Source organism: Poromitra crassiceps, assembly GCF_964638095.1.
Source record: "Poromitra crassiceps genome assembly, chromosome: 23".
Classification (NCBI taxonomy): domain Eukaryota; kingdom Metazoa; phylum Chordata; class Actinopteri; order Beryciformes; family Melamphaidae; genus Poromitra; species Poromitra crassiceps.
This window is the reverse complement of record NC_139639.1, coordinates 6,098,682-6,156,181: the sequence shown is the minus strand read 5'-3', so window position 1 is coordinate 6,156,181 and position 57,500 is coordinate 6,098,682. Positions and strand designations below refer to the sequence as shown.

At 44.2% G+C, this 57,500-nt stretch overlaps 4 protein-coding genes across 4 annotated transcripts; 1 reads left to right on the top strand and 3 right to left on the bottom strand.

Moving 5' to 3' along the window:
* Window positions 1-16,513: 16,513 nt before the first annotated feature.
* Window positions 16,514-31,010, bottom strand: LOC310797267 (solute carrier family 12 member 9-like; the record flags this gene model as incomplete). The annotated part of the gene is made up of 15 exons (XM_083659632.1): window positions 16,514-16,824; window positions 17,271-17,915; window positions 18,037-18,183; window positions 19,231-19,405; window positions 20,411-20,603; window positions 20,748-20,872; window positions 22,405-22,487; window positions 25,678-25,835; window positions 26,224-26,335; window positions 26,526-26,633; window positions 28,632-28,836; window positions 29,026-29,129; window positions 29,275-29,412; window positions 30,260-30,394; window positions 30,806-31,010. 15 exons carry the CDS (start codon window positions 31,008-31,010, stop codon window positions 16,514-16,516), a joined length of 2,844 nt encoding a protein of 947 aa, XP_083515758.1.
* An 8,785-nt stretch (window positions 31,011-39,795) lies between these two features.
* LOC310797273 (transcription cofactor HES-6-like) lies at window positions 39,796-41,827 on the bottom strand. Its single transcript, XM_083659638.1, has 4 exons — window positions 41,712-41,827; window positions 41,529-41,615; window positions 41,325-41,406; window positions 39,796-40,685 (listed from the first exon to the last, which is right to left on the bottom strand). The coding sequence occupies exons 1-4, from the start codon at window positions 41,778-41,780 to the stop codon at window positions 40,261-40,263; spliced, it is 663 nt and encodes a 220-aa protein (XP_083515764.1). The 5' UTR covers window positions 41,781-41,827; the 3' UTR covers window positions 39,796-40,260.
* A 1,665-nt stretch (window positions 41,828-43,492) lies between these two features.
* Window positions 43,493-48,561, top strand: itm2cb (integral membrane protein 2Cb). Its single transcript, XM_083659637.1, has 6 exons — window positions 43,493-43,587; window positions 45,876-46,013; window positions 46,136-46,327; window positions 46,461-46,571; window positions 47,311-47,461; window positions 48,420-48,561. Exons 1-6 carry the CDS (start codon window positions 43,498-43,500, stop codon window positions 48,509-48,511), a joined length of 774 nt encoding a protein of 257 aa, XP_083515763.1. The 5' UTR covers window positions 43,493-43,497; the 3' UTR covers window positions 48,512-48,561.
* Window positions 48,562-49,921: 1,360 nt separating this feature from the next.
* LOC310797270 (G-protein coupled receptor 55) lies at window positions 49,922-55,939 on the bottom strand. Its single transcript, XM_083659635.1, has 3 exons — window positions 55,847-55,939; window positions 54,135-54,867; window positions 49,922-51,631 (listed from the first exon to the last, which is right to left on the bottom strand). The coding sequence occupies exons 2-3, from the start codon at window positions 54,861-54,863 to the stop codon at window positions 51,431-51,433; spliced, it is 930 nt and encodes a 309-aa protein (XP_083515761.1). The 5' UTR covers window positions 54,864-54,867; window positions 55,847-55,939; the 3' UTR covers window positions 49,922-51,430.
* Window positions 55,940-57,500: the final 1,561 nt, after the last annotated feature.

Genomic DNA, 57,500 nt, shown 5'->3' with positions numbered 1-57,500 from the left:
ATAGTAATAGGATACAGCAAAGAAAAATAGAATATAGAGGTACTGCCTTTTACTTGTTAATGTTATTGTTATTGTTTAATAAAAAAAAATTTATGAGTAAATTCGATTAAAGTAAGAATTTACTCCCCCCCCCCCCCCCGTCTCGGTCTCTCTTGGTCCTGACTCGGTCTCGGTTTAGGGGGTCAACAAAACCTATTGCTTTCAAAATGAGTAGCAGATGCTGATAAAGACTCAGTCAGTTATAATCTGGGGCCTGGGGGATCCCTTGATGGTATTTTGAGTTTATCCGCCTCATGCTGGCATCATACTCCCTCCCCCACTTGCTCAAACCAAACGGTTCAGCTATATTTAGAATTGGGAGAGACCATATAACATTTCACTCTGACCAAAACTAAAAGAAAACATTGAAAAAATATGTTTTTTAAATCAGCAATTTACATTTTGGTCCGAGTGAAATGTTATGCGGTCTCCCCTCTTTCTAAATATATCTGAACCATTTGGTTTGAACAAGTAAAACTATTTTTATAAGCATTTTAGGAAATGTCTATGGGAAAATAAATGGCGGATGAAAATCTCTGGTACAGTGATGAAGCAGGAAGCGACGTTCCACTTTGGCTCTCTACAGTCATGGAATTCAGCCGCAAACATGAGGAATGCCGCAGATGGCGTTGCCTCTCCATGACAAGATGCAGTTCAGACATTGCCCACAAGACTTATGTGTCAAGTGTGTCAGTCAGCCAGGTATTTTTATGTGACATTATGACAGATGACAGTTTGGTCAAACGGCTAACCATCTCATCTCTATGACATCATAATTGTCACTTGACATCACAAGGTATTTCTGCTGTAGTGAACATGGCAGGAAGACAGAATGGGTAAAGTACTTCTCCACATGCTTGTTATGAATCATCTAATTCAAGGTTTGCTATCTGGAATGGTAACAGTATTCAATGCTGCATCACCTATATCAACAAGGATCGAGGAGCCTTGCTCATACATATTCACAATGTAAACAATTCTGCTTCACAATATATTCCTTCATTATTGACCATTTGGGTTCAATGAACACAGTTGGGAAACACGATGTTGCTGCTCTTTGTCCTGCAAACTCAGGCCAGCATGGGGTCAAAGGTCATACAACAAAACATGACACTTTTGATCAGCCTACATATACTCTGATTACATATACTCTGATTACATATACTATGTGATTAGGACTTTCTTACTTTCACAGTTTCCACTACAGTATAAAGCTTTTGGTCCAAGCCCTCAGCCTCCACTACACCATCTAGACAGAGCTGGATGACTTTGAACAACTTAGGTTGCCAAGCATATATCGCCCTCTGCAGGCATCAAGCATATATCGCCCTCTGCAGGCATTTAAGAAGCATATATCGCCCTCTGCAGGCATCAAGTATATATCGCCCTCTGCAGGCATTTAAGAGGCATATATCGCCCTCTGCAGGCATATATCGCCCTCTGCAGGCATATATCACCCTCTGCAGGCATTTAAGAGGCAAGACTTGTTCATGACTCAGCCTTGTTTTTTAATCCACCAGCATGTGTGTGCACAGAAAAGGACTATTTCAGTTATCAAAGCAAGCTAATTATTGCTTTTTCCCCGGTAGCCATCTACCGCCTTTCTCTACTAAATTCTCTTGAAATTGTATTAGACAAATCTGATGTAATATATACCAGAGCCATGTGGATGGAAGAGTCCCAACATCTTCATTCACTCCAATGCACCGTTTTTTTACTCTCAAGAGTTCCAGGAAGTAAGGTCCTGGATTAAGCAGCGCTCTCGAGTTGCGGCAAAATAGACAGTTTGTGTTGTACTCTGAAAGGGGTTTCCACCCTTGAATCAAATTGTACATTATCAGCTTTGTTTTAGCATGCAAGAAAGTAGCGTGAGACCCCTTCCTGGCTGTTCATTGGCTAATGAGTCTCGCATTTTGGTCCTCCGCTGACGCCACTCTCTCTCTAGAGGACACTAATATATACCAATAATTTATATTTATTTATTCCATTGACATGCACAAAAAGAAATGGTTCACATAATGTTCAAAAGCTTAGGGAGGACACATTGTCCCTGTGTGAAAAGATTATTTTAAGGGTTGGAAGATTTGAAGAAAGAAGTGTGGTTTTCAGGACTTTCTTCTCTTCACCCACATGTGCACATCATGTATATCAATATAACTCCAAATCCCTGTGATGAACAACCAGCCTCAAAACAGTGAGATGCACAAATTCACCCAAATCCTAGATGTCCCATGTGAAAATGTGAGATCATTATGTCCACGTCATTCATTGATTTCCGATGTGTGGCCGTGTCTTGGTAGCATATGGAGAGCACATCATGTAGGAAAGTTGTGTTAGTTAAGTGTAAAGATGGACTGTTGCAGTGCGTGTCCCAGGTCTTAGACTGGTCTGTGAAAGGTTAAAGGTCAGCTAAAGAACTGAGAACCATTGGTGATGACAGGCATAATCCCATGGACGAACAATACGGGACCATGGTCAATAATGGATACAGTTAAGGTCAATAATGGATACAGTTAAGGTCAATAATGGATACAGTTAAGGTCAATAATGGATACAGTTTTGATAGTAAAAGACTAGAGGTCAGTAGTGACAACAGGAGTTAGCCCGTGGACGAGCAGCATAGGTCCCAGGTCTCGACTCAGCAGGTCCAGCTGGTGCAGGTAGGTCAGGTAACGCCTTGTGTGTGCTGGTGGGCGGGGCAAGTACAGGAACCGCACAGCGGGGGGCGGAGCTCCGTGCTGGCGAATCAGATTGTTGACAGCACAGATATATTGATCCGTCAGCTGCGCAGCATTGTTGGTGAACCTCTGTATACTCTGGTCCTGCTGCTTCTCAGCCTCCTCTTCATCCCAGTCCCTCTCCTCATCCTCTCCAGCTTGTAGAGGTGCAACGATTCATCGGTTAGTCCAGTGGTTCCCAACCTTTGTTTGTCTTATGTACCAGGCCAAAGGTATCTGAGGTCTATAATGCCAAAGGCAGCGTTGGTGCTTTTCTACACCTCCACCGTCAAGTCCATCCTCACCTCCTCCATCACCGTCTGGTATGCTGCTGCTGCCCTCAAGGACATCTCCAGACTGCAGCGCATCATCCACCGTGCTGAAAAGGTGGTCGGATGCAGCCTGCCATCGCTTCAGGACCTGTCCTACACACTGCCAGGACGCTGAAGCGCTCTCAGAAAGTCATGGCCGACCCCTCCCACCCAGGTCATAAACTCTAAGGCTCTCCCCCTTGGCATGAGACTGAGGTCTGGTGGTACTAAAACCTCTCATCACATGGACAGCTTCTACCCAACTGCCATCTGTCTCTTCAACGAGACCTGAAAGCTCCACAAAGGACTTTATCACTCCCCCCCAACCCACCCACCCTGCCTCCATCATGTCACTTTAAAGGACTTTATATTTTGCACTTCATAATTTGTGATTGTTTTTCTGTATTAGTTTGTCTTCCACTTGATGTGAGGCTGTGCTGCATACTTGCACTAAAATATAATACAAATTAAAAAATTAAAAAAATTAAAAAACGCAAATCAAGACCGAACAAACCCCCCCCCCTTTTTTAATCTATCATGTTATTTGTCTAGTATCCTAAATGTAGGCTATACCTCTCTTCCACAGAGTGGTCTGATGTGATTCTACTAACTATATCAAAAGAAAGGAGGGTAGAAAATATCACAAATAGCCCCATTATAGCCTAAGTCTGCCATATATGGTGAGACCATGATGCCAAACTCACACTAGAAGTTTCATATTGCCTCTCTGATAATAAAATGTGCACATCCTGTAAGATATGACTTCAGACTAGGGATCGTCGATACTGCTGCAAACTTGAAAGAAGAAGGAGGATGAGAGAGAGAGAGAGAGAGAGAGAGAGAGAGAGAGAGAGAGAGAGAGATGCTTGTGTTGAAACCAGGAAGAAGTTCAACCACACGCTTGTGTTGAAACCAGGAAGAAGTTCAACTCTGGAGCGAATGAATAATCTCAGTAAGTAGTAGTTGACACAACTTTAACACGACATGCATATGTCATCAAACTCTTGAGCTAATTCTGCTCTCACTCAGAATGTAAAAATAGAAGCGATGTGGTGTATAGTTTTTGAGATATTAACGTTTGTTTGGCACAACTCATACTGCTGCGGGGTTCCGCATTTTGTAATGTTTTTGTATACAGTACTTGTTCCTTCATCCATGTTGAAAATGTGTTCTCACCAGTGTTGGAGGTAACTCATTACAGAAGTAACATATTACATGTAATATATTACTTGTAGCAGTAACTCAGTAATATAACTTATTACTTATAGGATTTCAGTAATATTATACCAGTTACTTTGTCAAGTAACTCAAGTTACAAATTGTACCACTATAGATGACAATAACAAAGGAAAATAATAACATTTAGAATGTTGGATTGTTTACACTGACTTCAAGGCGGTTGAAATGATTTTTCGGGATGGTTCCGGGGCCGTGATGTCATTCTGCTGCTGCTGTTGTTTTGGTGAAAGTAATGCAAAAGTAGTGTAATAAGTAACAAGTTACTCTACACAGACAGTACTATTGTAAAGTAACTTATTACTTTCAAATGAAAGTAACTAGTAATATGTAGTATATTACATTTTGAACGTAACTTGCCCAACACTGGTTCTCACCATGTATAAAATACATGTACCTAAATACTTATTCATTTAGGCTATGAATGTAGTGCAATAATAATAATGAATGATTGTACTGACATCAAACAATACACTCACATAATTAACACAACATAAAATAAAGACAAATGTATCATAAGGGAGACAATAGGCTAATCTAATCTAAATGAATCTGTATCTTGTAGAGTTGGATCTCAGAGGTGCCGTGGAGACAGAACTCCAGCAGCAGAAGCAACATTACTGTAAGTGTTGTGGTTTGTGCTTTATGATTTTCATCTTTTATGTGAGCACAGGCAGCAGGATCAGCCACAGTACAGTACTCTATCTTGTGGCAGGTCTAGAAATGATATTTCTAGTATACTGTTGAAGGTGACAATCTTCTAGCATGTTTTTAGCAGGCAGCAAGCTCAGACTTGGACAGATGAAGCTATGCGGAAGTGATGGAATCTGTAGTTACTCAAATGGCCATGATGTGAGGCTGGCTCCAAAAGCGAGTCAGTCCCTGTTCACCCCCATGTTAAAATGCCTGTCTTTACAACAGGATTAAACATGTTTACAGCCTGGTTCAAAACACGGTTTTGGTGAGTTATATAACTCACTAAACGAGTGAGTTCTATAACTCACTTGTTTAGTGAGTTATATTATATATTATATTAGAGTCAAATACCGGTAGACAAAATAAAATACTATGTTTTGGGCATGATTGACAGGTTGCCTGTCCAGTGAACTGCTTTACTACATAAGGAAGGAACACTGGTGTACAGGACTTTACGATGCATGCGTTTACACTGCCTGCATGGCAGCCCTGCGAGTAACACCATTCTCTACCCGCTTGTCAAAATTACACAACGCAGAGTTTTTATTATGCATTCAAGACCACAAATTACTTATTTACAAGAAATCACAGAATTGCCTCGCCCACAGCTTAACTAGAAGAGCATAAAGAGACCACTAACCAAACAATAGGAAGTGTAGACAGTGACCTTTCACCTTCCACAACTAGAGCTAAAATCAATATCTTCAAAATTAATTTGCAAATGTTTACAAACACATCAACACATTATTATTGTTGTTGTTGTTTCTTTGTGTGGGCGTTCCCTGTCTTACCGTCTGTTTTGATCATGTCAGAGCTGATTGGCAGGAAGAGAGACATCTGGCAGAGGAGGAGAGGAACACTGTCAAGATGAATCCTTCAGGAGAGGTGAGAAAAAATATCACTGATGTTGCAACACACACACACACACACACACACACACACGCGCACACGCACACACACACACACACACACACACACAGTCTCTCTGTCCTGATTCTCTCCTTGTATCTTTCTCTATGGAAACAGACAGGCACCAGTGGACCCAGACGTCATCGTTGTGATCAGTGTGACAAAACATTCACAAAACTTCATCTGTTGAAGCGTCATCAGAAAGTTCACTCAGGAGAGAAGCCCTACTCCTGTCAGGAGTGTGGACACTCTTTCAGTCGCTCAGAACACCTAAAATCACACCAACGTATTCACACTGGAGAGAAACCCTACAGCTGTGACCAATGTGGGAGCAGGTTCAATCAGTTAGCTAACCTAAAAACACACCAACACATCCACACTGGAGCTAAACCCTACAGCTGTGACCAATGTGGGAGCAGCTTCAGTGAGTTAGGTACCCTAACAACACACCAACGCATCCACACTGGAGTTAAACCTTACAGCTGTGACCAATGTGGGAGCAGCTTCAGGCACTTAGCTACCCTAACAAGACACCAACGCATACACACTGGAGCTAAACCCTACAGCTGTGACCAATGTGGGAGCAGCTTCAGTCTGTTAGGTACCCTAACAAGACACCAACGCATACACACTGGAGCTAAACCCTACAGCTGTGACCAATGTGGGAGCAGCTTCAGTGAGTTAGGTACCCTAACAACACACCAACACATTCACACTGGAGATAAACCCTACAGCTGTGACCAATGTGGGAGCAGCTTCAGGCAGTTAGGTCACCTAACAACACACCAACGCATTCACACTGGAGCTAAACCCTACAGCTGTGACCAATGTGGGAGCAGCTTCAGTGAGTTCGGTACCCTAACAAGACACCAACGCATACACACTGGAGCTAAACCCTACAGCTGTGACCAATGTGGGAGCAGCTTCAGTCGGTTAGGTCACCTAACAAGACACCAACGCATACACACTGGAGCTAAACCCTACAGCTGTGACCAATGTGGGAGCAGCTTCAGTCAGTTAGGTACCCTAACAAGACACCAAAGCATACACACTGGAGCTAAACCCTACTGTGACCAATGTGGGAGCAGCTTCAGTCGGTTAGGTGCCCTAACAAGACACCAACACATTCACAATGGAACAGGCTACTGGTGTGTTGGCTGTAAGAGAACGTTCACTCGGTCTGATAGTCTGAAGAAACACCGCTGCATCTAACCACCTGCTGAAGAGCACTTCCACTGTCTGCCACTCAGACAGTGTTCAGACACACAACAGACAAACTGTACAATCAGTTTGCAGATTTCTTTCTGTATGTGTCTGTTTTTTTCCTTGTATGTTCTGCAGTTGCTGTTTAAATTTTGAAGATGTATAGATGTAGATAAAATCCTGCAGTCACAATAGAAAATAGTAATAGGATACAGATACAGCAAAGAAAAATAGAATATAGAGGTTAAAAAAAGAAATGGAGTAAATTCGATTAAAGTTAAGAAAACCAGTGAGTGAAGAAAATAAAACCAATAATAATTAAAAGAAACAAACATTTTGTGGTTGAATTCCAAATAAAGGTTTTTAACATAACCACTATAGACTAATGCTTCTGTTAATTAACAGCATACTCCACATAAGATCATATACTGCCTACATATACGGTACTCTGATTACATATACTTTGTGATTAGGACTTTCTTACTTTTGCAGTTTCCACTACAGTATAAATCTTTTGGTCCAAGCCCTCAGCCTCCACTACACCATCTAGACAGAGCTGGATGACTTTGAACAACTTAGGTTGCCAAGCATATATCGCCCTCTGCAGGTATCAAGCATATATCGCCCTCTGCAGGCATTTAGTTCATGACTCAGCCTTGTTTTTTAATCCACCAGCATGTGTGTGCACAGAAAAGGACTATTTCAGTTATCAAAGCAAGCTAATTATTGTTTTTTCCTGGTAGCCATCTATCGCCTTTCTCTACTAAATTCTCTTGAAATTGTATTAGACAAATCTGATGTAATATATATAATATATACCAGAGCCATGTAGATAGAAGAGTCCCGACATCTCCATTCACTCCAATGGACCAGTTTTTTACTCTCAAGAGTTCCAGGAAGTAAGGTCCTGGATTAAGCAGCACTGTCGAGTTGCAGCAAAATAGACAGTTTGTGTTGTACTCCGAAAGGGGTTTTCCCCCCTTGAATCAAATTGTACATTATCAGCTTTGTTTTAGCATGCAAGAAAGTAGCGCGAGACCCCTTCCTGGCTGTTCATTGGCTAATGAGTCTCCCATTTTGGTCCTCCGCTGACGCCACTCTCTCTCTAGAGGACACTAATATATACCAATAATTTATATTTATTTATTCCATTGGCATGCACAAAAAGAAATGGTTGACATAATGTTCAAAAGCTTAGGGAGGACACATTGTCCCTGTGTGAAAATATTATTTTAAGGGTTGGAAGATTTGAAGAAAGAAGTGTGGTTTTCAGGACTTTCTTCTCTTCAGCCACATGTGCACATCATGTCAATATAACTCAAAATCCCAACCAGCCTCAAAACAGTGAGATGCACAAATTCACCCAAATCCTAGATGTCCCATGTGAAAATGTGAGATCATTATGTTCACATCATTCATTGATTTCCGATGTGTGGCCGTGTCTTGGTAGCATATGGAGAGCACATCATGTAGGAAAGCTGTGTTAGTCAAGTGTAAAGATGGACTGTTGCAGTGCGAGTCCCAGGTCTTAGACTGGTCTGTGAAAGGTTAAAGGTCAGCTAAAGAACTGAGAACCATTAGTGATGACAGGCATAATCCCATGGACGAACAATACGGGACCATGGTCAATAATGGATACAGTTAAGGTCAATAATGGATACAGTTTTGATAGTAAAAGACTAGAGGTCAGTAGTGACCACAGGAGTTAGCCCGTGGACGAGCAGCGTAGGTCCCAGGTCTCGACTCAGCAGGTCCAGCTGGTGCAGGTAGGCCAGGTAACGCCTTGTGTCTGCTGGTGGGCGGGGCAAGTACAGGAACCGCTGCGGGGAATCAGATTGTTGACAGCACAGATATATTGATCTGTCAGCTGTGCAGCATTGTTGGTGAACCTCTGTATACTCTGGTCCTGCTGCTTCTCAGCCTCCTCTTCATCCCAGTCCCTCTCCTCATCCTCTCCAGGTTGTAGAGCTGCAACGATTCATCGGTTAGTCCAGTGGTTCCCAACCTTTGCTTGTCTTATGTACCAGGCCAAAGGTATCTGAGGTCTATAATGCCAAAGGCAGCGTTGGTGCTTTTCTACACCTCCACCGTCGAGTCCATCCTAACCTCCTCCATCACCGTCTGGTATGCTGCTGCTGCCCTCAAGGACATCTCCAGACTGCAGCGCATCATCCACCGTGCTGAAAAGGTGGTCGGATGCAGCCTGCCATCGCTTCAGGACCTGTCCTACACACTGCCAGGACGCTGAAGCGCTCTCAGAAAGTCATGGCCGACCCCTCCCACCCAGGTCATAAACTCTTTAAGGCTCTCCCCCTTGGCATGAGACTGAGGTCTGGTGGTACTAAAACCTCTCATCACATGGACAGCTTCTACCCAACTGCCATCTGTCTCTTCAGCGACACCTGAAAGCTCCACAAAGGACTTTATCACTCCCCCCCAACCCGCCCACCCTGCCTCCATCATGTCACTTTAAAGGACTTTATATTTAGCACTTCATAATTTGTGATTGTTTTTCTGTATTAGTTTGTCTTCCACTTGATGTGACCGCTGTGCTGCATACTTGCACTAAAATATAATACAAATTAAAACATTTAAAAAATTAAAAAACCTAAATCAAGACCGAACAACCCCCCCCCTTTTTTTATCATGTTATTTGTCTAGTATCCTAAATGTAGGCTATACCTCTCTTCCACAGAGTGGTCTGATGTGATTCTACTAACTATATCAAAAGAAAGGAGGGTAGAAAATATCGCAAATAGCCCCAATATAGCCTATTTCTGCCATATATGGTGAGACCATGATGCCAAACTCATACTAGAAGTTTCATATTGCCTCTCTGATAATAAAATGTGCACATCCTATAAGATATGACTTCAGACTAGGGATCGTCGACTAGTATCGTCTATACTGCTGCAAACTTGAAAGAAGGAGGAGGATGAGAGAGAGAGAGAGAGAGAGAGAGAGAGAGAGAGAGAGAGAGAGAGAGAGAGAGAGAGAGAGAGAGGAGACGCTTGTGTTGAAACGGTTGAAACCAGGAAGAAGTTCAACCACACGCTTGTGTTGAAACCAGGAAGAAGTTCAACTCTGGAGCAAATGAATAATCTCAGTAAGTAGTAGTTGACACAACTTTAACACGACATGCATAGTCATCAAACTCTTGAGCTAATTCTGCTCTCACTCAGAATGTAAAAATAGAAGCGATGTGGTGTATAGTTTTTGAGATATTAACGTTTGTTTGGCACAACTCATACTGCTGCGGGGTTCCACATTTTGTAATGTTTTTGTATACAGTACTTGTTCCTTCATCCATGTTGAAAATGTGTTCTCACCAGTGTTGGAGGTAACTCATTACAGAAGTAACATATTACATGTAATATATTACTTGTAGCAGTAACTCAGTAATATAACTTATTACTTATAGGATTTCAGTAATATTATACCAGTCAGGTAACTCAAGTTACAAACTGAGTTTTCTTTTTTAATCAAAGCACATAAAAAAGATACAATCATTTCCTAATCAAACTGTGTGTTTTTATACAAATAACCACTATAGATGACAATAACAAAGGAAAATAATAACATTTAGAATGTTGGATTGTTTACACTGACTTCAAGGCAGTTGAAATTATTTTTCGGGATGGTTCGGGGCGGCGATGTCATTCTGCTGCTGCTGTTGTTTTGGTGAAAGTAATGCAAAAGTAGTGTAATAAGTAACGAGTTACTCTACACAGACAGTACTATTGTAAAGTAACGTATTACTTCCAAATTAAAGTAACTAGTAATATGTAGTATATTACATTTTGAACGTAACTTGCCCAACACTGGTTCTCACCATGTATAAAATACATGTATCTAAATACTTATTCATTTAGGCTATGAATGTAGTGTAATAATAATAATAATGAATGATTGTACTGACATCAAACAATACACTCACATAATTAACACAACATAAAATAAAGACAAATGTATCCTAAGGGAGACAATAGGCTAATCTAATCTAAATTAATCTGTATCTTGTAGAGTTGGATCTCAGAGGTGCCGTGGAGACAGAACTCCAGCAGCAGAAGCAACGTTACTGTAAGTGTTGTGGTTTGGGCTTTATGATTTTCATCTTTTATGTGAGCACAGGCAGCAGGATCAGCCACAGTACAGTACTCTATCTTGTGGCAGGTCTAGAAATGATATTTCTAGTATACTGTTGAAGGTGACAATCTTCTAGCATGTTTTTAGCAGGCAGCAAGCTCAGACTTGGACAGATGAAGCTATGCGGAAGTGATGGAATCTGTAGTTACTCAAATGGCCATGATGTGAGGCTGGCTCCAAAAGCGAGTCAGTCCCTGTTTACCCCCATGTTAAAATGCCTGTCTTTACAACAGGATTAAACATGTTTACAGCCTGGTTCAAAACACGGTTTTGGTGAGTTATATAACTCACTAAACGAGTGAGTTCTATAACTCACTTGTTTAGTGAGTTATATTATATATTATATTAGAGTCAAATACCGGTAGACAAAATAAAATACTATGTTTTGGGCATGATTGACAGGTTGCCTGTCCAGTGAAATGCTTTACTACATAAGGAAGGAACACTGGTGTACAGGACTTTACGATGCATGCGTTTACACTGCCTGCATGGCAGCCCTGCGAGTAACACCATCCTCTACCCGGTTGTCAAAATTACACAACGCAGAGTTTTTATATGCATTCAAGACCACAAATTACTTATTTACAATAAATCACAGAATTGCCTCGCCCACAGCTTAACTAGAAGAGCATAAAGAGACCACTAACCAAAACATTGTTGTAGACAGTGACGTTTCACCTTCCGCAACTATATAGCTAAAATCAATACCTTCAAAATTAATTGGCAAAAGTTTACAAACACATCAACACATTATTGTTGTTGTTGTTGTTGTTTCTTTGTGTGGGCGTTCCCTGTCTTACCGTCTGTTTTGATCATGTCAGAGCTGATTGGCAGGAAGAGAGACATCTGGCAGAGGAGGAGAGGAACACTGTCAAGATGAATCCTTCAGGAGAGGTGAGAAAACATATCACTGATGTTGCAACACACACACACACACACACACACGCACACGCACACGCACACGCACATGCACACACACACACCTACACACACACACACGCACACGCACACGCACACACACACACACACACACAGTCGCTCTGTCCTGATTCTTTCTTTGTATCTTTCTCTATGGAAACAGACAGGCACCAGTGGACCCAGACGTCATCGTTGTGATCAGTGTGACAAAACATTCACAAAACTTTATCTGTTGAAGCGTCATCAGAAAGTTCACTCAGGAGAGAAGCCCTACTCCTGTCAGGAGTGTGGGCACTCTTTCAGTCGCTCAGAACACCTAAAATCACACCAACACATACACACTGGAGAGAAACCCTACAGCTGTCAGGAGTGTGGGCAGTCTTTCAGTCGGTCACAAAACCTAAAATCACACCAACACATCCACACTGGAGAGAAACCCTACAGCTGTGACCAATGTGGGAGCAGGTTCAGGCAGTTAAGTCACCTAACAACACACCAACGTATTCACACTGGCGCTAAACCCTACAGCTGTGACCAATGTGGGAGCAGCTTCAGTCACTTAGCTACCCTAAAAACACACCAACGCATACACACTGGAGCTAAACCCTACAGCTGTGACCAATGTGGGAGCAGCTTCAGTCAGTTAGGTCACCTAACAAGACACCAACGCATACACACTGGAGCTAAACCCTACAGCTGTGACCAATGTGGGAGCAGCTTCAGTCACTTAGCTACCCTAACAACACACCAACGCATTCACACTGGAGCTAAACCCTACAGCTGTGACCAATGTGGGAGCAGCTTCAGTCAGTTAGGTCACCTAACAAGACACCAACGCATACACACTGGAGCTAAACCCTACAGCTGTGACCAATGTGGGAGCAGCTTCAGGGAGTTAGGTCACCTAACAAGTCACCAACGCATCCACACTGGAGCTAAACCCTACAGCTGTGATCAATGTGGGAGCAGCTTCAGTGAGTTAGGTACCCTAACAAGACACCAACGCATCCACACTGGAGCTAAACCCTACAGCTGTGACCAATGTGGGAGCAGGTTCAGGGAGTTAGGTCACCTAACAAGACACCAACGCATACACACTGGAGCTAAACCCTACAGCTGTGACCAATGTGGGAGCAGCTTCAGTCAGTTAGGTAACCTAACAACACACCAACGCATCCACAATGGAACAGGCTACTGGTGTGATGGCTGTAAGAGAACGTTCACTCGGTCTGATAGTCTGAAGAAACACCGCTGCATCTAACCACCTGCTGAAGAGCACCTCCACTGTCTGCCACTCAGACAGCGTTCAGACACACAACAGACAGACTTTTTCCTTCTTTTTTCCAGTTTTGTTTCTGTATGTGTCTGTTTTTTTCTTGTATGTTCTGAAGTTGCTGTTTAAATTTTGAAGATGTATATAAAATCCTGCAGTTGCAATAGATAATAGTAATAGGATACAGCAAAGAAAAATAGAATATAGAGGTACTGCCTTTTACTTGTTATTGTTATTGTTTAAAAAAAATCTTTTTTTGAGTAAATTCAATTAAAGTAAGAAAATCAGTGAGTGAAGAAAATAAAACCAATAATAATTATAAGAACTGAACATTTTGTGGTTGAATTTCAAATAAAGGTTTTAACATAACCAGTATAGACTAATGCTTCTGTTAATTAACAGCATACTCCACGTAATATCATATACAGTACTGTATCATCATAGCCTACAGGTAATTACATAGGCTACAGTAACTGACCAATCAGTGGCTGCCCCCCTCGGTCTTGGTCTTGACTCAGTCCCCCTCTTCCCCCCGGTCTTGGTCTCTCTTGGTCCTGACTCGGTCTCGGTTTAGGGGGTCAACAAAACCTATTGCTTTCAAAATGAGTAGCAGATGCTGATAAAGACTCAGTCAGTTATAATCTGGGGCCTGGGGGATCCCTTGATGGTATTTTGAGCTTGTCCGCCTCATGCTGGCATCATACTCCCTCACACACACACTTTGCCAGTGTTGTGTGAGTGTAGGTGGCTGTGCTATAGATAGCCAAAGTGAACGTCACTTCCTGCTTCAGCACTGTACCAGAGATTTTCATCCGCCATTTATTTTCCCATAGACATTTCGTAAAATGCTTCTAAAATAGATTTACTTGCTCAAACCAAACGGTTCAGCTATATTTAGAATTGGGAGAGACCATATAACATTTCACTCTGACCAAAACTAAAAGAAAACATCGAAAAGAAAAGAAAAATTAAATCCGCAATTTACGTTTTGGTCTGAGTGAAATGTTATGCGGTCTCTCCTGTTTCTAAATATATCTGAACCATTTGGTTTGAACAAGTAAAACTATTTTTATAAGCATTTTAGGAAATGTCTATGGGAAAATAAATGGCGGATGAAAATCTCTGGTACAGTGCTGAAGCAGGAAGTGACGTTCCACTTTGGCTCTCTACAGTCATGGAATTCAGCCGCAAACATGAGGAATGCCGCAGATGGCGTTGCCTCTCCATGACAAGATGCAGTTCAGACATTGCCCACAAGACTTATGTGCCAAGTGTGTCAGCCAGGTATTTTTATGTGACATTATGACAGATGACAGTTTGGTCAAACGTCTAACCATCTCATCTCTATGACATCATAATTGTCATTTGACATCACAAGGTATTTCTGCTGTAGTGAACATGGCAGGAAGACAGAATGGGTAAAGTACTTCTCCACATGCTTGTTATGAATCATCTAATTCAAGGTTTGCTATCTGGAATGGTAACAGTATTCAATGCTGCATCACCTATATCAACAAGGATCGAGGAGCCTTGCTCATACATATTCACAATGTAAACAATTCTGCTTCACAATATAGTCCTTCATTATTGACCATTTGGGAGAAATGAACACAGTTGGGAAACACGATGTTGCAGCAAACTCAGGCTAGCATGGGGTCAAAGGTCATACAACAAAACATGACACTTTTGATTAGCCTACATATACTCTGATTACATATACTCTGATTACATATACTCTGTGATTAGGACTTTCTTACTTTCGCAGTTTCCACTACAGTATAAAGCTTTTGGTCCAAGCCCTCAGCCTCCACTACGCCATCTAGACAGAGCTGGATGACTTTGAACAACTTAGGTTGCCAAGCATATATCGCCCTCTGCAGGCATCAAGCATATATCTCCCTCTGCAGGCATGTAAGAAGCATACATCGCCCTCTGCAGACATCAAGTATATATCGCCCTCTGCAGGCATTTAAGAGGCATATATCGCCCTCTGCAGGCATATATCGCCCTCTGCAGGCATTCAAGAGGCAAAACTTGTTCATGACTCAGCCTTGTTTTTTAATCCACCAGCATGTGTGTGCACAGAAAAGGACTATTTCAGTTATCAAAGCAAGCTAATTATTGCTTTTTCCCCGGTAGCCATCTACCGCCTTTCTCTACTAAATTCTCTTGAAATTGTATTAGACAAATCTGATGTAATATATACCAGAGCCATGTAGATAGAAGAGTCCCGACATCTCCATTCACTCCAATGGACCAGTTTTTTACTCTCAAGATATCCAGGAAGTAAGGTCCTGGATTAAGCAGCACTGTCGAGTTGCAGCAAAATAGACAGTTTGTGTTGTACTCTGAAAGGGGTTTTCCCCCCTTGAATCAAATTGTACATTGTCAGCTTTGTTTTAGCATGCAAGAAAGTAGCGCGAGACCCCTTCCTGGCTGTTCATTGGCTAATGAGTCTCGCATTTTGGTCCGCCGCTGACGCCACTCTCTCTAGAGGACACTAATATATACCAATAATTTATATTTATTTATTCCATTGACATGCACAAAAAGAAATGGTTCACATAATGTTCAAAAGCTTAGGGAGGACACATTGTCCCTGTGTGAAAAGATTATTTTAAGGGTTGGAAGATTTGAAGAAAGAAGTGTGGTTTTCAGGACTTTCTTCTCTTCACCCACATGTGCACATCATGTATATCAATATAACTCCAAATCCCTGTGATGAACAACCAGCCTCAAAACAGTGAGATGCACAAATTCACCCAAATCCTAGATGTCCCATGTGAAAATGTGAGATCATTATGTCCACGTCATTCATTGATTTCCGATGTGTGGCCGTGTCTTGGTAGCATATGGAGAGCACATCATGTAGGAAAGTTGTGTTAGTCAAGTGTAAAGATGGACTGTTGCAGTGCGAGTCCCAGGTCTTAGACTGGTCTGTGAAAGGTTAAAGGTCAGCTAAAGAACTGAGAACCATTGGTGATGACGGGCATAATCCCATGGACGAACAATACGGGACCATGGTCAATAAGGTCAATAATGGATACAGTTTTGATAGTAAAAGACTAGAGGTCAGTAGTGACCACAGGAGTTAGCCCGTGGACGAGCAGCGTAGGTCCCAGGTCTCGACTCAGCAGGTCCAGCTGGTGCAGGTAGGCCAGGTAACGCCTTGTGTCTGCTGGTGGGCGGGGCAAGTACAGGAACCGCACAGCGGGGGGCGGAGCTCCGTGCTGGCGAATCAGATTGTTGACAGCACAGATATATTGATCCGTCAGCTGCGCAGCATTGTTGGGGAACCTCTGTATACTCTGGTCCTGCTGTTTCTCAGCCTCCTCTTCATCCCAGTCCCTCTCCTCATCCTCTCCAGGTTGTAGAGCTGCAACGATTCATCGGTTAGTCCAGTGGTTCCCAACCTTTGTTTGTCTTATGTACCCCTTGAGCTGCATTGCCATGGCGATAGTACTACCCCCCCCCCACACACACACACACACACTCTCGTGTGCATACTTTGTTCCGCAAGAAAACTGTGGCTGTGGTGCATCCCTGGATGTACGAGTAGCCTAAATACATACAAAATATATTTGCCGCCGAACTGCCAGGGTTTGGGCTTGGCCTCTTTTTTCCCTTTGTCAGCGAGCTTCCCTAAACCTGAATCTGGAGTGACAACAACTGGACATCATCTTGGGCTTTGGGAAACACCTATCGAAATCATTTTTTTCCACCAACTTCTGACATTTTATAGACCAAACAACTAATCGAGGAAATAATCAACAGACTTAAATCGACAATGAAAATAATCGTTAGTTGCGGCCCTACCCCTACCGGGTTGTCCTCGATGGCCCGCCGTCCTCTCTCCTCGTCTCTGCCAGTGCAGCGCCACCACCTGGTCCCAGGCCACCGTCTGCACCTGAGCCTTGATCCGCAGCTCCTTGAGCATCAGCTGCAGCTTGGCCCTCTCCTCCTCCTGCAGGCTGCACCCGGCCTCCACACACAGAAAGAGGCGCAGTCTGGTTTGGCTCCAGGCACGCGACTCGTGAAGCACGCAGGCCAGCTGCAGCAGGAACAGTGAGCAGGTGTCCACGTAGCCGCAGCTGTCCGGTCGAAGGAGGTTCAGGGGCCACACGTCGACAAACGGCCCCGTCCTGCCATGGTGACACCTGAGCTTTCGCCCCGACCCGCAGATCTCCTCCCGGTCGAACTGGTTGAAGTAGCGGGCGAGTGCCACGTTTTTCCCCATTTTGACGGTGTCGGCGATCACCGACACATATTCCTCTTCCTGGAGGTCTCTGGTTTCCTCGACTCCCCTCAGAGTTGGGAAGAAGGGGGGGCGTTGTTCTCTGGGGTTCTTGGCTGGGCTCACGACATCCAAGCTCTCACCTGCAGACAGGAGAATTTTGCCTTCAAGGTGGTCTTCAGGGGCAGAGTCGTCATAGAAACCCAAGACGAGCGTGTTCGGCCTCATTCCACCTAGATGCAAAGAGATGTGACAGATTGTCAAATCACATAGGTTCCTTGTCACAATTGGTCAATGATGTCAACAGACAGACATACCCAAATGGTTGTACAGAGGAAAGAGAAAGTTGCTAACCAAAGCCTGTGATAAAGAGCAGGTTCTGGACTCCGTGTCGGACAGAGTCGGCCAGGGTCAGGTTGACGAAGGCCTTGATGTTGAGATGGTCCACTAGAGACAGCCATGAGTCATAACAGCTCTGCAGGGGGTCAGAGGGCAACCCATCTGAAAGACCAATCACATACATAAGGAAGGAAAATGGTCAAAGATGTGGACTATTACTGATCCACAGGCATGGACCTCATGCAGTCAAAAGCTGCATGTTGTTGTCCTCCCCTATAGCAGTGGTTATCAAAGGGGGAAGGTCTCGGGATACCACTGGGTGGGTCTAGTCTGGGCACCTTTTACTCCGCTTTGTGTCATTCATGGGGGCGTAAACCAAGGAAACAGGAAACAACACCGGAAATAAGTGCGCCAAAAAACATCTTTTTTGCCGTTAGCTTGACGCGGCGAGGTTACGTTAGCTAGAGCCTGAAAAGAACAACAACACAAGTTGTATAGTAGCGTTAGCACATTTCGAGTCACTGCCGAGGAAGGTTTCTGGAGAGCCAAAGACAAACAGCGGACAGACAACTAGCGTTATATTCCATCAACTGGCCATTTGTTTGAAAAGTAAAGCTTCTGTATTGGTTTAAAATGTGATATTGTGAATCTGTGATGTTTCTACAAGAACTTCTTCAAAAACTTAGTTCGGTACGTCCATCTTTTGTTTTGTTGTTTGCAGTTTTATTTTCTTATTCGTTGCGTCTGATTGTCAAGTTAACGAGCTATTTCCGCTGTTGTTTCCTGTCTAGGGCGGGCTCTAGGCCGGAAACAGACAGGGTGACAAAATCACTTGTGAACGGAGGCCAGGCTCTTTCTCGCCGAGAAGAGCCTGGTGACGCGAGGTTAGGGCGGGTCACGAGGTGATCTCCAGAACGTGTGCAATTGGCCTAAATAATGTGTGAACTACAGAACGTGTGAAATACAATTTAAAAACTATTAAAAAGAGCACAGTTTAACCATAATTGTTACATTTTGTTTGTTTTGTTTACAAAATTCTCAGCATGTGCGCACAAACGTTTGCATGCTTCAACCAGCTCCAGGGATAGTGGGGGTCACGAGCCTCTGGCGCCGTTATTTTGGGGGTCGGGTGCTGAAACGTTTGGGAACCCTTGTCCTATAGCACTGACCAATTATGAAGCAGCCCTCTCCGAACCACACCCTTTTTACCCAGTAACCCCATCTGGACGTGTGCCAACACATAGAGGCCACTCTTCTTCAGGTCATTGATGAAGGTGATGAGGCCTGTACAGCTGCGAGGGTTTGCCACCATCAGCAGCACCTGGGGCCTCCAGAACTTCACATGGTCCTTTCGCACATCGAGCATCAACAGGTACTTGCGCACCTGAGTGAAACAGAGGACGAAGTAATTCATATGTTGTGTTCTATGGTTGCATTGTGTGAGACTGTGTTTGTATTTGTGTATTTGTGTGTGTGTGTGTGTGTGTGTGTGTGTGTGTGTGTGTGTGTGTGTGTGTGTGTGTGTGTGTGTGTGAGAAGTTTATTTGTATAGCTCTAATTCACAAGCATGTCTGTTAGAGGGCTTTACAGAGAATGTGTCTAGCTAAATCTAGCTAAGCACTATCAATAAACATGATTGAACACTCAGAGAGAGGGGGGAGAATGGGGGAGAAGGGAGAGGGGGGACACAGGGGGAGAAGGGAGGGACACAGGGGGAGGGAGGGGTGAGGAGAGAGAGCAGAACAGGGTATTGATAGTATTCTGTTACATCACCACACGGCCATCTTGGTAGGAAAATAGCAGGCGATTCTAATCGATTAACAGGTGATTACAATCAAGTGACACAGTCAGCGGTGAGCTGTGCCTACTGCAGCGCCATATTGGTAGGAAAATGCTTGTGACATTATGGGAAAACTATGAATACTGGGGCTGTGCGATACGGTTGAAATCAATAACACAATAGTGGGTCAGTTTCGATACATACATACATACTGTACGTATATCAGAAATAGAGAGGCAAAGTGACCGCCTAATTCCTGCTTCAGCACTGTAGCAGAGATTTTCATCCGCCATTCATTTTCCCATAGACATTTTGTAAAATGCTTATAAGTTTTACTTGTTCAAACCAAACGGTTCAGATATATTTAGAAACAGGAGAGACCACATAACATTTCACTCGGACCAAAACGTAATAAAAAATTGCGGATTTAAAGAAAATATTTTTTCAATTTTGGTTTGACGAAGTAAAACTATTTTAGAAGCATTTTACGAAATGTCTATGGGAAAATAAATGGCGGATACAAATCTCTGGTACAGTGCTGAAGCAGGAAGTAGTCACTTTGCCTCTCTATATGATTCATGTACGCAAAGTGTGTGTGTGTGTGTGTACCTGGTGAAAGATGAGAGCCTGGCTGATGGAGCCCCAGTTGCTGGTGGGACAGAGGTAGTGGATAAGCATTAAGAGCAACAGCATGAAGGCTATGCTGGCGAAGGCATAAATGGCACTGATCAGGAACATCATGACCAGGCAGCCCAGGATGCCCAGAACGCAGGTATGCCAGGTGAAGAATCGGAATGATGGTCTTTAAAAACAATTACAAAAAAAAGTTAAAGTGTAACAAGTTAGTGTAAAAGTGAACAAGAAACGGAGATTCCCCAAATAATCTGTAATTCCTAAAGAACTGAGGTCTCAAGGATTGTTTGGAGTCAGGTTAACCATACTGTACCTGAAATTGGGTGCTGAAGCCCATTCCAGGGCCAAACAGGCCAGGTCCACAGCAGCATAGACCATCAAGAAGAAGATAGTTACAATTCCAGCAATGGTGTTCAATTTCCCAGAAAACAGCACCACCTGGTGGTAGGAAGAATGAACTCCAAATTGGTTGACTTCAAATCAGTTTTCATGTCACAGCCCCCCAGAGAGACACTTTAGGCCACAGAGATGTTGGCCAAGGGACCTCTACATGGGAAGCTGTTTGTTGTTGTCAATTTAGTATTAGTTGCATATTAGTAGATTCATTGTGTAAAAGTCTACACTGCAAGTAGGGAGACAACAGAGAGGAGAGTAAAACCTATGATTAGAGTAGTCATTGTTGTCTATTTTCTATGTTGGACAACTTCCACTGAATTAAAGTCCCAACATGTAACTTTCTGTTGAGCAGCAGCAACAGTGGCCTCTGCTGCCACAAGTGGTAATTACAGGTGCTAACTATGCTACTTACTTTCTTGTTTGTATGTTCAGATATCAGTCTTATTTTACCGTTTCTGCTACTACTCTCTACTACTTGGTTAACATTTCTGCAGTGTTTATAACTGATTTGTTGGAAGAAGAAAAAAGCTCCAAATATCCCCAAATGTTGAAATAGCGCTGCTAATCAAGGTAGCCATAAAAACACATTTCACTCCCTATACATATTTCACAATAAAAGTTTCACATTAGTCTGTCAGCGGAAGGCTTTTGATACGAAGGAGCTAGATAAGAGTGGTGCGCAGTGCATCCAAAACCATCGGATGCAATCTCCCACCCCTTAGCAGAACTATACAAGGCTAGGCTTGAAAAGAAGGCCATGAAATTTTTAAGCGACCCGCCTCGCCCAGAAAACAACTTCGTTAATCTCCTGCCCTCTCAGACAAGATTCAAAAGTGTCCCAAAATCAAAAAATCCCAATCAACTGTTGACATAACTAAATAAATAAATACTGAATCTTGAAATGGAGTTACATCCAGGCAACTTTCATGATTTGGCGCAGAGTGGGAATGACAGATGCGCCATTATTCCTATTAGAAGTCAGTATACCATCAAAATTATTTAAAATCTGTTATACTAAGGTAAAAAAAAAAGTTACATTTCAGGCTTTAAATGAGCGTGAAATTAGAGTCGTCTAATTTATGTATATTCTCTAACTGGGACAATTTCTACTGAATTACATGAGTGTGAAATTAAAAAGGAGCCCTGGAGTCCCTGGACCACACTTTGAGAACACTGATCAATTACTTGACAGGTTGTAGTTAAAGCTATATCCAATGACAACAACGTATCGACTAAGCAGAGGTTAGGTAGACTCACTCTAAACTTCATGCACAAGTGGGACAGTTAATAGCCGTGTTCGGAATGGTTCACTCATTCACTCACTATTCACCATGTAGTGTTTATCATAATAGTGAACTATTTGGGGAATGATCAAACAAGTTTCAAAACTATATGGGAGAAAATGTAGGGTACATTCTCTGTTCACTGGAAATTGTAGTGCATTGTGGGTATTTTACAGTGGACTACATAGTGAATCAAACTAACAGTTGAGAATTCTGACACACTATATAGTCCACTATTTCCGTAATAGGGACTGGTTACGAACAGGGCTAATGACTCCATTATAATCCTACCTGTACAAGACACCACGAGATGAGCACTGAGGCCCAGGGGTTCCCACTCAGAGAAGTTTTCCTTGCCAGAGCCAGGACGCCACCTGCAGATGTTTACATCATCGACAACACGAAGGTCAGTCTCAGGCCTTCACTATTAGCCTGGGTAAGCCCAGCCTCCACCAGGTTAACACTCCAAGCCATCTTGTGTCATATACCGTAAATTCCGGACTATAAGCCGCACCTTTTTTCCTGTTTTTTGGCCTTTTTTGGCCCCTGCGGCTTATCGATGGATTTTTTCAAAAAAAAAAAAAAGAAAAAAAAAAAAAAAAAAATCTCTCTTTTTTAGCACTCTTTCTAACTATAAATCCTAAATAACTATAATAAGTTTTAATTTCCTCTCTTGCCCTCTTTTCACCACACTGTATGACACTGTATGACACTGTGTGTAGGGGTGCACCGATCGATCGACACGCAATCTGTATCGGCCGATTTGGACCTCAAATATGTGATCTGCTGTTTCCGATATTCCTTTAATGTTGCCGATCGCATAGCCGATCATGCTGCACGTGAGAAACATGAGGCAGCCCATTTTCATGTCTTCAATGTCTATCGTTTAACTTTCATATTGTGCTCTAACATTTATATCATTGTGTTGCAAAGCACACGCTTTGCTTTCGTCAGTGTACTCACCTCCACACACCGCACCAGACTGTCAACACACCCCTTGCGTCTTTGAATCACACAAATCAGCTGGTGATTAGAGCAGCCTCAGCAGAGAGAAGTTACCTCCAGTCCTCCCGCCTACCGAGGCATTTGCATGCTGTTAAGTCCGTGTGTATTAAAGTCCCAAATTGACACGGTGGTACTGTGGTAGTCGGGGTAGTGCACGCGCACACACAGACAATTTCCACGCAAGCATTGATGTTCCCGCGGGCACTTTGAAGGAAGCGAAAGTGTGCGGCTGAGTATGTGGATGTGCGCTCCGTTCAGACGGACTTTCTTCCTTTCTTTGAACATCAGTTGAACATGTTCTAATCCCCTTCTTCCATGTGTGCGTATATGACCAACCAGTAAGTCATTATTATGTTAATATTCCTGTATTGCATTCCCTTTTGGTTTTAGATCGATCTACCTGCAATCATTGCAATAACGTTTGTTGCGTGCATTTGCCGTTTGATTGTCTGTTGCGCTAATTAATGCCACTACTCAGATGGAGTTTAGCTGGTGTGTAGCTTGTGATTCTGTTGTTTCTCCCGTCATGTAACCCTGTCACCATTATGTAGATCGCACTCATAGTGCTGCTAATTATAACACTGTAACTCGGCCTCGATGGGCGGGTCGTTTTGATGTTCGTTCGATGCGGATCCCAATGTATGACGGTTATTGTGCATAACCCCGGTTCTATGAGTGGGAGCTCTTTGGCTTTAGTCATGGTTCAAGACTGGTGTTTAAGAGTAACTGACTTACAGTTTACCTAATTATCATTTATATATTATTAGTTGTTAATTATCACTATAATTGGCCTATATAACAGCAAGCTTGGTTACTGACCTGTTTGTATATTTTATTGCCTCCTTTTTCCAGACCACACACAATCCTACTATTCCTGTCATAATGCTGTAAAGAGCCTATACTGCTGTACTGTACTGAAGAGAACTGACAACTAAACGGTTGAACTCCCATCTGTCTCCTGCCTCGTGTTTTTACGGACACCCCAGGGCGTATATATATATATATCGGTGATCGGTAATCGGTAATCGGTGATCGGTCGATGATCGGTTGGGCAGATATTTCTCATAGGTGATCGGCAATCGGTGATCGGTGGCAAAAAACGTGATCGGTGCACCCCTAACTGTGTGCACTGTAAAAAACAACACAGGTGGTGTTGTGTTATGTTGTTTTGTTGAAATGTTAATAAATGGGAGCTTCCTCAAACAGCCATCTCTTTCCCGACAATCCCCTCTGTGCATGAACCCTTACATATGGTAATTAAACATTAAAACACAATTAAAAAAAAAAAAAAAAAAAAAAAATACCATTAACTCATTGAATGCCATGGACGTCCTTCGACGTCCAATTAAATAGTGACGTAGAGTGCCACGGACGTCCTTCGACGTCCAATGCGTTTTTTGACGGTGGGACGTCGATCAAAGCCTTCCGCAGCTCCTGTACAACTATAGTAGCTATTGGAGGTCTATAACCTATTTTACAGAACCCTTAGGTGGCGACAGTGCTCTCCAGATTACAGACATGTCAGGAATACACAGCCTGAAATAGCCTTGATGAAAGAGAACCCGCTCATGCTGCAGTCCAAAGCCATGTAGATTGTTCTGGCTGCAACTGACGGTGCGTGCGAACACAGTCAATCCGCGCACACAACTGAGTCCTTCTGCCTCTGTCTGTCTGTCAGCATAGTTTCTCCACATGATTAGCCGCTAGAAAAGCAGCAGCGCGACACTGAAAAGCCAAACCTTTCACTGCAGTCCGCGTGTGGCTTCTCCATGTTGCGCTGCCTGGGAGGCGGCGCTTCCCAGGCTTCCTAGACGCTTGGTGCGAGGCTGTGTGTTACTAGTGTGGGGAGGAGTTTTCAGCTGAGGGGGGGGGAGGGGGGGTGGGGCACGCAGGGCAGGACACAACTACACCACATCACTACATCAGAAAATATTACCGTATCTAGAGTCAGTGAATGTGCTTGAAATGCTGCATTTCACAAAAGGCTGAATATCTCAGCTTATAATTTGAAATGCCTGAAAACGCTGAAAACAACCTATCTTCTCCGGCTCATAACTAAAGAACGGAAAATGGTATCAATAAACTTTTTTTTGCTGATGATACAATAGAGTCTCCTTGTTCTTTTTGCGTGTTCGGTGTTTACATAGTAATATCACACAATATTCTGTGGGCCTCGAGAAATCACTGAAAACGCTCTGAAAACTCTGGCACTGGGAGCGTCCGTTCTCCAAAAGTGGCTGGCACTCAATGAGTTAAAACACCCGCGGCTTATAGTCCGGTGCGGCTTATATAAGAAAAAATTAGTCAACTTTGCAGGTGCGGCTTATACACCGGTGCGGCTTATAGTCCGGAATTTACGGTAATGCTTTGCACTAATGTCTTCAGCACTGTGAATATGAGACATAATATTATTACATTTGGAGGCCACGGATCACGCTATTCCCACCAGTTCCCTTCCGCCTCGAACAGGCACCCCGTCCGACCAGAGGAGACGCCAGTGATAGCCAACAGCACAACACTGCTAACAGCACAACACAAGTCAGTGTCACAGGCTCTCACCAAACAGGTCATCTTTGGACAGGGCATAGAGGATCCTGGAGGCTCCTATGAGGTTACTCATGGCAGCAGATATGGTGGAGCAGTAGATGCCCATTGTCACCAGGGGCTGCCAGATGTTGATGTCACCAAGGAAACTGTAATTCCTTTGGAGGAGGCGGCTAAGAGAGACAAGGGAGAGACACAACTATGAATTTATGTCAACAATACATACAATTGCATACTTGCTTCAGCACTTTAGAGATAAGTCCTTATGTGATACCACTTCATTTTGTTGTTCTGTATTCAAACAAATCAAATGCCCCGCTTTAAAAATCACTTCACTACAACAATGACATTCGATTTCTCAAACAGGAAGTAAATCATGTAGCTATGTCTTTTCTGAAACATACTGTTCTTTTTCCATTCCAGTGCTTTTTTAAAAAGGACTATGATTATATGGGCTATTTTACTACAGCTTAAAATTTTAGAGCTGAGGACGTGTGTGTGTGTGTGTGTGTGTGTGTGTGTGTGTGTGTGCGCGTGTGTGTGTGCGCGTGCGCGCCCTACCGGTCACAGGACGAAGCAGCCAGCAGACTAAGGAGATTGTATGTGATGAAGGTTATGAGCACCGCTGCCAGGGTTCCTCTTGGGATGGAATAGCTGGGGTTCTTCAGGTCACCTGAACAAACACATGAAAAGGAAAAGTTCCTTTTTGAACACAAGCGCTTGAATTAACACCCGGGCGGAAAACAAACCCAGACCACTCAGACTCCTGCCTTTCCCACGTGTAGAAGCATGAATTCACATCCATCTCAGAGCCACACGTGCCTGCCTGCCATGAGGTTAGTGTGAACACTCTTTCCTCTCACCAGACATGTTGGAGCCGGCCATGATTCCGGTGCAGCCGTTGAACATGACCGCAAACACGGTGGCAAAACTCATCATGGCACCGGTGGTGTAGTCTACTGTGTAGTCAGCTGGAAGAGTGACATGAGGAGGAAGACAGCAGGGATCACACAGTATATAGACAGCAGGGACCTATAGGCTAGGATCATTTATATACAGACAGCAGGGACCTATAGGCTAGGATCATTTATATATAGACAGCAGGGACCTATAGGCTAGGATCATTTATATACAGACAGCAGGGACCTATAGGCTAGGATCATTTATATATAGACAGCAGGGATCTATAGGCTAGGATCATTTATATATAGACAGCAGGGACCTATAGGCTAGGATCCTTTATATACAGACAGCAGGGACCTATAGGCTAGGATCCTTTATATACAGACAGCAGGGATCTATAGGCTAGGATCATTTATATATAGACAGCAGGGATCTATAGGCTAGGATCATTTATATATAGACAGCAGGGATCTATAGGCTAGGATCATTTATATATAGACAGCAGGGACCTATAGGCTAGGATCCTTTATATACAGACAGCAGGGATCTATAGGCTAGGATCATTTATATATAGACAGCAGGGACCTATAGGCTAGGATCATTTATATATAGACAGCAGGGATCTATAGGCTAGGATCATTTATATATAGACAGCAGGGATCTATAGGCTAGGATCATTTATATACAGACAGCAGGGATCTATAGGCTAGGATCATTTATATACAGACAGCAGGGATCTATAGGCTAGGATCATTTATATATAGACAGCAGGGACCTATAGGCTAGGATCATCTATATATAGACAGCAGGGATCTATAGGCTAGGATCATCTATATACAGACAGCAGGGACCTATAGGCTAGGATCATTTATATATAGACAGCAGGGATCTATAGGCTAGGATCATCTATATATAGACAGCAGGGATCTATAGGCTAGGATCATTTATATATAGACAGCAGGGACCTATAGGCTAGGATCATTTATATATAGACAGCAGGGACCTATAGGCTAGGATCATTTATATATAGACAGCAGGGATCTATAGGCTAGGATCATTTATATACAGACAGCAGGGACCTATAGGCTAGGATAATTTATATATAGACAGCAGGGACCTATAGGCTAGGATCCTTTATATACAGACAGCAGGGACCTATAGACTAGGATCATTTATATATAGACAGCAGGGACCTATAGGCTAGGATCATTTATATATAGACAGCAGGGATCTATAGGCTAGGATCATTTATATATAGACAGCAGGGACCTATAGGCTAGGATCATTTATATATAGACAGCAGGGACCTATAGGCTAGGATCATTTATATATAGACAGCAGGGACCTATAGGCTAGGATCATTTATATATAGACAGCAGGGATCTATAGGCTAGGATCATTTATATATAGACAGCAGGGACCTATAGGCTAGGATCATTTATATATACACAGCAGGCTACCATACTGGAACAATAAATCGCGAGTATAATGTCTTACATTTAGTCAGTAGTGTTAGGTTAAATTTCATGTTTATATGTTAACCTTGCTGTATTACTCTTACTTTACTATTCTGCTTGAAATCCGTGATCCACCTCCTTTTTGAAAAAATAAAATAAATAATAATAATAATAATAATAATAATAATAATAATAAAACGGAAGCACTGAGTTTGTTGCCAAGCAAACAAAGCAGCCCTGACTTGTCCTCTTGTCAGAAGTGAAGGGTGGATCTTAACTATTTTACACTCTTTGCGTGAGCAGCTGTTGGGCTGAGTGTGGAAGCCAAATAATTTAAATCCCACGTTTAATAGATTAAGTTGAGATAAAAAAGAAGAGCGCGCACATCCACTCAAAAAAGCAGGTGCAGGACTAAGGAACAACAATCCAAAATCAAAAAGTAAAGTCCGCACACTGCTAAAGATGTCTCCCACGGTAGATTTATTTTCGATGTTTCGGTCTCACGACCTTCTTCAGAATGAAGGTGGTCTACTTTATTTTTTATTTTTTAATAGATTAAGTTTACCATTACATGTGACAACCTTAAACCGCACCGTGTTCAACACCTACGCCATAGGTTGCTCTCTAAAGTGCGGAGCCGGAGGCCGGTGTAGTTGCCGCTGCTCGGGCCGGTCGTGTTGACGGCGGAAGTGTCCGACACGAGCATCACGACTCTGGGCCGCACGACGAGGAAACTGATGAAGATGGTGGCCAGGACCGTCACGACAATGATGAAGATGATAAAGGTGGCTTTGGCATAGATGTGGGCTCCCACCTGTAATGACAGAACCATTGAATTGTGCAGAAAGACACGGGCGTATCATGGGATAATTGCTTTCATTTCAAATGTTCCATCAGGAAAAATAAATAAATAAAAATATCACAAAGACCCCTCTGTTTGTATCATCAACACAGGGCACTTCATTGAATGTATCGTGATAAAATGTTTTGTGTTGAATCCCACCAGGCAGACGACAAGACAGAGGAAGAGCAGGGCGGTGCCATAGAGCAGAGACCACCAGTATCCTGATCGCAACACCTGATGGGGACCTGCAACACTTGCTGCATCTGAAGAGGTAGGGGATAACGAGGTAGATGAGAGATGAGGTACAGTGAGTGAGGTAGAGTGAGTTAATTCACGCACGCACACGTACACACACACACACACACACACACACCTCGGGACGTCGTGTCATGGCATTATGCACCCTACCTTCTGGGATGCCAAATGCAGAGATGATGGCTTCAACCAGACCCAAAATGTAGAGAGCGCTGCCACACACATTGGCAAAGAAGAACATAATCCCAATGCTGCCGCCGAACTCTGGACCCAAGGCTCGACTGATCATGTCTGGGGACCCAAGTTGAGGTATCTCATCATCACTGCAAATCAATTAGTTAATTTAGGCCGGACAACTATAATGGGCACAAAATCTCACTGCTTCACTGAATTCCTCGCATGAATTAGGAGGTTTTGCATCAACCAGATAATTGCTTAATATATATATTTCCCCCCCAATTTTTTATCCCCCATTAGTGCTCATTTTAATTTATTTATCCTGGTTGCTGCTCCACCCTCTGCCAATCTGGGGAGAGCCGAAACTGGCTCCATGCTTCCTCCGAGACATGGGCAGTAGCCAGCCGCTTCTTCTCACCTGACAGGGGAAGCTTCACCGGTAGGAGGACGTAGCACGTGGCAGGATCACGCTATTCCAATGAGTTCCCCTCCCTCCGAACAGGTGCCCCTAACGACCAGAGGAGGCACCACTTCAGCGACCAGGATATTGCATGTTTTGGTGAGGGGTTCCTATATGAAGGAAACCCCCAGGGGGCACGGGGAGAACATGCAAACTCCACACAGAAAGGCACCTTTTGACGACCCCACCCGGGCGGCGGGCACTCGAGGACATGCGGACGGGCACGCACTCCTTCAGCGCTCACAGCGTCCCAGGTGGGAATCGAACCTAGGACCTTCTAGCTGTGAGGCATCAACCACATAATTAGTCAAGTTCAAACTAGTGGTACCCATACAAGTGGTGACTGGGTTAAATAATGGAGCGAATTTAAGAGTTGTTGTTTTTTTCAAACCCACTACCCAGGCTACATATCTCATCGCTCATGAGGGAGAGAGCAGAGACCATTAACCTTTGCCCCTGGGATGCATCTGAACTAAAGACACTCTGGACACTGAAGGATACAGTAGGCACCTCCAGCATCTAAAGCCCCGTTGGTGGAGATGGCACAGACGGAGAGCACAGTCATGGTAATGATTAAGTAGGCCACCAGGAACATGCCAATGGACTGGTAGAGCCCCGCTTGGCCCACGACAAATCCTAAAAGAAACAAGAGAAAATCAGCCTCATGAAAAACATCACAAATCTAGTAGGCTACTCAGCCCAAGTTCATGGTTAAGGTAAGAATATAATACGTCGCGTTGTACAGAGCTAACACAGGTAGCCTAATACATTTCAGCTACTCTAGTCTCTCAAATAGAGATCAGACCAAAATTGCTATGGGGCAGGTATGCCTAATAGGATGAGATAAAACACACACACACACACACACACACACACAAAGTACTTTGTAGAGTCCCTACAACAAGAACATTATAGGCTGAGCGATTTTTCCTTAGGTTTCAAACTAATTGATTATTCATTCAGTGTGTGTGTGTGTGTGTGTGTGTGTGTGTGTGTGTGTGTGTGTGTGTGTGTGTGTGTGTGTGCGCGTGCGTGCCAATCACTCACCGATTCGCAGGAACACAACGACGCTAAACATAGACAGTAAAGTCGGAATAACAACTCCGGACACCACGCCTAGCTTGGTAGCGGTGGTTTTGCCCTTTGGGCGGCGGGCGTCTCTCTCCACCGTGACCCCGGCGGGACTGGACGCATCGTCCGACTCCTGAGCGGCGGAGAGTCGGTAGTGGAGAAGAGGAGCCTTTTCTGTCATGGTGGTAGCCAGTGTGTGCCACGGTAGCCTACTAGCCTACAGGTCGCTGACTCGCTGCTGTGTCAAATAACGAAAAGCACAATTTCACCTATGGGAACAGAACTACAAGCGCAAAGGTTAGTAGCTAGTAGTCCCCTTCTCGGTGCAATGCGCAGCGTTTTGAAAAACTAATTCAGTCATGTCCGTCCACCTGCAGGCCTCCTATATGCCCGAGACGCCTCACCTTCTGCAGGACAGGTAAGAGAGAGACAGCGATGCTCTAATTGAAACAGTGACGTTGCTTCCTGTAATTGGTTCAACCAATCAGTTACAGGTTTACCTTGATCATTATCCAATGGCCGGTTTGTTTATGTTGACGTCATTAGAACAAGCAAGTTTATATGAAATTAGACAAAAAAAACGAAAACAATCCGCAGTAGTAGGTAATGGTAATAAAAATTGGTAGCCTACAAAATATAGCCAGTCTTTCATTTGACAGCTCTCCAATGAACAAGAGAAAGTAGCTGTAGTTCCTCATAATGACCAGCAGAGAAGAGTATGTTTCCACTTGTTCATCTTGCATTGGTGTCAGATTGAGGGTGATCCCTCTCTTCCTCCGCCTGTGCCGCAAATGGAAACATTTGATTTTAGGTACTGACTCACTTCCGGCTGGTGATTGGCTGCGGGAGTCTGGATTGTTGCTGGTGTAGAAAGAGTGTAATGCACAGTGAATATAAAAAGCACTTTCTGTGAGCCTCTATCAGGCTGGCACTGTTATTAATAATCCAAGAGGAAACAGCATCACGGTGCTGTCAGATGTATTGTTAAACCATGCATTAGTGCCCACATGAGGCAGGTGTATTTTATCTGCAATAAAATGGATAATATGAAATATTGAATAACAAATTAAAGCTGATTGAAGCATTTGTTTTTGGCACAAAGCATAGGAGGCAACAATCATTCCTTTTTTTAAAGTGTCTTGTTCAAGTATTTATTATTATTATTACACTGTGTGTGTGTGTGTGTGTGTGTGTGTGTGTGTGTGTGTGTGTGTGTGTGTGTGTGTATGTGTGTGTGTGTGTGTGTGTGTGTGTGTGTGTGTGTGTGTGTGTGTGTGTGTGTGTGTGTGTGTGTGTGTGTGTATACAGTGACATCGGGAAGGTGCTAAGAGAGGACAGAGAGAAGCTGAGGCAGATACAGAAGAGCCAGCCACGATTCACTGAGCCCCAGAAGAAGGAGCTGATGGAAGTTCAGCCCTGGATGAAGGCCTGCCCAAGGCTGTGGACATCAAGGTAGAACACAATAGCTCTCTCTCTCTAGCCGTTTTCACACCGGCCTTGAAAGCGGTAAAAGATACAGAATATGTGATCCACGCCTCCGATGTGAAAGTTGTGAAAGCTGGGTGGTGGATAATTGTATTACGCCTTTCGTTCCGCCAGTGGACCGAGTCATAGCGCCGGATCGGCCTCCACTCCGCCTCCACCTGAAAGCGTAGGAGCGGCGGCACAGAACGGTGCGAATGGTCAGCTCATTCATAAAAAAGAATTACGGGGAGGTACGGTGGTGCAGTGGTAAGCACTATCGCCTCACAGCTCGAAGGTCGTGGGTTCGATTCCCACCTGGGACGATGTGAACGCTGAAGGAATGCGTGCCCGTCCGCATGTCCTCGAGTGCCCACCGCCCGGGTGGGGTCATCAAAAGGGCCTTTCTGTGTGGAGTTTGCATGTTCTCCCCGTGCCTCCCGGGGGTTTCCTTCATATAGGAACCCCCTTCACAAAAACATGCAATATCCTGGTTGCTAATGTGGTTCCTCCTCTGGTCGTTAAGGGCGCCTGTTCAGAGGGAGGGGAACTGGTTGGAATAGCGTGAACCTCCCACGTGCTATGTCCTACCAGTGAAGCTTCCTCTGGCAGGTGAAAAGAAGCGGCTGGCTGACTGCCCATTTCTCGGAGGAAGCATGGAGCCAGTCTCGGCTCTCCCCAGATCGGCAGAGGATGGAGTAGCAACCAGGATTGAGAAATCAAGTGAACACTAATGGGGGATAAAATGGGATTAAAAAATCGGGGGGGGGGCGAATAAATAAATAAGTGAACGTAAAAAAAAAGTATACAATCATGACTGCAACAGGGGTGCCAGGAGGAATGCTCCGTGCTTACTCTATGAGTAAGTAGGTTTGGCTATTTATGCTCAAAACGATGTTGACATTAGTAGGCAAAATTAACGGATATAATAATAAGCCATGCATCTGTCTGTGGCGAGTCGGTCTGAGGATATTCCCTCTGTTCTTCAGTCTCTCCTCAAAACAATCCCAATTGGGGAAACCAGCTCCAGAACTGCAATCTGTCTAGCCTGTTGTGCGTTCCCTTACAAAAACTACTAACGTTATAGTATTCATATTCATGTGCATTTATAGCCTACTCCCCCGACGACGAGTAACGTACTGCAGCTGTTTGACATGCGGGCGCTTTCAGAACAGATGCTATTAGGCTACTTCATGGGAATAAAAACTGGAGCCAAAAGATAAGAATTAGCCTTGTACCTAATACATGATGGTGCATCTGTGATCCATAAAGTCGATCAGATGAATATTGAAAGCCTTGTTACCATGCTGCATGTGGACAACACTTTCTGCATTGTGGGAATATTAAGGTGAGCTCCCAATCAGACTCATGTTTTATCCTTTGATGTTAACGACCAGCTGAGTGCTGCTGGCGTACATCGGCGATGTTTGGTTGTTGAATGAATTCGTTCATCATACAGTAGCCTAGGCTACACTAACCTATGGAAATATTCATTTGGGCTACTAGGAGGAGCTGGCTGGAAATGCCTCCGCTCGCTTCATTTCAATCCGGGAGGGGTGGATATCACCTGAAAGCACACCCCAGGACGGGAATGTGGCGGTGCTGCTGGGCTCTGTGTGAAAGCAATTTATGTGGCGAGGCTGCCGGCTTTGCGGGTCTTCTGAACTGCAATATTGCGTGATCTGTGTGTGAAAGCGGCTTCTCTCTCTCTCTCTCTCTCTCTCTCTCTCTCATTACATTACATTACATTACATTACATTACGTCATTTGGCAGACGCTTTTATCCAAAGCGACTTACAATAACACATTTTTGTCAGCAATAGAGCAATCAACTATGCAGCACAGTCTATGACAACTACAACTTCTGAAGGAACAGTGGTACAAGTTTAGTTTAGGTTAGTCGTTTTTTTTTTTTTTTTTTAGAAAGAGAGAGAAAGAAGTTAGATCAAGAAGGGCCCAGATGGAGCCTGAAAAGGTGTGTCTTTAGTCTTTTCCGAAAGATCGGCAGTGATTCAGCCGTCCTGACCGAAGGTGGAAGCACGTTCCACCATTGAGGTGCCAGGGACGAGAAGAGTCGAGATCGGGATGAGCGACTTTTGAGCCCCTGTAGCGAAGGAGGGGCGAGGCGTCCTGCACTGGTGGAGGAGCGAAGGGAGCGCTGAGAGGTTTGGAACCTGACCATAGATTGCAGGTACAGGGGAGCTGGTACAGGGGAGCTGGTGTACTGCCCTGTAGGCCAGTACCAGTGTCTTGAATTTGATGCGTGCCGAGATGGGAAGCCAGTGGAGGTCCTGGAAGAGGGGAGTGACATGAGAGAATTTGGGTTGGTTGAATACCAGACAGGCTGCAGCGTTCTGAATGAGCTGAAGCGGTCGGATGTCGGAGGCAGGTAGGCCGGCCTCTCTCTCTGATCTTTCTCTCTTCAAATCTAAAAGCCTCTCTCTTTGTCTGTCTGTGGTCTGCAGGTGTGCTCATGCTGTGAAGATGCCTCCCAGACGGAGGCAGAGGAGCAGCCAGATGTGGACATTGGGGAGACGCAGACAGAGGGGGGGGAGGTGAGCTGCATGAGGAGAGCCAGGGAGGAGGGGCCATCCAACACCTCGCTCACCTCCTGACCCTGCCCCTCCCCCGGCTCCTAGCCAGCCACCGCTGTCACTGGGACCCCTTTGCCACAAAAGTGGCAATGGAAAAAGGGGTATTGAACTTTGAACTCTTGACCGGTGATGTTCAGACCTGCTTAAGGACGGTCATCCTCTCGTTCCACATCACTGTCTGCGACTCTCAACAGCCTCTGGAGAGGAAACAGTTCAAAGGCAAGAATCACTGTGACCAGGCCCCCGGCTCTTAGCACCAGCATATGATTTACATCGGCCATTACTGTCTCTCTATCGGCCATCACTCTTGCTTTATTTATGGCGTGCTCTAAACTAAAGACTTGTGGCTCATACGGGGCAGACTCTTGTTTAGATGTAGCTGAAGTCAAAATACATTTGGGCTTCGCTGGAGAAATAGACCCTTCTCACGGGGGCCATTTTGTGTCGAGAAGCCAGGGTAAACACAGGTGCAAGCAAAACACTAATGAGGGTTTCCAAATTCCAATCATGGAAGTTGGAAACCCTCATTAGTGTTTTGCTTGCACCTGTGTTTACCCTGGCTTCTCGACACAAAATGGCCCCCGTGAGAAGGGTCTATTGGTTGAATGGAGCCGGGCTCTGTGTGCGTTTGGTCAGGTCTAACACTTTCGGCTATGCACAGTGTGCACTGTGTGTAGGCAGTGCAGAGTCTTGCATAAGGGAAATGTGGTGTGCGCTCGTACACCAGGCGGTACGGTAGAACAGACAAACCATTGCAGGCAGCTTTAAGTTTGCATTCTTTTAAATGCATCTGTGTCTTTCTTAATTTTTCAGTTTTCACTGAAACAGTTTTCACAAGCTTGATCTCGGAATCAGCTGTGAACCCTTTCGCTGACTTTGTTTTTCCTGCCGCCTTTTGCGTCCGAGAAACAATTGATCGGTTAAACTCCAACCATAACTCATTTCAGTGGTTGTTAAAAAGTTGTGTGTAGTCGTCAGTGACTCCAAACATATATTTTTCTACAGAAAATAATTGTTGCTGAAAAGCAGATGTATGTGTTTTTAAGTTACAGAAAACCCAAGCATAAAAAGCAAGGAGGATCAATATATGAGATTAATATTTATACTATTTATATATGTTACCCTGCAGAACATACACAGGGAAGAGCATCCTGTAGTAGCAGCTGAGGCTCATTACCCTGCAGAACATACACGTGGTCACTTTTCAAGTTAAATTTGAGCGTTATTGCACGGGCATAAAGCAATTCTAACAGATGTCAGATGAGTTTGTCAATACTTTTCGATCCTTTTAAATGCTGTGCAGATGAAATGAGATGGAAAACTCCACCACTTGGCTACTTGCACACTTCCTGACTACAGCCTGTACGCTTGTCACTTCACTTCCTGACTACAGCCTGTACGCTTGTTACTTCCTGACTACAGCCTGTACGCTTGTCACTTCCTGACTACAGCCTGTACACTTGTTACTTCACTTCCTGACTACAGCCTGTACGCTTGTTACTTCCTGACTACAGCCTGTACGCTTGTTACTTCCTGACTACAGCCTGTACGCTTGTCACTTCCTGACTACAGCCTGTACACTTGTTACTTCACTTCCTGACTACAGCCTGTACGCTTGTTACTTCCTGACTACAGCCTGTACGCTTGTTACTTCCTGACTACAGCCTGTACGCTTGTTACTTCCTGACTACAGCCTGTACGCTTGTCACTTCCTGACTACAGCCTGTACACTTGTTACTTCACTTCCTGACTACAGCCTGTACACTTGTTACTTCCTGACTACAGCCTGTACGCTTGTTACTTCACTTCCTGACTACAGCCTGTACGCTTGTTACTTCCTGACTACAGCCTGTACGCTTGTTACTTCCTGACTACAGCCTGTACGCTTGTTACTTCACTTCCTGACTACAGCCTGTACGCTTGTTACTTCCTGACTACAGCCTGTACGCTTGTTACTTCCTGACTACAGCCTGTACGCTTGTTACTTCCTGACTACAGCCTGTACGCTTGTCACTTCCTGACTACAGCCTGTACACTTGTTACTTCACTTCCTGACTACAGCCTGTACGCTTGTTACTTCCTGACTACAGCCTGTACACTTGTTACTTCACTTCCTGACTACAGCCTGTACGCTTGTTACTTCCTGACTACAGCCTGTACGCTTGTTACTTCCTGACTACAGCCTGTACGCTTGTTACTTCCTGACTACAGCCTGTACGCTTGTTACTTCCTGACTACAGCCTGTACGCTTGTCACTTCCTGACTACAGCCTGTACGCTTGTCACTTCCTGACTACAGCCTGTACGCTTGTCACTTCCTGACTACAGCCTGTACGCTTGTTACTTCCTGACTACAGCCTGTGCGCTTCTCACTTCCTGACTACAGCCTGTGCGCTTGTCACTTCCTGACTACAGCCTGTGCGCTTGTCACTTCCTGACTACAGCCTGTACGCTTGTCACTTCCTGACTACAGCCTGTACACTTGTCACTTCCTGACTACAGCCTGTACACTTGTTACTTCACTTCCTGACTACAGCCTGTACACTTGTCACTTCCTGACTACAGCCTGTACGCTTGTCACTTCCTGACTACAGCCTGTGCGCTTGTCACTTCCTGACTACAGCCTGTACGCTTGTTACTTCCTGACTACAGCATGTACGCTTGTTACTTCCTGACTACAGCCTGTACGCTTGTTACTTCCTGACTACAGCCTGTACACTTGTCACTTCCTGACTACAGCCGGTACACTTGTCACTTCCTGACTACAGCCTGTACGCTTGTCACTTCCTGACTACAGCCTGTACGCTTGTCACTTCACTTCCTGACTACAGCCTGTATGCTTGTCACTTCCTGACTACAGCCTGTACGCTTGTCACTTCCTGACTACAGCCTGTACGCTTGTCACTTCCTGACTACAGCCTGTACGCTTGTCACTTCCTGACTACAGCCTGTACGCTTGTCATTTGTCTTTCTGTGCTTTGTTGGATTGACGTTGACAAAAATGCACCTTGTTTTTTCTCTCTTTCTTTTTCTTTTTTGGGGGGAAATGGAGACGACCTATTCTGTTAAGTTTGTTAAAAACTCTCCAAATAAAATGTTGGGTTATTAATAACTTAAAATGCCTGTTGTTTGATTTAGAGACAGAATTGCAGTGTTTTGTCCCAGGATATAGAAGATGGAAGAGAATAGTCAACAGACAGGAAAGTGCAGCTTATTTTCTTCCTAATTTGGACAAATGCTTCAGACACGTTTAAGATTGTCGTTTTTAAGAGCCGATGACCAATTAGAGTGTAAACAAGTTGAGAAGTTGCCTGTTGTCCGCAGATGAACAATTTGAAAATGGTGGAGGAGGGGACACATTTGATAGCCTGAACTGATGTAGGGGTACTAAAAAAAAAGCAAACATCGTTACATCTCTTTAGGCTTAGTTTTCTGATACACCCCCCAAAACCGCTCACCTGCTCTTACCTTCATATCAGGTGAACACTCCTTTATCGGAGTGTGAAGGTGCAGGGAAACCAAATAGCCTCCCCTTCATGTCTGATAGGCCTGTTCTTCTTTTCTTTGATCAAATCAGTGGTCATTTAGCCCACCTCCACTCGGAGGAAGTCAACTTTCCTGATATTTCTCATCCAAACGAGTGTGAAGATGACAGTTTGGATATGACCAAACAAATCAAGAAAGTGATGGGGGAAGAAATGTTTTTTTTTTCTTTTTTTAATTTATTTTACTGACCGTAATATTATAAAGCAGTCACTTTCTTTCCTCTTCCCCTTCCTGGGGGAAGTCGTTACCTCCCTCCACATCAATGCAATACTGTAATGTGCCCGACCCCTAAAATCACATTGCAGATGGTATCTACTGCAGACTCCATGCCTCAGCAGGTTTGATCAAAGCGGCCGCGGTCTCACACACACACACACACACACACACACACACACACACACCCACCCTCCCCTCTGTTCACACCTCCAGTTTGAGGACGAGGTGTGAAACGTCCAAAGCCGCCCCCCTGCAGGCTGCAGCGTCATTTACACCTCTGAGCTGCTCATTTACAACACACACATCTGATGACAGGAACATCCTGAAGTGTTTGGGCCTGAGTGAAGACATAATAAAACATGGGTTCATAGTGAGTTTGACATTAGGCTAATACAGAGTTATCCAAATAGGCTATTTATTCAACATATGGCTCTGTAAGAACCTTATGGTGGCTAAATATTTAAAAAGACAGAAAGTAGATCCTCAAATAGCAGTTTGGGCAGATCTTAGAACCACTAGTGTCTCTGAACTGCACTCAATTCCAAGATTACCATTTGAAAATGGACATTATAAACTCTATGAATCCCTGTAATTTCACATGAGAGGCAACGGCAAACTAAATACTGCTCGCCTGGCTGTGTGGAGGACAAGGTGCTATGTGCACCTTTAGGTGCCCATGAACAATCTTACCCCATATACTGTATTTGATTCCCTGTCAATTTAATATAATTTGTGTAATTAAATAAAGAATTCAAGTGTGTGTGTGTGTGTGTGTGTGTGTGTGTGTGTGTGTGTGTCTGTGTGTCTGTGTGTGTGTGTGTGTGTGTGTGTGTGTGTGTGTGTGTGTGTGTGTGTGTGTGTGAAATGCACCCTGTTTGAATGGGGGCTTGACTGGCAGGATTAGCTGAGCTCTTTGTACCAGCAGGAATTAGTTTATGACCAGCAGGAAGGAGTTTATTGAACACAATGAACTAATTGTTCGCCGCATAGGCCTGACTTGAGTTTATATAGGGAAAAGTAAATAGGATTAAAGCAATGGGTCTTTATCAAAAGGCATTTATTGAAAAGTCAGTGTAAGAGTTTGAGTATAGGAAAATCAGCTGAGGTAGCCTAATAACAAGTCATTTGAGATGTATAAATACACAGACATACTAAATACAAAAGAATTGACACGTGACTAAACTCTACTAGTGGGACAGGTTAGGTATCTTACAGCCATGCAATACCAAACAAGTACATATTTACATGATGCATTTACCCCCCTCCCCCTTCACTGAAGGTAGAAACACATACACTTCCAAATGAAGATGCTACAAGTCAGTTACTGGCCTCTGCAAAGCGGATTTAAATACATAGTTAATAATAATGATAATAATATTATATAATAATAATCACTTTCTTAAATAATTGTTAGTTTAATTGCAATTCCAGATTCAAGAGCTTCTCATATGCCATTCCACAAGCTGTCAGTGTTGTCATGCCAGCAGTTTTTATCCTGACTTACACTATACAGGCCTATCCCACACAACAACCGAGCACAAAATAGCATTAGCCTATTCCTCTATTTTAAAACATGCCTGGGATGGCCGCCTATTCCTGTTTTTAATCATCAATGCTACCATGGTCTCCACATTGACTTGGAATATGTCAAAGAAGGCAAACTCAAGACATCCTGGCCGTCAACCTCCTCTGCAGAAACATGGCTTTGGTCGGACTCTGTGTCGTCCAGGTCGGAGCAGAGGTCGTCCGTGAAGGAGGAGGAGGAGGAGGAGGAGGAGGAGGAGGAGGAGGAGGGGGCAGGGGACACCAGAGATGTGTACATGCCCTCAGGCAGACAGTCCGCCATGATGTCTGCCAGCGTGGCCCGCAGACGCTGCTCGTCGTTCAGGGGCATGCTCTCCAGGAGGTGGTTGAGCAGCTCGGCGGCGATGGCCGGCTCTATGGCCGGACAGCTGGAGACGAACGTGTGCACCTCGTGCATGCACTGGATGTAGCCCGCCGCAAACCTCTCGCACGCCTCCCGCTTCACCGCGTCCACCTCTGGAGGAAACACAACACACACGATGAGCACTGGTTCTCTCAAAGTGGGGTCCTTGTGGGGTCGGAGCGGGGGTCCCCAGCAAAAAAAAGGGTGATCATTTAATTTCACTATAATTCCATTCATAAGTAAAACACAATGACAGATTGTATGGCTATTTTGGTCATGGTTTAATTAATAGTTTTTTTTGTATAACATCTAAAAGCAAAACGCTTTCAGATGGGGTACCCCGGGACAAAATCTTATAGGGGGGTCCATGGTCATTTGCGTGTGTGTCAGTTCAGTTTAGGGGTCCTAAGGTGCACTATAGGACAGAAACCCTAACACACACACACACACACACACACACACACACTGGGAATAATACCCCAACTATTAAATGGATAGTTCCGAACACGTGATCAGTTCTGATTGGCTAAATTGCTTGTGTTCAAAGCCTACATAATCCTGATGTACACTCACACCTGTGACAATTAATCTAAATGCCCTCGGCTAATTAACGCCTTATTATAACCGAAAATCACCGGTACTTACTTACATGTCGTTTAGCAACTACTACGATTAAAAGTAGCCCAATTTCAATTGTGTATTCTCTCAATCAAGTAGTAGGCTAGTAAGTGAGGCTAAACCTGAAAGTTTACCTTGAGTCTGGCTTTGCAGGATGCTCTCCACCCGTCTCACTGTCATCTCAAGCACTTCGGCATTCTCCATCTTTGATTGCAACTGTGCGGGGGGACAAATAGTTCTGCCTTATTTCTCACTTATTCAAGAGAGTCCAAGTGGTTTTAAAGAACAGCCCAGTGTCAAATAAAGAGGGAGGGGGGACATTTTGCATATCATCTTACGTCTGTGTCTGCGATGAGAACTCGGAGTTCTTCTAAACTTTCATTGATGCGCGCCCTCCGTTTCTTCTCCACCAGGGGTTTTCTGATCTGTAAAAACAGCAGGGCACAGTTGAGTGACTTGCCAGCTTTAAATACAGAGGCTACCAATAAGTCCTCAGATAGCATCATCATGTCCTTCCTTACCTTTCTGTCGCATCTGGTGCCATCATCATCTCTGTCCATCCCGTGTGTCTCATTACGGATGGGGGCCATGTTGCTGAAGTTTAACCCAGTTCGCTGCCAAACCGAAAAAGCCTGGAGCTTGTCGTAATCCACAGCCGTTAGGCTAACAGAGCCGTTAGAACTTGGGGCAGATGGCCGGCGACCCCAGCTGCCAAACAAAGCGTGCAGAGGGACACTACTGTTACTGCGGCTTCCACAGGGCAGGCACTAGCTATATATGACGGCTCATTTACATGTGAATAGGCAACTAGCTACACGAGAGCGCGCAATGCTCGTACCCGCCGCCAACGGTCCGTCGGTCATGGCTTTGTCGCAACTCCCAAATGCAGGCTGTGCTGTATGAATCTGACTGCAGAGGGAAAACTTGTGAAGTTAAATTCTTCACAACTTCAGTTATAGTACAGTTGAGACACACATCTATGATTACATCACATTACGTCATTTGGCAGACGCTTTTATCCAAAGCGACTTACAATAACACATTTTTGTCAGCAATAGAGCAATCAACTATGGAGCACAGTCTATGACAACTACAACTTCTGAAGGAACAGTGGTACACGTTTAGTTTAGGTTAGTATTTTTTTATTTTATTTTTAGAAAGAGAGAAAGAAGTTAGATCAAGAAGGGCCCATGATGTCATCAATTCCACTGATGACATCATCGGTGATGTCATAAATTCTCTCTCTCTCTCACACACACACACACACACACACACACACACACACACACACACACACAAGGATATAGTTCAGTGATGATGTCACTGATGACATCATCAGTGATGAGTGATGTCATAAATTGTGACATCATCCAGTGATGTCATACATTCACTCACACACACAAGAGACAGATGGCGTGCACGCCCGTGCACGCACGCACGCACGCACACACACACACACACACACACAAAATCCCAGTGATGATGTCACTGTGTTTCAACAGTTCAGAAAGTCTCTTAAATGTATATTTTTTAAAGCCTGGCTAACACTGCTCTTCAAAGTGTGCCTCATGAAGAAGAGTGGGTTTGATGATGCTCTGGAGAGACTTCATTCAGATAGGCTAGGCTATATCTTCATGTTATGTCATTTTCTGTTATGGTAATGTTATGGCATCTTTCATATAGCCTAAAATATGTTCTGTTTATGTAGGCTATATGTAGGCTACCTGTTTTACCAGTGCATAAGGGCTAATTATTAGCTATAAATCATACTTTTTTTATAGTATTGAAAAAGTGCTTGTAAATGATATTATTTTATTCGTTTATTTGCAGCTTGTAGCAGCAGTGCTGTCGAGGCTTGAAATATCATAGCATTTCCGGATGATCAGTAGCAGATGATCAGTGTGTGGAGGAGAGGCACCTTTAAATAAAATACGGAACGCACTACCATATCTGGAGTTTACCTTCAGAATAAGAGACCCGGGGGGCTGTGACATCGACGAATGGGAGAAACGAGGTGTTTTCTCCGTTAGGACAGCTTCTAACATTGAAAAACATTTAATTGCATTTCAGAGAATGAATAGAGAATGTATATATTTTTGGGTTTATAAGTTCTATTTGCGATTGGACTCTTATTTTGATATCGGAGAGGGGGATTTTCCTGCAGACCCACACACAGTTGGTACGTCAGAGACGCTCCTCTGAGGTCACACAGCGCGTGTTGCAGGCGGGGGCGAGGCGGTGCGCCGCTATATAATCTTCCCGGCTGGGTGAGAAGCCAGTACACTACAAGACAGAGCAAACACAGACATGGTGAAGATTACGTTCCAGTCTGTTTCGGCGCAGAAGCCTGACAAGGAGAACGATGGAGACAACAAGATTATAATACCTCAGGCGCACGTGAGTTTACGTCATCTCTGTCTTGTTTCAGGTTATGGCATTTTCTGTCATGTTAATTATACACTTTTTGTTACCAGTTCATAGACTAATTAAATTATGCCTAACGTTATGCAGCATCATGTTCAGCTATATTTGGTGAAATTGAAGAGTTGGGCTATTTGCATATAGGCCTACATGGGGGATTTATTGCGGTAAATTAATATAAGCATCAACAAAAGTCAAACAACCAACAAACAAAAGTTAATACTTTAAGAAAAGCATTCATCTTCGTCTTAACTTACCTCATCCTGATACTATGATGCAGGCTGTGTGAATTTATATGACAACCTAAAAATGTGGGTAAACTGTATTCACAGCTGTGGAAATGAGTTGAGCTCGGTTTACCCTCCAGTAGCTAGTGGTTCACCAGGTTACGCTGCGGCATGTCAGTTGCAGCATGGTGGTGGTACAGATGGTGTAGTATTATAATAGCCTAGGTGAATATTCGTAACAGAAGCCCTCGTTATTGGAAAGATGTCTCTGCCTATTCGAACCAGCCTGGGGATGTTGACATCATTACGTCACCTTTGTTTGGGTTGGGGACACTGCAGATGGGAGAAGCGCTGTCATTGCTCGTCTTCTGAGGAGAATATATGGGACAGGACAGTCACTTTATAACGCATTCATATTTAAAATGTCCCCATCCACCCTAGTCAGTAGGGTAGGGATGCAAAATAGTCATAATTGTTGAATTGGGAAACCAACTGCACACCGTCAGATTAGATGCAATCACTGCGCCAGTCATTACGTCACCGCCGAAGTGCTGTTACCACAGGATTCCTGCAGGTGGCGCCTGAGAAGGCCTTTTGACCAGTGGTAAAGTTAATCCAGGATCATGCTGTACTGGTCATGTCTGAGTGATAGGTGTTGAGGTGGTGCAGGGCAGGTTTGCCGGTGGAGAGGATCACTGATATTTACCATGCAAACACACACACACACACACACACACACACACACACACACACACACACACACACACACACACACACACACACACACACACACACACACACACACACACACACACACACACACACACACACAAAGGCACCCATTTCCTTCACCTGCTCTGTCTGCCCACATCTGGAGCTTAAAATGGGAGTATATAGCGGTTAATAACTTAGGATAATAGCAACATAAACATAAACCAACATAAGTGCTGACATGAGCGCAAAAAAAAGGGTATTCTAGTCGTGGGTATATTTGAAATATTCCTGTATTTTATGAATGGGACAGATAGAGTCTGGAGAAACTCCTCAGTGTAGATATGAGTTCTTCCTTGGAGGGACCATGAGTTCAAAATGTATCTGGTGCACAATGGGATGCGTCAGTCTAAAGCCTGTTTTAAGCCATCTTTCCCCCTAAATACACTGCAAACAGTCAAGTACATGACGCATGCATCACTTATACAAGCTGATTCGTATCGGTGAACAGATATACAACAGATGATCTCAACGACGTGCGGCTCTCGATTGGCCGACACGATGGGCTAGACGTCAGAGGCCGTGTGTGTGTGCAGACCTATTAATAGGGCCGCCTCTGTCTAGGGACTCCGCTCCACGTAAATTGTTCTCATTTCTGATTCCCGTTGAGAATGCCAGGGAAACATCTACCAATATGGTGTGTGGAAGTAGGCCTCTAAGAATAGCACCAGACAGCCACGTGCCAGCAGCATCTTCGTCAGAGCCTGGCACAATCTGCCACCTCCTCTGTGGTTCTTCTCCGTAGCAACAGTAGTATTATGGATGGAGAGGCCTCCGAGTGGGTGGGTGGGCATCTGCTGTGGCTTATCCCAGTCCGGCCTGTGTCTTCCACATCTCCTCCTCTGACTAACGTGCTTGGCAACCAACCACCAGCTGACAGAATTAGCTCGCTACGACTTGGGGCTTTGCGTAGGAAAGCATGGCAGAGTGGGCGTTCACTCATGCTGCACTGTATTGTTTAGGCGTATGTAGGGGGCCCCCCATCTGATACGATTTTTGCTTTTAGGGGTTTTATTACAGAAAGTGTATGAAACCCATGACCATTCTGTCATGTTGTTACTTGTGGATGGAATTATAGTGAAAATAAATGATTTCCCTTTTTCCTGGGGACCCCTTGGAATCCTGTCAAGGAACCCCTGGGGGTCCCCCGCATCCCACTTTGAGACTCACTGGTCTAATAGACTGGATTGGTGTATTTCACACTATCATCTAAAGCTTAGTTTGACCTGGGCTTGTTTTGTAACCAAGTGGATCTTCTCTCAACAGGAGGAGCTGGTTCTCCCTCTCAGGCCAAAGAGGTCCTTCCTGAACGGCCTCTGCTGCCTCACCTTTGGCCTGGTGGTCTTCATGTCGGGGCTGGTGATGGCTTCCATCTATGTGTATCGCTACTACTTCATACCTCAGGTTAGTTCATGCAACACGTAAAAAGATGTTAAAAATATATCATCGTTTAAAAAAAAAAAAAAGTCGTCATCAAGTTAAAGTAACTGCCACATGCTAACTCGGTCGCTTTGCCTCCATTCTAGCAGATCCCAGAAGACAGCTTGTTCCACTGTCGGGTCGTCTATGAGGACTCGATGTTCACGCCAGTGAGGGGCCGTCAAGAACTGGAGGAGAACGTCGGCATCTACCTTGACGACAACTACGAACAGATCAGCGTGCCCATGCCACACTTCGGAGGCAGCGATCCCGCCGACATCATCCACGATTTTCACAGGGTAAGAGAGACAATCGCCCCTTTTCTCTACCGCCGTCATTTCAGTAACGCGCCCTGATTTTTCCCCCTCTGCGTGTCTTTTCGTGTTCAACCCTTTCGACGAGGCTCATTTTGCTGACTCTTTGCGTTTCCAGGGCCTCACAGCGTATCACGACATTGCACTGGACAAGTGCTACGTCATCGAGCTCAACACGACCTTGGTGATGCCTCCGCGGAACCTGTGGGAGCTGCTCGTCAACGTCAAGGTGAGTCACCGTATCCGCCGCGCGCTGTGCCTCGTAAAAAGCCGCGTTCAGAGCGTTATTCGAGACAAATGGACAGTGTGTTCCCACCTCCCTTCCTGTCCGCTGCCTGCAGAAGGACAGAGTGATTCATGTCTTTTATTTTTGTATAGGTTGAAAGCACAGTATAACGAGCAGTGTTGGGGGTAACTCATTAAAAAAGTAACATATTACATGTAATATATTACTTTTAGCAGTAACTCAGTAATACAACATATTACTTATAGGATTTCAGTAATATTATACCAGTTACTTTGTCAGGTAACTCAAGTTACAAATTGAGTTAATTATTTTTTAAATGAAAGCACATAAAAAAGATACAATCATTTCCTAATCAAACTGTGTTTTTATGCAAATAACCACTATAGATGACAATAACAAAGGAAAGAATAACATTTAGAATTTTGGATTGTTTTCACTGACTTCAAGTCGGTTGAAATTATTTTTCGGGGATGGTTCCGGGGCGAGGATGTCATTCTGCTGCTGCTGTTGTTTTGGTAAAAGTAATGCAAAAGTAGTGTAATAAGTAACGAGTTACTCTACACAGACAGTAATATTGTAAAGTAACTTATTATTACATTCAAATGAAAGTAACTAGTAATATGTAGCATATTACATTTTGAAAGTAACTTGCCCAACACTGATAACGAGGGCAGGTCAATGTAGTAACCTCCTGTGATGTGATGTTGTTGCCGTCCCACAGAGAGGGACGTACCTGCCTCAGACCTACATCATCCAGGAGGAGATGGTGGTGACGGGCAGGGTGAGGAACATGCGCCAGCTGGGCCCGTTCATCCACAGGCTCTGCTACGGCAAGGAGACGTACCGCCTGCGCCGACGCACCCAGCACCGACGTGAGTGCAGAGACAGACACGCCCCCCACACACATCCTCCCGCTTTATAGGCTCATTTCACAGCAACCTTTTGAGGTGGTAAAGCAGGAAATAATAACGCAGGTGTGATCATTAGCATTAATGAGGTTCCCCGGCACTGGAACGCCTAAACAGAACGGAAGCCCAATTAATGGTGTTAGCGTACGGCTGCTTTACTTCCTGCTTTTACCACCTCAAAAGGGGTTGCTGCTGTGAAATGGGGTCCATTCACTTCCTTTGCGATCTATCCGGCCGCCCCCTCTTCATGCGAGGTATTCCCCTCTGCGATGTGAGATGCTAACGTAATGCTAACGCTGGGTCACTTCCGCTAACGTGTCACACACATGTGACACAAGTGACAGAAGTGAGTTCTGCTCGTGAGTCAGTGGGCATGCACCATGCCCGGGCGTGAGCAGCTTGTGTTGGAGAGAGAGTGTCCGTTATGGGAGTGAATTGATAGAAATTGAATGATGGCAGGACCAAATAAGGAGTTCCTTCCACGTTTGTGCATGTGGGGGAAGATTTCACGCAGCCTCCCACAGTGTAAAACCCTTCACTAACAGCTCCTCCTATGATTAGCGTGTGTGTGTGTGTGTGTGTGCGTGCGTGCGTGTGTATGTGTGTGTGTGTTGTGCGTGCGTGCGTGGGCTCAGCCTGGGAGCTTCCTGCTCTGTGAGTCACTTATAGTATGCAGGCCAGATCCACACAGTGTGGAGGAGGCGAGAGATATCTTTGTAGACGCTGCATTAATTAGCGAGTGGCTTGACAGGTCTAGGTATGATGCAACAGACTTCCTCTGAGAGGACATAATGTGGGTTTGCATTTTGAGAATGATCCAGCACAGATTCAAGTGATACTACGGAAGCCGCAAATCTTATGTACTGCTACTGCACTTCGGTAGAATACCTGTTTCCTGAAAGTCTCTTGCGTTTCCTTCCAGACATCGACAGGCGCGAGACGAAGAGGTGCCACAGCATCCGTCACTTTGAGAACACGTTTGTGGTTGAGACTGTCATCTGCGACAGGATCTAGACCCCATGCTGCAGGATTCTCAAACCGTCCAACTCTGAAGCCAATTTCAAACCATACCTCTTGAATTCTTTAGGCTTTTTACTGCACTTTATGAGCGAGTGTCTGTCAATTTCCTTTTTTTTCTGTTATATGTTGTATTTTTTTGTCTCAAGTCTCAACGATTGCTTTCTTATTGTTAATGTTTGATGTTCAGGTCTTTTGTATTCAGATGGTCTGTATAATTGGATGATGTTATAAATGTATTCCGATATATCTGTAGCTTGTCATGTAGCTTGTCAAGGTGTTGATTTGTGTCAATTTGTGACATCTATTCTCCATCGAGAAACTTGACTTGATTTAAATTCATTTGACTTTTGTCCTTGTGTTTTCGTTTATTTTACCCAGTGCACTGTGGGTAATGGTGACGATACTTGGGGGCAAAAAAACAAACAGGCTGCTTGCACTGTGCACTTGTCTATATTATGTTTCCCAGATTAATTTTGTTTTGGATGTCAGAAAATGGCAAAACATACCTCATGTAATTTATACATTTATTTGCCGGTACTTATCATAGACGAATTGTGTAAGTAACTTTGATTGTTCCTAAGCAATATACTGTAAATTAATTTCATATTGTTACATGCATAGATTTTTATCTGAAATCAACTTGTGTTGTAAATGACCATTTCTTTATGGTTTGTCTATTTCCTTTGGTATCTTCCACTTTCCTACTCTCTGGATATCCCATGGCTTTAGACTGCATTTAGTAGCAGTGCTTTTGATGGACAGAAGGAACCAAATTTTGCAGTCACCAATGCTATGCTTATAGTGTTATGGATCTATTACATATTTACAAAGAATGCTTTATAGTTTAGATGGCCTACTGTTAGATGATATGCCAGTTCCCAATCCTTACTATCTTGTCATTATTATCTCTACCATGGCTCATCCTTCCCACCTTAAATAACAATTAAGGTGTCTTTCTACTGTATGATGATCTGGAGCCAAGCAGTCTCTGTTGAGAGAGAGCTGTGGGTATGTGCTCATATTAGTTAATTGTCTTGGATACTTTCTCCTGCTGTACAATCAATTCTGCTTGTAATATCTCGCTGCTTTAAGAATAAATGAAAGAAATCAAACATTTTCTCATTTCTTTTTGAATGTTCAAAACAACTGTTGTAAACTATTATAACTGTTTACAATGTTGCAAGTGGAAAACCAGCAGCCTTCAAACACTCTGTAGACATTTCCTGTACAGTCATATTGCACACGGCTGATGCGGGCATGATAATGCACAAAACACACAAAATGCAAGTGATGAAGAAAGCCCATGGCTTTATCAAAACATTTCACAACAAGAGAGAAAAACATCAACATGACAAACAGAGGTGGACACAGAAACCAAATGACAAACTAAACACAGAGGAGGTGCAAAATGTAAGGGGAGTAAATTGGGGGGAGGGCGGTGGAGGGGGGGGGGGGGGTGGGGGGCATGTTCTCTCCTGGTTTGTGGCTTCGGAAGAGAGTTTCTCAAGTTCACAGACATTCATTGGATCTACAATTAGGAATGCCCCCTTTAATGCGAGTGCCATGCAGAAATGAACACTGTCCATCACCACAAGGGGACACTGTTCTTCATGGGCAAACCGAGGTAACAATGTAGCACTTTACATTCACATGTAGCTTATATTTACAAAACAGCCGGAAGCTAGAAGCTGGCCTTTCATAATTTAATAATACTAGTGGACCCGTGGGAGTTAGACTCCCCCTGGTCTGCAACACAGTGGTCTCCAAAGCCTCCGGGAGGCACTCAAATTCATCTGAAATGATATCACTTGAATTGGTGATGTCTCCGGTGATGTCACTCGAACACTCAATGATGATGTCATCAGTGAGTGATGTCAGCAGATGACGTCGTTATTGCTCGAGTGACATCACATCATTACTGTAGATAATTAGAGCAATTAATCGGCCCTAATGACCTAATTAAAGAAATCCGGCTCCGTTACACTTTTTTACAACCTTTTATTTGATTTGTGAGATTTCACGGCTGCCTACTTGATAGCCCTTCCACCAGACCACCCTATCACATAGTGATTTACTGGATGACTATGCAAACAGCCCACCTCAACGTCAAAATGTTCAAAAATGTGCCAGGCTACCCAAAAATTCATATAGTAAAATACATTTCTGGTCGTATCTTTATTTACATTTTATTCTGTCAGTCATGGATTCAATTTCACCCATTTCTGAAGTATGTTACAATCAAGATAACAACAACAACAACAACAACCAGCATTATTTTATGAAGCGATGTGAAGCACTGGGTTAGGGTTAAGGTTTCGACCTCAGTGCTTTTAACCATCTCATGTGCTGCTCCCCACATGTCAATTTCAGGAACGTGCCACGCTGGCTTACTTGTGGTTTTTTTCTTCCCTTTTTTTGACATTTTGGATGGCAGAACTTTCAGTGTTGGTTACAAACACAGAAGAACTTTCAGTGTTGGTTACAAACACAGAAGAACTTTCAGTGTTGGTTACAAACACAGAAGCACTTTCAGTGTTGGTTACAAACACAGAAGAACTTTCACTGTTGGTTACAAACACAGAATAACTTTCAGTGTTGGTTACAGACACAAAAGGGCCTGGCTTCCTGTCACTGGACCAGATCGCGTGTTGTCGTGTTTCCATGTCACATCTGTTTCCCCACACTTCACTTGGCCGTGATTGAGTGGTGTGGTAAACATTATACTCAGGCATACTGCATCCACACCTATTACTCTTATATAGCTTATCTACAAACCTATGCATAATCCCATCATAATGGATGGTAGAATCACAGGATCCCTCTCTGCAAAAACGACACCACTGCTGCCTATCAAGCTTCACTCCTCTTTCTAAATGTAAAACCTAGAGACGAATGAGATCTTCGCTTGATTTGCTAAGTTGCTCCGACCTCTGAGAAGCTCCGGCTGGTAATGGCCAACCTGAAATCCTTGGTGGTGCTCCTCACCTCATGGGCGGCGAAGTAGTAGCACAGAGCGTCCAGGCAGCAGGTGATGTTGGCCAGGCACATAGTTATCTGTATGAACAGGCTGATCCTGGTCTTCATGCCACAGTCCTTGATCACATCTTGCCGCACCTGAGGCGATATGGGGGGGGGGGGGTTCAGTTATGTTAGCACCTGAGGTGATATGGGTGGGTTCAGTTATGTTAGCACCTGAGGTGATATGGGGGGGTTCAGTTATGTTAGCACCTGAGGTGATATGAGTGGGTTCAGTTATGTTAGCACCTGAGGTGATATGGGTGGGTTCAGTTATGTTAGCACCTGAGGCGATATGGGTGGGTTCAGTTATGTTAGCACCTGAGGCGATATGAGTGGGTTCACTTATGTTAGCACCTGAGGCGATATGAGTGGGTTCAGTTATGTTAGCACCTGAGGCGATATGGGTGGGTTCAGTTATGTTAGCACCTGAGGCGATATGAGTGGGTTCAGTTATGTTAGCACCTGAGGTGATATGGGTGGGTTCAGTTATGTTAGCACCTGAGGTGATATGGGTGGGTTCAGTTATGTTAGCACCTGAGGCGATATGGGGGGGGGGGGTTCAGTTATGTTAGCACCTGAGGTGATATGACTGGGTTCAGTTATGTTAGCACCTGAGGCGATATGGGTGGGTTCAGTTATGTTAGCACCTGAGGTGATATGGGTGGGTTCAGTTATGTTAGCACCTGAGGTGATATGGGTGGGTTCAGTTATGTTAGCACCTGAGGTGATATGGGTGGGTTCAGTTATGTTAGCACCTGAGGTGATATGAGTGGGTTCAGTTATGTTAGCACCTGAGGTGATATGACTGGGTTCAGTTATGTTAGCACCTGAGGCGATATGGGTGGGTTCAGTTATGTTAGCACCTGAGGCGATATGGGTGGGTTCAGTTATGTTAGCACCTGAGGCGATATGAGTGGGTTCAGTTATGTTAGCACCTGAGGCGATATGAGTGGGTTCAGTTATGTTAGCACCTGAGGCGATATGAGTGGGTTCAGTTATGTTAGCACCTGAGGCGATATGAGTGGGTTCAGTTATGTTAGCACCTGAGGTGATATGAGTGGGTTCAGTTATGTTAGCACCTGAGGCGATATGGGGGGGGTTCAGTTATGTTAGCACCTGAGGTGATATGACTGGGTTCAGTTATGTTAGCACCTGAGGCGATATGAGTGGGTTCAGTTATGTTGGCACCTGAGGTGATATGAGTGGGTTCAGTTATGTTAGCACCTGAGGCGATATGAGTGGGTTCAGTTATGTTAGCACCTGAGGCGATATGAGTGGGATCAGTTATGTAAGCATCTGAGGCGATATGAGTGGGATCAGTTATGTTAGCACCTGAGGCGATATGAGTGGGTTCAGTTATGTTGGCACCTGAGGTGATATGAGTGGGTTCAGTTATGTTAGCACCTGAGGCGTTATGGGTGGATTCAGTTATGTTAGCACCTGAGGCGATATGGGTGGGTTCAGTTATGTTAGCACCTGAGGCGAAATGGGTGGGTTCAGTTATGTTAGCACCTGAGGCGATATGGGTGGGTTCAGTTATGTTAGCACCTGAGGCGATATGAGTGGGTTCAGTTATGTTAGCACCTGAGGCGAAATGGGTGGGTTCAGTTATGTTAGCACCTGAGGCGAAATGGGTGGGTTCAGTTATGTTAGCACCTGAGGCGATATGGGTGGGTTCAGTTATGTTAGCACCTGAGGCGATATGGGTGGGTTCAGTTATGTTAGCACCTGAGGCGAAATGGGTGGGTTCAGTTATGTTAGCACCTGAGGCGATATGGGTGGGTTCAGTTATGTTAGCACCTGAGGCGATATGAGTGGGTTCAGTTATGTTAGCACCTGAGGTGATATGGGTGGGTTCAGTTATGTTAGCACCTGAGGCGATATGAGTGGGTTCAGTTATGTTTACAGTCGCTTATTACAAGCATGTCTCAAAGGGCTTTACATAGCATCATACATCATATATCTACACACAACATAGGTTACATACATATAAATACTACCACAATTTACTAGATTACATTACGATATTACACATATCTTAGCCATATCTTACACCCAGTGCAAATGCAAGGGCAAGTGTTATCTTTGATCGTTTTTAGCACTCAAAACCTTCGATGTACTGACCCAGTGGTCATTGAAAGAAAATAATTTAGATTTTGAGTACTAGAAGCTATCAAAGATAACGCTTGTCCTTACACTGGGCGTTATTAAGATATGGCCCCATGTCTTTAGACTGTGGAAGAAAACTAGAGGACCCAGAGGAAGCCCACGCTAACACGGGGAGAACATGCAAACTCCACACAGAAGGACCAGGGTGGAGATTTGAAACCACAACCTTCTTGCAAGCAAGACTAGCTGTGGGTCAACATGCTACCCACTGAGCCCAGAAACATCCCTTTCATCTCAGGAAAAGTGATGTCATTCATGCCCAAATGATATCACTGATCCACAACTGAACTCAGATCAACTCAGTACCTGTCAAACTAAATGCCTGCAAATCTTTTTACAGTTTTCAGATATGGGCGAGATCATGTGCAAAAATAAAACAGCGTTGTTTTTCAGTGACGTTCTGATTTAAGCTGTAAGTGATTCATCTCACCAAGAACTGCAGCAGTATGGCCAGGTGGCTGGGGGTGAAGGGCAGAAGGAAGGCACACAGGCTGCTGTAGATGATCTTCACGCAGGCCCTGCTCTTGGCGCTGTGCTCCCCAGACTTCTTCAGCACCCAGATGGTCTGGACCGAACAGCAGATCAGCACCAGAGCAGGCACCAGGAACCCAAACACCTCCAGGCAGATGATTACCAGCGGGCTCCAACCTTTCTCCGAGAAGGCGTGGAAGCAGTGGAAGTCTCTCTCCTCAGTCTCCCTGAAGCGGGAGGTAGTTGAAAAGATCGCCCCCAGGGCCAGCAGCCAGACCGCCACACAGGTCATCAGGGCCTTTTTACGTGAGCGCAGCTGCTTGGCTTTGAACGGGTGTCGGATAGCCACCCAGCGGTCCACGGCGATGCACATGATGGTATAGATACTGCCGTATATCCCCACAAAATACAGGCTCTCCAAGAAGGAGCAGAGTGGGCGAAGGTGTGAAGGCCACAGGTGGTGAGTGGCATGCATTTTGAAGGGCAGCGGGAAGAGGAGCAGCAGGTCCATCAGAGCCAGGTTGGTCATGTAGATGGTCGACTCGGTCCATTTGCGAAGGAAGACACAGAAGACCAACAGGGCCATGACGTTCAGACACACACCACTCAGGAATATGGGCAAGTAGATCACCAGCTCCAGGTATTTCATCTGCTGGTCTACCTCCTCAAATGAACAGTTGCTCGTCATGGTGCTGTTGAAGAGAAGCATGTTAACTCGTGGGATTTGTAACACACACCAAGGGTTGTGACAGTGAGGTGCTGCTCACTGGAAGTAGAGAGTAAGAAGTAGAGATTAAGAAAAGAGTGTTGCAAACTCTGGCCTTTCTCTTTTGTTTGATGACGTTTTATTCAATGAGGTTATTTGTTGATCTTGGCCCTCAGGCCAAGATCTAACTAGGAACTAGGAACTAGGAACTAGGAACCAGGCTGACTTGATTTGATCAGCTACTATTTGATTCATTGACAATTATTGTGTACTGGAATTTCTGAGCTGAAATTGCACAAACAATCAGCACCAGTATATGCCACCATAGGAAACCACCTTTCTGTGGTGTTTCCCGTAGCTGTACATGTCTCTTTTTTTTGTGTTCCTAGTTTCTAACGTGAGAAGCCCTCAAGGTCACAAGTCCAAATCAATGTAGCATAATAATACAGATATATATATATATATATTTACGAAATGTTGTTGTCTTTTCTAGATTTTTCATTATGCAATTCTTTATTCATTCACTTAACATTTCAAATTCTATGCACCTTTAACCATTACAGATAAATGTCATTTTATTTTACATATTACACATAATGAAACAAATAACCCCCCCCAAAAAATACAAATACAAATACAAATTTAAAATGATACATTCGGAGAATTAAAGAAAGAAAGAAAGAAAGAAAGAAAGGGAAAGCCATGTACATTAGCAGATGAGGTAAAACGCCCAAGAAGAGCTTATGTCAATACATTGAGAGTTTAACACTATAACACTATATATAGTATAGTATAGTATAGTATAGTATAGTATAGTATATTATAGTATAGTATAGTATAGTATATGTGACTTACCCACCCAAGCAACTCTGATAAGAGACCTCCACACAGCTCCAATGAGCAAAATCAACAAGAAATAACCACGTGGGAAAATATGAAATATAATTATATGATGTTGCCCTTACCTCACAGCTGCTAGTCCATTAGTACAACATTCTGTCAGTCTGTCAGTCTGTCTGTCAGTCTGTCTGTCAGTCTGTCTGTCTGCTTGTCTGCAATGTGCCAGACGCACTTCTGCATTCTCTCACTTTGCTTTTTCTATCACCACTTCCTGACTCTGACATGTTTGTACAGATATGCTTGTTGACACCAGTCAAAGCCTATATACACAGATATATATATACATATATATATATTATATTACCATTACCTTACATATAGAGGCTTTTAATGAGAAGATGTACATACATAACTAACATCAACTGCTGTGATAGTGGATTTTCTATTTGTGAACACTTGAAATGATCAGTGATATCATGTTGTCAGCTGCATGCTGTGGCCTTCTCTTCTCTTCTGATCCCAACAGAGCATTTATATTATGGAGGATTTGATTCATTATAGTGGACTTCCATCTATATGGGGGGTCTAAATCAGTGGTTCTCAAAGTGGGCTCCGGGGACCCCCCAGGGGTCCTTGAGGGGGTTCCAAGTGGCCCCCAGCAAAAAGGAGAATAATTTCACTAATTCCATTCATACTGTAAGTAACACAATGACAGAATGTATGAGTATTTTGGTCATGGGTTTCATACACTTTCTATATAAAACATCTAAAAGCAAAAATCTAATCAGATCGGGGACTCTGGACAAAATCTTACCAAATGGGGTTCAAATTTGTGTCAGTTTTGAGCACAGCAAACGGTTTGAGAACCACTGGACTAGATGACTGCTCACACATACAGTATACTGACAGACACATACACTGACACATATACTGACAGACACATACACTGACACATATACTGACAGACACATATGGCAGTGCAGAAAGTTGTCCCTTTCCCTGCCTGCTTGTCCATCTGACCCCCCCCCCCCCCCCCCCCCCCTTAAGCCCCCCCAGACCCCCCAGCTCTCTCAGGTCCCCTCTCATCGCTCTCTTCCTCATGGACCTCGTGCGACGTGGGACACACCACTACACGAGTCATGCAGCCCCTAACGTGTGTAATCACCACCCATGTTCAGTCTTTGTCAGATCATTGTATCCTGTCATGTGTCATGTCACATTTTTTTTTAAAGTCTAGCCCTATTTTGCTACTTACCAGTGATGATGTCAGCTTGTACCTACAGGAGGAGCGTTACCAGTGATGATGTCAGCTTGTACCTACAGGAGGAGCGTTACAGTGATGATGTCAGCTTGTACCTACAGGAGGAGCGTTACAGTGATGATGTCAGCTTGTACATACAGGAGGAGCGTTACAGTGATGATGTCAGCTTGTACCTACAGGAGGAGCGTTACAGTGATGATGTCAGCTTGTACATACAGGAGGAGCGTTACAGTGATGATGTCAGCTTGTACATACAGGAGGAGCGTTACCAGTGATGATGTCAGCTTGTACCTACAGGAGGAGCGTTACCAGTGATGATGTCAGCTTGTACCTACAGGAGGAGCGTTACCAGTGATGATGTCAGCTTGTACCTACAGGAGGAGCGTTACCAGTGATGATGTCAGCTTGTACCTACAGGAGGAGCGTTACCAGTGATGATGTCAGCTTGTACCTACAGGAGGAGCGTTACCAGTGATGATGTCAGCTTGTACCTACAGGAGGAGCGTTACCAGTGATGA

Excerpts from the sequence above, each read along its gene's own strand:
- LOC310797270 (XM_083659635.1), bottom strand. The coding sequence starts at position 54,863 with ATGACGAGCAACTGTTCATTTGAGGAGGTAGACCAGCAGATGAAATAC. Across the intron at positions 51,632-54,134 it reads CCATACTGCTGCAGTTCTTG|GTGCGGCAAGATGTGATCAA; the intron begins GTGAGATGAATC and ends ATATCGCCTCAG.
- itm2cb (XM_083659637.1), top strand. The coding sequence starts at position 43,498 with ATGGTGAAGATTACGTTCCAGTCTGTTTCGGCGCAGAAGCCTGACAAG. Across the intron at positions 46,328-46,460 it reads TCATCCACGATTTTCACAGG|GGCCTCACAGCGTATCACGA; the intron begins GTAAGAGAGACA and ends TTGCGTTTCCAG. Across the intron at positions 46,572-47,310 it reads AGCTGCTCGTCAACGTCAAG|AGAGGGACGTACCTGCCTCA; the intron begins GTGAGTCACCGT and ends GCCGTCCCACAG.
- LOC310797273 (XM_083659638.1), bottom strand. The coding sequence starts at position 41,780 with ATGGCCCCCATCCGTAATGAGACACACGGGATGGACAGAGATGATGAT. Across the intron at positions 41,616-41,711 it reads GCACCAGATGCGACAGAAAG|ATCAGAAAACCCCTGGTGGA; the intron begins GTAAGGAAGGAC and ends CTGTTTTTACAG. Across the intron at positions 41,407-41,528 it reads TTCTCATCGCAGACACAGAC|TTGCAATCAAAGATGGAGAA; the intron begins GTAAGATGATAT and ends CCCCCCGCACAG.